Genomic DNA, 72,089 nt, shown 5'->3' with positions numbered 1-72,089 from the left:
GATAAAAATTAATTTCCCAAAAATTACTGAGATTTTCCAAATTAATTTTTCAAGAAAATTCTTTAATCAAATTCTCTAATTATCACACCCCCAACATCGGCAAATCCAAAAAGATGAATAAAGTATGTATGTAAACTGTTTGGCGTGTTGTGTAACATAATTCGACACCTTGTTGGCCTAATGACGAGTTAGAATATTGGCGCATACTAACAAAGAACCAACCCTTTGACGGTATCTAAGGATTAAATTACAAAGTAACTGTGATACCCCCTAACCCTTTTCCTACATCAGAATAGGATTACGGAGCATTACCGATTACTACAGTTTATATCACGAATCATATAAAATTAATCATTATAAAGTTCAGTAATTTATCTTATTGACTCATAAAGGATATTTGGGGCCCAATGAAGATATTAGAAATAAATCGAGACCTAAACAGAAGCTTATAAAATTTTCTTTAATGAACAGTACCACACGACCGTGTGGTTTCAAGACACGCTCGTGTGAACCAAAGGCACGCTCGTGTTGTCACCCCGTGAGACTTACACGGGTGGAACATGCGGTGTACTTCTTTGACTTATTGCTTATGAATAAACTAGCTAGTTTCACACGGCCAAGACACATGCCCGTGTGGATTTATTTTCAATTCAAATCTAGTGCAGTTTTCACACAGCCAAGCACATGCCCGTGTACTGTGGCCGTGTGCTTCACACGACTGAGACACACGCCTGTGTCTCTGCCAGTGTGGCCATACCTGAGCATTCTGTTTGCCAAATTTTAGATGCAGGGGACACACGGTTTACTCACATGCCTGTGTAAGGGCCGTGTGTTTCACACGGTCTAATCACACGCCCTTGTGCTAGGCCGTGTGAACTCAAAATGAACCTTATAGTTCAAGTTTACCAATCCTGCAAACTTCAATAACAAGCGAAATTTAAATCCAATCTTTCAACCAATCCAAAACATGATTAAATACACCCATTTTACATTAAATCATCAATGTTACGATCCAACTCGAGTGTATTAGTAAGTGATTAATATAAAACTTCCAGACAGTGTACTTTGGTACTAATTGAATTACTTCAAATTAAACTATATAAATGACCATATTTTAAACATAAACTTTGCATTCATGGGTTAACCATTATCATTTTTACACTGTTAATATTCACATTCAAAATGATTTCCAAAAGATAACCTAGGTACATGCCATTTTTCAAAATAAAATACATCACCAAGTATCTAAGTTCGGAAGTTGGCTTGGATGCTGAGTTGCTAGATGCTTTCGTACCTAAACTGCGCACGGAAAAAAACCATACGCTGAGTATGCACTCAGTGGTATTTCTATAAACCAACACATAAAACAAATATTAACACAAAATGCATTTAAGCTACTAAATTTCAAATCTAATAACACTAATTATATTCAAAGTTCTTTCTCAATGAAACATTCTGTTCAAATTAATATCAATCAATAACAATCGATTTTCAGTACAGTAGCACAACCATTCAATAGTCCAGTACGGTAATTTACCCCTATTAACATAACTTGGACCTTGGTGGATACACGGATCTAATCAACACACTCGTACAACACATTATGCCTCATCGGCATTGCCGAAGAAAATAGTAACAGTACGGTACATAGTACCACTCGGATTAAACCGAAGTATCAGTAATAGTACGACACACGATACTATTAGTGCTTCATCGACACAAAGTCGAAGTAACGGTACGATACTGTTAGTGCCTCATCGACTCAAGGTCAAAGTATCCCTATACACTTCCAATCCTATGGCATGCCAATTATATCCAACCTAGCCCGACACTGTTAATAGGGTATTTATTTCACTTAAATTTTCAGATAACAGTCAATATACATTGCAATTCAAGTATTCCTAACTCAATTCAATTCAATACAATAATAGTATTACTTACCTCTATATTACTTACCATATATATATGTAATAAATGCAATAATAAATTTTAAGTTCAGTTTATAGAAATACAAACCGTAATTCTCGGTTTACTCTTCGTCAACCTTCTCTTTTCCTTTCTTTGTCGATGTCTCCGGTACTATGTTAGCTACGGAAATTAAACAATTCATACTATTAATACAACAATAATTCACAATAAATAATTAAATTTCTATTCAATTCAAATCTCAATTTTCAATTTAATCCTAATTAAAACTTTTACTTCTATCACTCAATTCATACTTTATTACTATTCAATTTCATATCATATTCACCTTAAACATTAGATATCCATGGTAAAACCCTAGTTTCAAGTTTCTTTAAATTTAGTCCCTCAAACATAAAACTTATAGCTTCCTTTACAATTTAATCCCTTAATCAATTCTAACTTGATATTTATTCAACTAAATCCCTCATTCAACAATTTGTTCAACATTACCCATGTCTAAAAATCTCCTAACTTTCAAAATTTCCATTTACATCAAGTAATATTTGTCTCTAGAACTCCAAAAACATCAAAATTATAAAGAAAATGACTTAATTGACTTACCAAATTAAGCTTGAAGCTTCAAAACCTTAAATTTCCCTTTTCTTTTTCTTTCATTCATTCTTTCTCTCTTTTTCGTTTCTTTCTCTGTTGTTATTCTTCAATTGTTTCTTTATTTCTTTATTTTATTTATTTTATTTATTTTATGTTTTAATTAATTATTAATTAATATAATATTATTATATATATTAAATATCTTATACTTAAAATATAAATAAATACATATATACTTTACATTTGTATAAATACAATTATTACAAATGTATTAATTTATACCACACATTTGTCCCTTTTGGTTTATTTACTAATTTAGTCCCTTCAATTTTTTAGTCTATAATTAAACTTTTACACTATATTCAATCTAGTCCCTATACTAAATTAACCTTAATTCAAGCTAATTCACCTAGCCAAAGTCTAATTAATCACTCATCTAATATTCGTAAATATTTCTAATAAATATTTACGAACCCAATTTTCTAAAACAGTAAGCCAGAAACTCGATTTCTAATACCCGAAAATTTTAGGTCATTACAGTAACTTCAAGTGAAGAAAGAATACGCTCCAGAGTTTTGATTTAGCACTAAGTACCTATCAAGTGTATGAGAAAATGGTAGGGGACTTAAATACACCCAATATGAATAAATACTATTCAAGTAGATTTGTACTAGGTTAGTTGAGAGTTGTTGGGATTCTGCTGCATTAGAAATAGAGATCAGAGTAAAGAGTAGAGTAGCAAGATGTATGAAAGGTTGCTTGTACACTAAAACAAGAAAACTAAACAAATTATCATAGCAGCATAGTTGGCTATTTAACGTCAAAAGTCAATTAGATTGATTTGACACTCCTAATGATTGGTCAACAGTAACTTAAACCTTGGTCGAATTTTCTTTTACCTACCCTAGATTTGGTAAGGAAATCAAAGGGGACCAAGAGTATATTTATGGGAATGAGACATTTCATATGGTTTTTTTTTATTTACTTAATGTTCAAATTCTTCTTTCTAACCTCAACATTCTCTTCTTCTTCATCATTAAGATTGAACTAAGATCTCTTTTAGTGAGTAGATGATTCAGTCTTTTAGTCAATCTTACAGCTTTACACATTAAGATTATAGAAGGGAAGGGTGTTACAAGAAGGTCATGCTTGGGGTTGCATGTAGTTGAAATATTAGTAAAATGTCTATAATAGAGATTCTAATGGAAATCTTATGATCTTTTAAGCAGTTGTTCCTGTTGGATTGGGACAAACATTTGAAACAGAAGCTCTAGGCTGAGGTTAAGGTAGGTTACAGATAAGTCTCTAAACCCGACTTTTGCACATTATATTATAATGATTCCTTGTATGGTTGATGTGCATGTCTTCTTGAGAAGTTGTGCGTATGTATGGTTATATATTCTTTGTGAATCATTTGAATGTATGCTCTGAAGTGTATGATGCATTGTATGAATATGGCAATGTGTGGCAAGCATACATGGGAAGTTAAATGTTAAGAAGTATGACTCTGTTAAGATTATGAGAGAAATCAGTGTAGATGCATCTATTATGTTATTTGAGTGGTTGGTGTTAAGGGGGTTCGGACGGAGTACCGGGAAAAATATGTGATACTATAATGGACTCTGTGATTATGCTTTAATGACGTTCGTTGGGATAGTATACACGAGAAAAGGCTAGTATGGAAATCATTGTGAAAAGACCATGGCCATGACACATTCTAGAAATGGTGGATGAGCCGCATTTGTCTACTAGGGTTTTGCGTGTCCCAAGGGTGACGAAGGGAAAACCTCAAGTTATACTAAGTTTAGGCAAATCCATATCGTCGAACACAATAGTTGATGTGGTGCCTTGATGGCAATCCAAACTAAGCATCAGTGGTGAATATTTTGTAAAGCATTTGTGGCGAACTTTCTATAAAGCTTTTATGGCGAATATTCTGTAAAGTCCTTATGGCGAACTCTCTGTAAAACCTTCTTGGCGTATTATTTAGAAAGCCTCAATGGCAAAGTAATCTGGGAATACTTATGGCAAGTGCCGAACCATTTTTTATATTTTGAAAAAAACAGGGATCGGCTTTAAAAACGAAAATGGAGTCGCCACCAATCCTTTTTGTTTAAGTGTGACCAGATCACCTATAAAACATTTTATTTCATTAAAATATTAATTTTAGCCTACAAAATTCAAGAAAATGGGTTCGGGAGTCGGTTACGCACGAGGAAGGATTAGCACCCCCGTAGCGCCCAAAATTGATACCTTATTGATTAATTAATGTCCTAATGTTGAAAATTTGAAAAGATTTAAAATACAACTCCTTTAAAACATGTTTGGATAATCCTAATTGGATATTAAGATTCTCTTGTTCTGAAGGAATAAAATATTATATCCAGCACGTTAGGATACAACATTTCAAACCCTCGATATCAAAACCATCTCATGATTTCCAAAATTCATGCATTGAAATTTTAAAAGGATATTTGGCTATTTGGCCAACGAAAATTCGAAACCCAGCACGTTAGGGCACTATTTCTCGAATTTTCAAACACGAAATATTGCCCTGTTTCAAGAAGCTTTTCAAATAAGCGATTATAAGACCGACTCAAAATATATTTGTTTGGTTTACTTAAAGATAAAAGACAATCGATATTGGGCAAAAATTAGAATTGTAATCACGATGCGATGACAAGAAATAAAAGCATAATTGCGAACATGGAATAATAATACATGGCAATAATACTACACAAATGAAAAATAATCATATGAAAAATACAGAGGAGCCAAATTAAAATACATACAATGGCAGCACATCATACACTATACAAATACTAACATTAATACTCGAAGGTCAATGAATTAAAAGACAATACCAAGTAAATTAACATGGAACAAGTTTTAAAATAAATAAAACATGAGTAATACGAAAGAAGGGCAAATTGAAATCATTAACAAACAATAATCCACATGTAAAATTTTTAAAAGCAAGTAATATGTGCAAAATTTTAAAATAGATAAAAAGTAAGAAATAGAAATAAAAATAAATAATATATTAGATAAGAAGAAAATCATATTATACAAAATAATATAAATGTATATAAATAATACATATGAAATGAAAAACTTATTATAAATATATTTATATATATACGAAATAATAATATATAAAAATGTTTGCAATAAACAAATATACTTTAAAAGAGATAAATTATATATAGATTTAAAAGAAAACATATATAAACATAAATAGATTTAAAAGAAAATATATACATAAAATAATACAAAACAACAATATATGCACAAAAAATGTATAAGATAATAATGTATAAAATTATTTAAAATAAATATCAAATAAAATTTTAATACAAAGATATATCTATAAAAGAAAATTTTAAAATAACATTAAAAATCATATAATAGAACAATTTTTTTAAAAATTCAAATGAAAGAAATAACAAATTAGCAATATAGAATCAATAAAATAGTTTTAAAAAGCCATGTTAAGATAATTTAAAAATGAATAATAAAATTAAAAAATATATATAAAATAATTACAAAGAGTAAAAACATAATCTAAAAAAAATTCAATTGAAATAAAAATAAAATAAAAAGGGTAATCTATAAATAAATAAATCATTAAAACAGAATTAGGGATTAAAACACAATGCGCACCAACAAAATGGGATTAAAAGCGCAATTATCCTAAGTTCCTGAACGCAGCGTTTAAATACGTACTAAATTAAAACAGTGCACAAATCTTGGGGAAACATTAAAAAAAGAAAATATAAATAGGGCTTAATCAAATGACAACGTGAAAGGGAGGGACTAAGCGCGCAAATATCCCTTCACCGCAGAAACACGCGGATCCTGAGGGCGATCGGGTCGGGTCACGGGTCAGAGGCTCAAAACGGTGTCGTTTTGGCCTTTGAGAATTCCCTTCGAAATGGCGCTGTTTTCCCTTTACTATTCAAATCAAAAATTTTGTTTTAAAATCATTTTAACCCTTGTTTCTAAAAGAAAAAAAAAACTAAAACTTTAAAACTCTCCTATCTCCTCCCCTTTTCTTCCAACCGAAAGGGCCACCATCCGAACCCTGAACCGCCGCTGTGGCCAATGGCCAGTGTTGCGGAAAATGAGCTTTTTAGCCCCGCTTTCGAAGCCCTTTTGAAGGCTAGACCCTCGATAACTAAAGAAATAGAGGAAGAAGGTTCTCGGTCCCTTTGTCAAATCGGATTGTAGTGACGGAAAAGGCCCTCCGACTACGCGATCAAGGGAATTCAGGTGAGCGATTTCTTCCCTTTCTTATTACTTTTTACACATCAAAATAAAATAAAATAAAAAACTTCCAAAAATAAAATCAATCAAAAATCACCTTTTATCTTTGAGTAATTTCTTTGTTTGCTTTGTATTAGAAAAAGTCCAGACAGTTTTTACAAATTACATTCGGTCTCGTTTTATAGCCGATTTATAGAAAAAATAATAGAATAAAAATATAAAAAAGCCTCCGATTTTTCCATACATTTGCTGGCTATTTTGTATTCTGTTATTGGTACTACTTAGCTGTTTCTTCTTGCAGGTTCTATCACAGAGATGGCCGTACGGAGGAAGCCAAGCGTGGGCACTGCAGCACGAGGGAATCCTGAGTTTCCAGAAATATCACCTGCCAGGGCTAACTGGCCCAATATGCCTTTGGGCCTCTGGAATTGGGTCTGTTTTAGGAACTCAGTAACTGGGTCGGGTTTCAATTGGGTTAGAATTTTGTATTTAGGACTAGGATCGGGCCTTAGTCTTATTTGTGAAGTGGGTTTTAGAATTTGGCTTCAATTTATATTTGGGTTTGTATTTATGGACTGTAAACAATTTTAATTTTTATTTCTGGTTTATAATTTATATTTTGGTTTTTATATTTGGTTTATTCCTTTGTTGTAGATAGATCTAAAGGCCGGGCGAAATGGGCCTTCTACAGCTGCCCCTCTTTGCTCATTGTCTGGTCTTACTAAATCTTGGCACTCATTTTCTTCAAGTAGCCCCATTCTAACCCACTGTGTCTTCAGGGGTATAGGAATTGGTGCTTCGCTCCAATAAAATTTCAAGGGAAGAGATTTGTATCTTCGATCTACTCTGCTCGAATTTCAAGGAGATAAAAATTGTGGCTTCGAACCACTCCAATGTAGTTTCAATGAGAAGAGATTTATAGTTTCGGTCTACTCTAATGGAACTTCAAGGAGATAAAAACTGATAATTTCAACCTGTTTCACTGCAATTTTAGGGAGATAAGGCTGGTGCTTCAATCTACTCCCTTGCTACCTCGGGAAGATAAGACTCTCCGTTTTTGATCTGCCCCGCTGCTAACTCGAGGAGACAAAATCAGCATCATCAGTCTGCTCCCTTGCTACCTCAGGAAGATAAAGCTAGTGGCTAAAATCTGCTTCCCTGCTACCTCAGGAAGATAAGATTCGCCGCTTTCGATCTACCTCACTACTATCTCAAGGAGACAAGATCTACAATCTTCAGTCTGTTCCCTTGCTACCTCAGGAAGATAAGATTACAATCTTCAACCTGCTCCCTTGCTACCTCAAGGAGATAAGGCTAGTGGCTAAAATCTACTCCCCTGCTACCTCGAGAAGATAAGATTTGCCGTCTTCGATCTGCTCCACTACTATCTTGAGGAGACAAATTCTACAATCTTTAGTCTGCTCCCTTGCTACCTCAGGAAGATAAGACTACAATCTTCAGCTTGCTCCCTTGCTACCTCAGAAAGATAAGGCTGGTGGCTAAAAATCTGCTCCCTGCTACCTCTAGAAGATAATATTCGCTATCCTCGATCTGCCCCACTGCTATCTCGAGGAGACAAAATCTACAATCTTCAGTCTGCTCTATTGCTACCTCAGGAAGATAAAACTACAATCTTCAGCCTGCTCCCTCAGAGAGATAAGGCTGGTGGCTAAAATCTGCTCCTTTGCTACCTCGAGAAGATAAGATTTGTCGTCTTCGATCTGCTCCATCGCTATTTCAGGGAGACAAAATCTGAAATCACTGATGTTACTACACCGTCATCTAGGGGACATGCCCTGTAGACTCAGTTTTATATGCCTATGTTTATGCCAAATGATTAGGATGCTATGATTGGAATGAATCAAATATTCCTAACCAGGTGAATGATATATGAATGCAAAAAATAAGAATGATCATTTGTTAAATGTTTAAAGTATCATCGCTTGTTGTTCATCAATGCATTATCACTGACATATTACACTACCATCTTGTTCGGCTGGTATTTTCTGACAAAAAACTTCTAAGAAACAATTACATATTACTCAACTGGTTTGCTCCACTGTAACTTCAGGGTCTCTTTCACTGTACCTCTGGGACCTAAAGTTTGTACCATCTTCAAACCCTCCAATCGCAACTCAAGGGTGTAGGATTTGAATTTTTCCCATCAGTTCGGTCTGTTACGCCATTCCCCAGGTGTCGTGACTAGACTTGTACGCCTGATATTTGCATGAATGCAAAATATCATTTTTCTTTTCTCTAGAGTGACCCCCTTTTATACTCTTAAGTTGACATTGATCATTTTTCGTCGAAATTATATCACCGACACAATATCTTGTCCTTTTGTTCAATCACTATTTTGGAAAAAAATCCGAATAGATGGTCTCAATTTAAACCCTTCCTCCTCAGATATTTCCTTAAGCTTGGTAAGTTCTAAACAATAGTCCTGTTTCAGGTTCTTATATTATTTAGAAGCTTCTAGAGTAATATGCGAAACTTCTGTTGTGAAAGTATTATTAGTCCATTAATCATTATTTCAATGCAACATGCTTGTAACAAATCATAACGATGGATAAGAATGGAATTAAATTAGAGCATAGCTCGAAGTCAATAAATTATCAAAGATAGAAAAATAAAAATGGAAATTGATTGGGAAAAAATATTTCAAAGAAAAAATATTTCAAAGATAGCCAATTCAATATGAATAAGATGAAGACTAGGTACCCTTGATATCGCAACCTGAGTTTCTCTATATGAACTTCTTGAAGACCAATTTGAGCTTGACATGTGTTTAGGAGATTAGAAGTACTTCGTCAATGCCCCAAGATGTAGCATACCCTTTCCCTTGTTAATTCAAGTGTAACAAGATCACCGCCTTCCCCATTTTTGATCAAAATTTGAGCCGCCCTTTTCGAGTTTTCAACTCAAATCCCCTTTGGTCTTAATACGCACTTTGCGGGTTTTCACCTTGGCCTCTCCTTTTTATTTTATTTTTATATTTTTTATATAGAGAGTCTCAATGCTCCCTTTGCGGGTTTTCACCTTGGCCTCTTTTTTTTTAAGGTCTCAAAGCGCCCTTTGCAGGTTTTCACTTTGGTCTCTTTTCCTTTTTAAGTATAGTACTTCTTGACTGAATCCGAATTTAAAAGATTGGGCAAGTTTTTCTCATCCATTTCAGTCAAAATTAATGCTCCTCTAGAGAAAGCCTTCTTTACCACATAAAGTCCTTCCCAGTTTGGCATCCATTTCCCTCTGAAATCCTTTTGTATGGGAATGATCTTTTTCAATACAAGGTCCCCCTTATAAAACTCTCTTAGGCGAACCTTCTTGTCATAAGCTCTCATCATTTGCTTTTGGTACATCTGACGATGATGGATAGCCCTTAGTCTCTTCTCCTCAATCAAATTTAACTGATCATATCGAGATTGAATCCACTCTGGTTCATCTAACTTTAGCTCTGACAAAACTCGAAGGGAAGGTATCTCTACTTCAATGGGTAAAATTGCCTCCATTCCATAGACCAATGAAAAAAGCGTTTCTCCAGTAGAAGTTCTAACAGATGTTTGATAAGCATAGAGAGCAAATGGTAACTTCTCGTGCCAATCTTTATAAGTTTCGGTCATTTTCCCCACAATCTTCTTAATATTTTTATTGGTTGCTTTCACTGCACCATTCATTTTTGGGCGATACGGTGATGAGTTATGGTGTTTAATTTTGAACTGACCGCAAACCTTTGTTATCTTACTATTGTTCAAATTTAATGCATTGTCAAATATGATCCTCTCAGGCATTCCATATCGACATATGATTTCTTTCTTTAAAAATTTGCTGACTGCCGACTTAGTCACATTGGCATATGAAGCAGCCTCTACCCATTTAGTGAAATAGTCGATGACCACAAAGATGAACCGATACCTATTTGAAGCTTTCGATAAGATTGGCCCTATGACATCCATGCCCCACATGGAGAAAGGCAATGGGGAAGTCATAACATGCAAAGGCGAAGGAGGTACATAAATTTTGTCACCATAAATTTGACATTTGTGACACCTCTTGGCAAAATTGATGCAGTCTCCCTCCATGGTAGACTAGTAATATCCAAATCTTATAATTTTCCTTCCCATTGTGAAACCATTAGCATGCGTTCCACAAACACCCTCGTGAACTTCTTCCAAGATTTTCTTAACTTCAACAGCATCCACACATCTCAATAGTACCTGATCCTTTCTTCTTTTGTAAAGGATCTCTCCATCTAAGACATAATCACAGGTTAGTCTTTTCAATATCCTTTTATCATTCTCAGTTGCCTGGTCAGGATACTCACGATTTCTCACATATCGTAATATATCTTGATACCAAGAGTAGTCATCTCTTTCTTCTTCCTCTATGTTGTAACAATGAGATGGGGCCTCGTAAATACTTATCTGAATGAGTTTTGCATCTTCTTGTCTGCTCACTTTAATCATAGAAGCCAAAGTAGCCAAAGCATTTGTCATTTGGTTTTCACCTCCTGGGAGATAATTGAAGGTAATATCATCAAACTCCTCAATTAACCCCAAAACTAACCTTCGATAATTAATCAATTTAGAGTCTCTTGTCTCCCATTCACCTTTAAATTGGTAAATCACTAGCGTAGAATCTCCATATACTTCTAGCGCTCTGATCTTGCATTCTATGGCTGTACAGAGTCCCATGATACATGCCTCATACTCTGCCATATTATTTGTGCAATCAAAATCCAATTTACATGTTAATAGATAATGATCTCCATTTTGGGATACCAGGACTGCCTCAATTCCATTACCCATAGCATTTGAGGTTCCGTCAAAGTTTAATTTCCAAAGATGATCTTTTGTAGTGTCCTTTTGAGTAGCTTCCACATACATTAGCTCTTCATGGAAATAAAAATTCAAGGGCTCATAACTTCTAAAGCTCTGCTGTTCAGAAAATCTGCTATTGTGCTCATTTTCATGGATTTTTGGCTTACATAGACTATGTCAAATTCAAAAAGCAAAATTTGCAACCTAACCATCCTTCCATTCAAAGCATTTGACTCCATCATATATTTTAGGGGGTCCAACTTCGAGATTAGCCCGTTGTATGGTACAGCATGCATTGCTTCAACCACCGAGTTGCCCAAATTAAAGCGCAACACAATTTCATAATCGACGAATATCTCAATTCACACTCAGTGAATCTCTTACTGAGGTAATATATCGCTTTTTGTTTTCTTCCCGACTCGCCATGTTGACTAAGCTCACATCCCATAGAGTTATTAAACACTTTTAAATACAGTATTAATGGCCTGTCTAGGCTTGAATATGACAGCATTGGGGGACTTGACAAGTACTTTTTAACCTTATTGAAAGCTTTTTGGCATTCATCCTTCTATACACCTAGGTTGTGTTTTTTAAGAAGACGAAATATGGGGTCACATTTCTCGGTTAATTATGAAATGAATCGAGCAATGTAATTTAGCCTTCCAAAGAAGCCTTGAACTTCTTTTTGAGTACACGGTGGAAGCAATTCTTGTATAGCCCAAACGTTGACTGAGTCAATCTCAATTCCCCTCTCACTGACTATAAAGCTTAGCAGTTTTCCCGATCTAGCTTCAAAAGTACATTTTGTTGGATTGAGCTTTAGTTGAAATTTTCTCAACCTCAAGAACAACTTTTTCAGAACCTGGATGTGTTCCTCTTTGGTTCAGGATTTGGAAGTCATTTTTCAGAACCATGGCCCTTTGATACGTCGCTCCTGCATTTTTCAGCCCAAACGGCATTACAGTATAACAGAATGTACCCCACAAGGTTATGAAGGTAGTCTTTCCCATGTCTTCAAGATGCATCTTTATCTGATTATATCCTGAGAAGCCATTTATAAAGGAAAGTAATGAGTAGCCAGCCGTATTATCCACTAGAGTATCAATGTGAGGTAAGGGGAAGTTGTCCTTTGGGTTGGCCTTATTTAAGTCTCTACAATCCACACACGTTCGTACCATTCCATCATTTTTAGGAACAGGCACAATGTTGGCTACCTATTCTGAGTATTTGATCACCTACAGAAATCCAGTATCAAATTACTTTTTGACTTCCTCCTTTATATTTAGCACCATTTCTGGCCTCATCATTCAAAGTTTCTGTTGAACTAGCTTGCAATCTTCTTTTATGGGAAGGCTCAATATTAGGAACGCTTATTTTTTACGATTTTTTGGCGCCGTTGTCAGGGAACAAAAATATTAGGAACGCTCAATTTTTATTACTTTAGCCATTTATTTTTTCTTGCAATTTAATTTAATTTTATTATTATTATTTATTAACCTACTCTTTCTTTCTCTTGGCAGGTTTTTATAGTTTATGACTAGAAGAAACCCGTCTGGACCATTACTTTTTGACGAAGAAATCGATCGTACAGTTCGTAGAAACCAAAGAGAAATAAGGCGCAGCTTAAGATATACAGAGAACGAGCAAGAAGATGACACTCAACCCCTAACCGAAGAGATGGCTGAAAACCAAGGCAATCAGCTACCTCCTACAATTACGGTTAATCAAAATCTTACTCCACGCACTATGTATGATTATGCTAAACCTTTTTTAACAGGAACTGAATCTAACATAGTTAGACCTGCTGTAGCTGCAAATACTTTTGAATTAAAACCTAACACTATTCAGATGATATAGTAATTTGTTCAGTTTGATGGTTTGCAGGATGAAGATCCCAACGCTCACTTAGCAAACTTTCAGGAATTTTGTGATACATTTAAAATCAATAGTGTTTCTGATGATTCTATACTTCAGTTGTTTTCCTTCTCATTGAGGAACAAAGTAAACAGTGGTTGAACTCGTTACCACGAGGGTCAATTACTACTTGGGAAAAAATGACCGAAAAATTTTTACTAAAATATTTTCTGCCGGCTAAAACGACTAAATTATATAATGATATCTCTTCTTTTGTGCAGATGGAATAGAAACACTCTACGATGCATGGGAGAGATACAAGGACCTTTTGAGAAGGTGCCCTCACCATGGGTTACCGCTTTGGCTCCAAGTACAAACATTTCACAATGGTCTGAATCCTTCGACTAAGTAAACGGTTGACGCAGCGGTGGGCGGAACCATCAACAATAAAACACCGAAAGATGCCTATGAGTTTATAGAGATGTCAGTGAATAACTATCAGTGACAAGTCATGAGGACAAAGCCAACGAAAATAGCTGGCGTTTAGAACGTCGATTCGGTCACCATGCTCTCTAATTAGATAGAACTCTTAAATAAAAAGATTGATGGTTTTCTTAACTCTTCACAGGTTCACCCAGTAATGCAGTGCGAAGCAAGTAGCGGTGTAACAAACCATTCGAAATACCAATCTTATGGCCACAGTATGGATAACAAGCAATTAAACTGCATGGGTAATAATCATCGACGTCAAAACAATCCATTTAGTAACACTTACAATGCAGGTTAGAGGAACCATCCCAATTTCTCGTGAGGCGGTCAAGGAAATCAAAGACCACAACATCCTCTGGACTACCAACAACCACCCTACTAAAAGGAAAAGAAGCCAAACCTTGAAGAGATGCTCTCAAAGTTCACATCAGTGTCAGAAACTCGTTTTCTGAACACTGAGACAGCACTTAAGAATCAACAAGCGTCGATCCAGGAACTCGAAACTCAGATAAGCTAGCTTTCTGAACTAATCTCCGAACGACCGTAAGGTAGTTTGCCAAGTAATACCGAACCTAACCCAAGGGAACAACTCAACGCAATTAATATTCAAGATGACGAAGGAGTTGTTGAGCCTGAACCAGAACCGAGGCAAGAAATTGTGGTAAGCAAAGGTCAATGTGAGGTAGATTAAAATACAAACAAACCAATAACTGTCGAATATAAACCTCATGTGCCATACCCCAACGCGACAAGGAAAGACCTACTTTGCAGAAAATGAGTCTGAAAGAAGCACAAGAGTCGTTCTCAAGCAATAGTAGAGGACCTGTTCATGAAGATCGAAGATTACAAATTGAAGAACTCGATGAATGGCAGATGCACAATCCAAGAACACCCGACAAACCGAAACTACGCCAAAACGAGCCTAATACCTCTCCAAATCAACTTAAGGTTGGTGATAAGGTCTTATTAGATACCGCAGATCCCTACATTGTCACTACCACACTGAATGAGGAAATCATTTTTACGGTGCTCAGTATTTTTCCATTCAGTACGGTGGAGGTGAGTCATCCCAAGTTTGGCACTTTTAAGGTAAACAACACCCGATTAAAACCTTATTTTGATGAGATTGATAGCAAGAATGAGGAGTATAAACTCCTCAAACCACCATGACCATTCACTGGAGAGGTAAGTCGAGCTTAGACTATAAATAAGCGCTTCTCGGGAGACAACTCGAGCACTAACAATATTAATTTCTTTAAATTTTGGTATTTAACTCCTAATTTATTAATAGAAATCTTGAATACAGGTGTTTCCACATAGACACGGCCAAGCACACGGGCGTACTTAAGGCTATGTGAAAATAGGGCAAAAGATTTCCCCAACATGGGCTACGATTATACCCACGGTCGTGCGATATGGCCGTGGTCGAGCCAGCGAAAACAACACGGGCATGCAACACGCCCATGTGGAAGAACCGTGGTCGAAACTGCCAAAACAACACGAGCGTTCGACACACCCGTGTGAAACACCCGTGGTTGAACCTGTTAAATTAACACGAGCATAGGGCTTGCACACACGGGCGTGAGAGAAGTGAACAAAGCTAGACACGGTCGTGCGACATGGCCATGTGAACCCACACGCCCGAGGAACACGGGCGTCTACTAAGTGTCAGACGCGCCCAAATTTGAAATTCGCGAATCACACGGGCTGAAATTAGGGAACACGTGTATGTGCCCTGGCCGTGTGACCCAAAATCTATAAATAATCTGCACTATTCACTTTCTTCCCCATTCAAAAACCTTAACCCTAGCCGCTGCAACTCCACACGGCTTTCTTGCCATGCCCGTGCGCCGTCTCCAACTTCGTTTTTAACGCTCAATCCCTCTCATTAGCGTTTGTTTACTCCTTTCTTTTCTATTTTACTTATTACTAATGCTTATTGTTAGCATAATCTTTATTGCTTTCGAACTATTTATCATTTTGCTCGTTATTTTATCATTTAATTTGCATTCTTAGACTAGTTATCATACATTTTGTGTTAAATCGAGTTATTAGAGGAACCTCATGCCCATGACATTACTATGTTTATTCTCATGCTATTACCATGCCAATATCTATCATTTAATTTGCATTCTGAGGTTAGTTATCATACATTCCATGTTAACTCAAGGCTAGGAAAACCTCATACCCATTACATCTCTATTCTCACGCCCATTGTTATTATGGTTGAGTATGCTTTATATTAGTAGTCTTGGCTAAAATAAGTTAATTTAAATTCAGGATTTATTTCTTCAAACTGGTTTACCTATTATTATTATCCGGTTATATTGCAGGTACACAACGTCGTCTTCAAGAGGAAAGAAAACTGTCGTACCTGCTTCAAAGAAGAGGAAGGAAGTGTCCTCTTCCGCAGGTCTAACCTCAGAAATTCGTCACCTTTTCTACAGTTCCCCCGAGGGCCCCATGAAGAACTTTTTCAGATACTTCGGGCCCAACCTTTAATTGTGGGTCGCTACATTGATTGGGCTGCCGTAGAACAAGTTTAGATGGCTGATTCAATTCGAGCCCTCTTGACTACCGACCCTTGGGAGCTGTTCTTTGGGATCATCGAACCAATATACCTCGAGCTCACGATGGAACTATGCTCAACATTCCATCTCCAGACCGTAATGACGAACTACAATGATCCCGACACGGTGTAGTTTCGCCAAGGAGAGTTAGTCCGCCAGCTAAGCGTTTCAGAGTTTAGTGAGGCACTTGGCTTATATACGGAGGAGTTCAAGGAGGAGAATGAACTACATGCTCTCAGTCGGCACATACATTTCTCTCCCTCGAAGTGCTGGCACACTTTGTCCCCTAGCATGACCTCCTATAATCCTAGCTGCTCCAAGGCATCAGTTCTCCCACCATCCCTGAGGTACTTACACGCTATTTTAGCTCACACGATTACAGGGAGGCGAAGGAGCACTGGTATCGTCAACACCCATGACGTCTACTTCTTCTGGTGCATGTCGCAAGGGCACGTCATCGACCTTGCCTATTTTATTGCCCTTGCAATTCAACACCAGACGGAGCGACATCGGAAGGGGGTCATCTCCATTGGCCCCTACGTGACCCGACTGGCGAGACACTTCGGTCTCCTCAACACCCCGGCCCAAGAATCATCCCTCACCCTCATCGGCCAGATGTCTCCACAAGGCATCTCGAGCATGCTTAGCATAAGGATGATCGAGAGGCGCCGAGGAACCTACCCTCCCCAATATCGTCTCACTCAATCTATCGAGGAGGAGGCCTACAAGGACATTCCTGATGATGTCCCCCCACAGCACGAGGACCAACCAACTCAGCCACCACCACCCTCTTGTCTAGTTCATGCGGTGGCTTCATATGCTGAAATATCTGAACGCCTCACCCGATTCAAGCAGCAGTGTTATCAACGATTTGACAACATTGATGCTACTCTACAACAGATTTGTCAACACCTCTAGATCTCATCGCCAGTCCTACCTCGCGAACCATCTAGCGATGAAGATGTTTAAAAATATTTATTTATTATTCTATGTTTTTAATTTTATTAAAACTATCTTTTATTTTTATTTTATTTTTTAGCGAATTATAGAATTTTATTTTATTTTTAATTATCAATTTTGGTTTTTCTTTATGTGTAATTATTCTTCCTAATATTTCCTAAAAAGTTCCTGATTTTATCACAGTTATATAGAGCTCTTAAGCTCATCATCGCATAGGAACTAAAACTCCACCGGGAAAGGTTCTCCACGACTGCCATGTCCTGCTCGCCCATGACCATAGCTACCACTAGAGATAATATATTTTTGGCGCAGGACTTATGGACTAATGAACCTTTACGACCGCCGGAGTATCCTCCTCTACTCTCAAACCGATCACTCTCCAAAACTCTAGTTCGAGGAATTCATCATACAGGAAGTTTCACTTCTCCCCCATCCTATTTTTATGTTATAATATCTATCTTTGTACATTGAGGGCAATGTACATCTTAAGTGTGTGGGGGGGTATTTATTTATTATCAAAAAAATCCCTGAATGACTGCCTTGTTCTCTTAAAAAGCTCTCATATCATATTTAGGATAAATTTTGATTGATTTATGATTTTGATTAATATATCTTGAATTGAAACATAGGCAATTTATGGATTGATTGTTTAAACTTTAAGACATTAGAGAATCAAGTAAGATGATTTGATTTTTAAGAATTCAAATATTAGGCTATTTCCCAAAGTCTAGGTATTACTTTGAATTGGAATTCACAAGTTTTTAACATAAAAAAATCCATAATTTTTGTGAGATTTTTTAGCCTTTTGAGCATCTGTTAATTCTTTCATGCTCATTTTTATTATTGCTTTGAGTGCGTCAATATTGAACTGTTATTCTAGAACTTGCTTGATTATGCATATCGAGACCACACCATTTGATTTGATATGTCAAAATGATTAAGGCACTTAGGATTAACCCACTCATGCCATGAAAAGCCTACCTCCACGATGAACCCCTAGTGAACCCCCTTGAGCCTAACAAGCCGTTTCTTATATTACCCTTAATATTAACCCTTAACCCATTATTGTCGAAATCCCCTAAATTAATCTCTATTTTGTCGAGATTTAAGTTGAATAAATTGTTTAGCTATGTATTGTTCTTAATAGTTAGTCTTTATTATTTAACTTGTTCTTAAAAAAAACAACTATTTATACATATCTGTAATTTCATATTCTGAGAAGAAGCTCTGCTGTACGCAAGTAATGATTAACTCTTTTTCTAGTTAGGTAATTTTTCAATTCAATCTCGATTCTAACCCTTTCTTTTAGCTTGTGACCACACCTTCTAACCAAGCCTCATTACAACCCTCTAAAGACCTTTTGATTGATGTATTATGTTAAATTATAGTGGTGGAGATTTGATTTTCATTCAAGCCTATGGTAATGACTTTTCATTATTGACTATTGAGTACTTCATTTATTATCTTTAAACACCTCGAGTGATTTGAGTGAATTTGTAGTGAGGATGTGAAAATCTGTGATATTCTGAATCAAAGGTAATTACTTAGATGAGGAGAGGCGCCTATGTTTTCGGAATAAAATGCTCAACTTGGAATGTTTGAAACTTTTATGTTCTTTTAGTTAAATTCTCAATGTATGATTACTTATGGATTAATGTGAGATATTATCGATAGAAATTATAAGTTAAGAAGAATTTACTTTGATTATGAGTTGAGAATTTAGCTTGAGGATACGCAAATGCTTAAGTGTGGGGGTATTTGATAAACCATAAATTATACATATTTTTACCCCATGTTTAATGCATTTTAGGGATGATTTCTCATTAGAATTGGTGAATTCGATGCTCCTAATGCTTTAATTTCATGTTTTATACTTAGGAGAGCATATGAGAGCGAAAGGAACGAGAAACGGGCCAAAAACGAAGAAAATGGGCCAAAGTACGAAATTAACACGGCCTGGACCTCCTCACACGGGTAGACCACATAGCCGTGTCAATTTGGTAGGCTCGAGCACGGCCTGAAGTAATCAAACACGGGTATGTGCCACGAGCGTTTCCCTGCTGAGCCCAAGTTGAGACTAATTCGGAAAAGGCCAATTTTGAGGGTTTTTACGCACTCCAAAGCTTATAAATACACCCTAGAGGAGGAAGAAAAAGGAAACAGAGAATAGGGGGTAAGGAATTACTCCAAGAAAGCCGATTGATCCATCTCATAAGTCGGATTCTTCATCAAGACTGAAGATCTCTCCTTAATTTCCCTTCAGGAGTTTTGGGTTTTCTTTATGTTTTGTATTCTTTATTCTTCTGAGATGTTTTATTATTTAGTTATGAACTAAATCCCCTAAATACCTAAGGGGAATGAAACCTAAGATGAATCTTGTCATTATTTTTTGAATCGTATGATAAATATTTAACTTGTTCTTAATTATGTGTTCTTAATTCTTGTTTTGATATCCTAGGATACTGATTCAAGACATGCTCTTATTCAGAGAAGGAATAGACCCTGTCTAAGAGTACATTTGTCATAATTAAGCGGATCATTTAGCCAACTTCTTAAAACTATGCGATACATTTAAAATTAATGGCGCTTCTGATGATGCCATACGTCTTCGGTTGTTTCCTTTTTCATTAAGGAACAAAGCTAAATAGTGGTTGAACTCGTTACCACGAGGGTCAATTATTACTTGGGAACAAATGACCGAAAAAATTTTACTATAATATTTTCCGTTGGCTAAAACGACTAAATTACGTAATGATATCTTTTTTTTTGTGCAGATGGATTTAGAAACCCTCTACGATGCATGGGAAAGATACAAGGACTTACTGAGAAGGTGACCTCACCATGGGTTACCGCTTTGGCTCCAAGTTCAAACATTCCATAATGGTCTGAATTCTTCGACTCGGTAAATGGTTGACGCAGCGGCGGGCAGAACCATCAATAATAAACCACCTGAAGATGCCTATAAGTTTATTGAGGAGATGTCACTGAATAACTATCAGTGGCAAGTCATGAGGACAAAGCCAACGAAAACAACTGACGTTTATAACGTCGATTCGGTCACCATGCTCTCTAATTAGATAGAACTCTTAAATAAAAAGATTGATGGTTTTCTTAATTCTTCACAGGTTCACCCAGTAATGCAGTGCGAAGCAAGTAGCGGTGGAACAAACCATTCGGAATACCAACCTTATGGCCACAGCATGGATAACGAGCAATTAAACTATATGGGTAATAATTCTCGACCTCAAAACAATCCATATAGCAACACTTACAATACAGATTGGAGGAACCATCCCAATTTCGTGTGGGGCAGTCAAGGAAATCAAAGACCACAACATCCTCCGGGTTACCAACAACCACCCTACCAACAGGAAAATAAGCCAAACCTTGAAGAGATGCTCTCAAAGTTCATATCAGTGTCAAAAACTCATTTTTAGAACACCGAGACAGCACTTAAGAATCAACAAGCGTCGATCCAAGGACTCGAAACTCAAATAGGCCAGCTTTCCAAACTAATCTCCGAATGACCACAAGGTAGTTTGCCAAGTAATATCGAACCTAACCCAAGGGAACAACTCAACGCAATTAATATTCAAGATGACGAAGAAGTCATTGAGCCTGAACTAGAACCGAGGCAAGAAACTGTGGTAAGCAAAGGTCAAGGTGAGGTAGATTAAAATACAAACAAACCAATAACTGTCGAATATAAACCTCGTGTGCCATACCCCAACGCGACAAGGAAAGACTGCTCAGATGAACAATTTGGTAAATTCCTTAAACTCTTAAAAAAATTACATATTAACTTACCGTTTATTGAAGCTCTATCGCAGATGCCAAACGTAATGAAAATTTTAAAGAAGCTTTTAGCAAATAAGCGGAAGTTAGACGAAGCATTGCATGTGGAGCTGGACGCAGTTTGCTCGGCCATTCTCCAAAATAAACTACCCAACAAACTAAAAGACCCAGGGAGTTTTACTATTCCTTACTTAATTGGTAGTTTAGATGTTAATCATTCATTAGCTGATCTAGGGGCTAGTATCAACGTCATGCCTTACAAAATGTTTAAGCAACTAGGTCTTTGGAAACCCAAACAAACTAGGATGAGCATTCAATTAGCAGATAAAACTATAAGATTCCTTAGAGGTATTATTGAAGATGTGCTAGTGAAAATCGATAAATTTATATTTCCCGTTGACTTTATTGTTCTAGACAGAGAAGAGGATAGCAACACTCCCTTAATTCTAGGAATGCCCTTTTTAGCAACTGCTAAAACCATCATTGATGTTGGCATAGGTGAACTCACACTCCGGGTGGGAAATGAAATAATCACCCTTCAAGCTCGCAATTCTGGCAACACATCAGGAATTGAAGGTGATCATTTAAACCATTTTGCTAAACCTAACAATATGGTGTAACCTATTTTGTAGAAAATGAGTCTGAAGGAAGCACGCGAGTCGTTCTCAAGCAATAGTAGAGGACCTGTTCATGAAGATCGAAGATTACAAATTGAGGAACTTAATAAACGGCGGATGCACAAACCAAGAACACCAGATAAACCAAAACTACGCCAAAATGAGCCCGATACCTCTCCAAATCAACTTAAGGTTGGTTATAAAGTCTTATTAGATGCCGCAGATTCCCACATTGTCACTACCATACTGACTGAGAAAATCCCTCTTATGGTACTCAGTATTTTTCCATTCGGTACGGTGTAGGTGAGTCATCCCAAGTTCGGCACTTTTAAGGTAAATAACACCCAATTAAAACCTTATTTTGATGAGATTGATAGCAGTAATAAGGACTATAAACTCCTCAAACCATCATAACCATTCATTGGAGAGGTAAGTCGAGCTTAGACTATAAATAAGCGCTTCTCGGGAGGCAACCCGAGCATTAACAATATTAATTTCTTTAAATTTTGGTATTTAACTCCTAACTTATTAATAGAAATTTTGAATACAGGTGTTTCCACAGAGACACGGCCAAGCACACGGGCGTGCTGAAGGCCGTGTGAAAACAGGGCAAAAGATTTCCCCAACACGAGCTACGATTAAACGCCACGGTCGTGTGGAAGAACTATGGTCGAAGGAACCCTGAGTTTTCAAAAACATCACCTACCCGGGCTACCTTGGCCAATCTGCCTTTGGGCCTCTGGAATTGGGTCTGTTTTAGGTTCTTAGTAACTGGATCGAGTTTCAATTGGGTTAGAAATTTGTATTTAGGGCTAGGATCGAGCCTTAGTCTTATTTGTGAAGTGGGTTTTAGAATTTGGGCTTCAATTTATAGTTGGGTTTGTATTTATGGACTGTAAACAATTTTAATTTTTATTTCTGGTTTATAATTTATATTTTGATTTTTATATTTGGTTTATTCCTTTATTGTAAATAGATCTAAAAGCCCGGGCGAAATGGGCTTTTTACAGTAAGTTTTCTAGAAGGTATATATTGTGAATTCTACAACGCTTAAACGACAAGTTGATCTTCTATCCTTGTGGCAAGACCCGAGCATGTTTATGAGGTATTATCTGAAAGAGTTCTCAACAGTGTACCCGTTTAATGATTCCACCATAGTGATCCGCAATTTTAAGGAACTTTATATATTTGGAATATTAGTGGTGCAAGTGTCCACCAAACTTGGAATTTCCTAGGTTCTGTATTGAAGTCATCTGAGATTCTATTATTTGAATTAAAGCATTGTATTCTTCTAAGCAAATACGTTTCTTTGGACTAATTTGAAGATATGATGTAGTTGGTGTGCTGATAATCGCTGGGTATTGCTAATGTAACGGCCCGCTTTTAGTGAAATTGGAACAGTGATTTTGGAACCACAAATTCGAGTCAGAAAGAAAATTTATTTTAATATTATTGCATGGTCTATATTATGATTGTAACATCCTGATTTTGGGCTTAGTCGGAACAGTGGTTTCGAGACCACAAATCCGATGAGGAAAATTTCATTTTTATTATATTTTTATGGTCTACAATTTCATGAAACGATTTTTTGAAAATTTCGTTCGAAAATTTCGACGTTTTGGCACTCAATTTAGTTAAAAAGGACTAAATTGTAAAAAGTTCAGAAGTTGAGTTCTACATGTTAGAGGTATTAAATTGTTATGAAATTTTAAATAGGAGGTCCTTAAATGATAATTAAACCATTTTATAACTTGTTGGACAAAAATAGCCCTGATTGGGTAAAATTTCAAAGAATAGTAAAAAGGGCATTTTGGTCATTTAGGGGTAAAATGAATTAAAAGACAAATTTTAAATTCCAAATGTATCCCTTTCTTCTTGCTACAGCAGAATGTACCAAGAGCATCCATGGTTAGGGTTTGTCAAAGCTTCCAAGCTTAATAGTAAGTGATTCCGAGCTCCGTTTTTAATGTTCTATGTAGTTTTGAAATCCCAGTAACATGATCTGCTCATTTCTACCATTATTTTGAGCTAGGATTTATGTTTAAAAAATTACCCATGAATGATATGCATGTATTTTTATGTTTAATGGTAGAATATGAAGCTTGAAATTGTGTTAAACAACTGTTGCTAAGCGATTTTACATGAAAACGAGTAAAACGGTATAATCAATAAAAATACATGATGTTCATAAGTACATGTTAGAGCGAGAATTTGATGTTTCCATAGAAGGGAAAAATGATCAGCATGTCATAAAACATAAGAAAATAGGAAGAATTTTAATTTCCGAACCTTGGGGCAAAAGTGAAAATATGCAAAAGTTTAGGGGTCAAAATGTAAATTTGTAAAAATATGATTTTTAGACCCATATGAATATTGTGACTAATTAGTAGGCTAAATGTGACATTATAGATCAAGAAAATCGAGATTTGGGCTTAAATCGGGAAAATACAAGGTTATGGACTAGAATGGTAAATTGTCATTTCTGGATCCGAGGTAAATTTGTAGGTAAATAATTTATCGATTCTCTTTATTTTATTATATTTTTTTTATCATATGAAATGTGTCTGCCTATAGAATGATTATTTGTTGTAAATTGCAAATTGAAAAAGGACTATGAATAAATTGTGGAAAGTGAGGAATTTCCTAGTTAAGCCTTCGGAATAGAAGCGATACAAATGATCTATTTTGAGGTCATGTGTGTAGTACTAAGTGCAGGCTACTACGTGTACCGGATTATTGGTCGCATGTGTAGTACTAAGTGCAGGCTACTATGCGTACCCGATAACTTCGATCACGTATGTAGTACTAAGTGCAGGCTACTACGTGTATCAGATGGTTAGGTCACGTGTGCAGTACTAAGTGCAGGCTATTACGTGTACCGGATAATTGGTCGCATGTGTAGTACTAACTACAGGCTACTATGCGTACCAGATAGCTTTGGCTACAAGTGTGAAAATATGTGCAGGCAACTGAGTATCAGTTATTATTCCGAAGAGTTCAACGGGAAAATCGATTAAGTAAAAATACATGTGAACATGATTATATGATGAATAAGTGCAGGTATATGTTTAAGAAAATTTTGAGCAATATGCTCGATATTTGAGTGAACTTCGATAAGACAAAATGGATTAAGTGAAATTATGTAAGAGTGAATTTTAGTAGTAAAACAGTATTGGACAACAGCAATTGTGTGACTTTGAAAATTCACAAAAAAACGTGTAAGTTGAATTAAATTTAAAATAAATTATGTAATTAAAGATTAATTAGTCTATTTTCATATAAAAGAAACAGGGGGAACAAAAAAGTTGTATTTATGTGATATTCCAATTTTTGTGAGGCAGTGTCAGAACGAATTCGAGATCCCCTGTTCTGACTTGGAAAAATTTTTAAAAATTGTAGAAAAATAATTATGGGTTATAATTTATATTCCTAGAATATTTTATGAGTATACTTTTAATAGAAACAAACAGGAACATTATCTGAGTCTCGTACTATGAGATAAATAAATTTTAGTGAAGAAAGGTCGAAGCTGTCAAACAGCAAAACAGGGGAGATTTTGAATAATAAACTGTACTTATTGGCTGGACCAAAAATTCAAGAGAACTTTATGGTGGAAAGATATATGAGTTTATTTTCTGGGAAAATTTATATATCTTAATTTGGAGTTTCGTAACTCCAGAAATAAATGGTTTAGTGACTGTGACTCAAGAAAGCAGCTTAACCAGAACATGTGTAAATGTACAATTGGGTTAGTTTTACTATGGAAAGCATGTTAGTAAATTGCTTATTATTATTTTATGTGAGCTTACTAAGCGTAAACCTCCTTTCTATTTCTTTTAGTGTTGTCAGGTTAGCTTAGGGTTGGAGATCATCGGAGGCAGCATCACACTATCAAGCCAATGCATTGACAATATAAACACATATGCTAGAATCATCAAGTGAGTGGCATGTATAGGGACCTAGTTTTATAACATGTGTTATTATAATTTGGCCAAATATATTGGTCTTTAGTGAGCTAATGATTCTGACTTATAAATCTAGTTATTTATGTTATGTCTGATATTGGTGATGTGCATATCTTGTTTGCCATGCATGGTTGGTAATATGTTAGGTGTTGTTGTGAATGTTTAAGTCCATTAACGCCTCGAACCCTATCCCGATGTTGGATCTGGGTGAGGGGTGTTACATTTAGTGGTATCAGAGCTATGGTTTAGTCGGTTCTCAGACTAACCTAGCATGTGTGACAGTCCAACTATACATGCCACCGATCCGTGATAGTGTGATGTCTCCCCACGCGTATGAGAGCCACTTTGTTTAGACAAAGGTACTCTCCAACCGAGCTACACCGACCATGTTGAATGTGATACTAAAATATTCCAGTAAAGTATAGTCATGAGACGAACTGAAACTTGGAAAGGTACAAATGAGGGTTCATGAAATGTGTACATGGTGAAATAAGCTTATCTATGATTAATAGATAATTCCATGATGTATATGATCGATTTATTTGAACAAATGCATATGTTTGAGTAACTTATCAAAAATATTGATAAGATGAATATTCATGTATATTGGTTGGGATGATTATGATTGGTAAGCTCGTATAACTTGAGTAAATGTATTAAATTGCTTGGATTGATATATATGATTGTAATGATATGTATATGATGATGTGTAAGATGAAAGTTTAGACTGTGATATACTTATCCATGTTTATTTTGCCCTTATATGATATTATGTGCTTGACTTGTCTGATTTAATGAATGGATAAGTAATATTATCTAGGAAACATTAAAATACATGTATAAGTACACTTGTTTAAATGAGATAACTAGAAAGTGAGTGTAAAATCAATATGAATGTTAGTTACTCAAAATGAATGACATGATTGAAACATGATTGCTATGATGAAAAATGTGTTACATGTATATGAGAGTTGAGTCAGAGGCCCTACGACCCCCTCCCCCTTACCAAAGTGGTGTTTTATAAGGGAAATTCCTAATATTTATGTTGAATGAGTTTCCAGGTGAGAAACCAAAGAGTTCAATGATGAAATGTTTATAAGCATAATTAGAGATTGAGAATGGGTTGATAAGTACAGACATGAGCTAGAAAGATATCGGATTGACCAAAAAATTGTACATCGCAGTTAGCGAAAAAGGTTAATTTTGGTAAAACGATCTATCCTGGTATGATGTTGAGAAATATATTGATTGAAATTCCCTCATGAATTGGTTTTCTTAGTAAAGGGAATATTATAGAATTTGGGACGACAGAAATAGTTAAAGGAAAATGTTTGAAATATGAAATGTTCAAGCATGGTAATTATAGTGAACAGTTTGTGACTGTCTCTATTGAGATATTGTATGAGATTACCTAATACTGGAAATATTATTGGGGCTATCTAATCCCTGATGAATTCTTATATTATGAAAATGTTCCTTGATCTTAATGTTAGACGAATATATTGTCAGTCTGATTGGGTTATGATCTGCATGGTTCTATTTTTCTCTGGTATTTTGTTATATTCTACCTATTGAGAATCGATGAGAAATTATGTATGGTGGATTTCCTTTCTCAAGAAAGTTAATCAGAGTTAATGTATTCAGTTGAGGTATCAGTATTACTTATGCTAATGCATTTGTTAAGGTATTCGATTGGTATGATGAGTAAATTTGGAATGATGCATGTTGAATCGTTCTGCTGAATAGAAGAGAGAATTTCTTGAAATATCAATTACGGATGAATAAGGTCGACTTGATTGCTCAATCTGCATGGAATATATGTCTAGAATTTAATGAGATGTGCATACTTGAGAATAAAATTTTATTTCTTCACGGGTAAAAAGACGAATAGTGTAATTAAGAAGTGTATGTTTCCTAGAAAAATCGTATACAATAAGAAGATCTGATATTGATAATGTGAAGATAATCTGGGTATTAAAAAAAGGCTGAAACGATCATTGTTTATCTTTAAGTACAAATTCTTGAAATGTTGAAAGTTTAAAGATGTATAACAAGAATCATCAGAATTATTTTTTCCGTTTAGGAATTAGAATGGAAATAGAAAAGGTTAATATGGATTTTCTTGTCTGGATCATTCCTGTCCTTGAAAGAGGAAAGTGATATGTAGCGTTATTAAACGTTATGATATGTGTAAATTATGCTGGTATACCCAAATGTCTGCTCACCAGATTTATAGAATTTCGTGTCTTTATGAATTTTGGATATCATGGAATTTTAATCTCCACTAATCAGATTCAGATCCGAGTTTCATATCATGATTTCTTTGGAAAGCCAGAAGAGGCTTGAAATAAAAAGTAGCTGAGGGTTGAATTAACAAATAATTGGACTCTGTGAAATTATAAAGAGTATGACGTTGAGATGAACTGACTAGTTTTAGTATTCGAATCTGAAAGGATTCAGATGCGAATGTATATGTAACATGATGGTATGGATCGGAATTTTGAGTACATGAGCTTTTTAGTAGAGATTAAGTTTCAGTAAAAGTATTGTAAAGTGAATACCACTTATGATTTTTGTATGTAAAATTTAAAGAGACATGTAGTAAAAGCTTAGCCTGAGTGAAACTTATTTGACACCGATTATAGGATTGAGGAATCCAAATGAAAAACCAAAACTACTTTTCTGGTAAGATTTTCGGGGACGAAAATCCCTAAAGGGGGAGAAATGTAACATCCTGATTTTGGGCTTAGTCGGAACAGTGGTTTTGGGACCACAAATCCAATAAGGAAAATTTCTTTTTTATTCTATTTTTATGGTCTACGATTTCACGAAATGATTTCGTGAAAATTTCGTTCGAAAAAACGTTTGGGCACTCAATTTAGTAGAAAGGACTAAATTGTAAAAAGTTTAAAAGTTGAGTTCCACATGTTAGAGGTATCAAATTGTTATGAAATTTTAAATGGGTGGTCCTTAAATGATAATTAAACCATTGTATAACTTGTTGGACAAAAATGGCCTTGATTGGGTAAATTTTGAGAAAATAGTAGAAAGGGCATTTTGGTCATTTAGGGGTAAAATAAATTAAAAGACAAATTTTAAATTCCAAATGTGTCCCTTTCTTCTTGCTACAGAAGAATGTACCAAAACCAGCCATGGTTAGGGTTCGTCCAAGCTTCCAAGCTTAATAGTAAGTGATTCCGAGCTCCGTTTTTAATGTTCTATGTATTTTTGAAATCCCGGTAACATGGTCTGCTCATTTCTACCATTATTTTGAGCTAGGATTTATGTTTAAAAAATTACCCATGAATGATATGCATGTATTTTGATGTTTAATGGTAGAATATGAAGCTTGAAATTGTGTTAAACAACTTTTGCTAAGCGATTTTACGGTAAAACGAGTAAAACGGTATAATCGGTAAAAATACCTAATGTTCACAAGTATATGTTAGAGTGATAATTTGATGTTTCCATAGAAGCGAAAAATTATCAGAATGTCATAAAACATAAGAAAATAGGAAGCAGTTTAATTTTCGAACCTTGGGAAAAAAGTGCAAAGATGCAAAAGTTTAGGGGTTAAAATGTAAATTTGTAAAAATATGATTTTTAGGCCCATATGAATATTGTGACTAAAATGTGATATTATAGATCAAGGAAATCAAGATTTGGGCTTAAATCGAAAAAATACAAGGTTATGGACTAGAATGGTAAATTATCATTTCTAGATCCGAGGTAAGTTTGTACGTAAATAATTTATCGATTCTTTTTATTTTATTATATTTTGTTATCATATGAAATGTGGCTGCCTATAGAATGATTATTTGTTGTAAATTGCAAACTGAAAAAGGACTATGAATAAATTGTAACATGTTGGAAAGTGAGGAATTTCCCGGTTGAGCCTTTAGAATAGAAACGATACGAATGATCTATTGTGAGGTCACATGTGTAGTACTAAATGCAAGCTACTACGTGTACCGGATTATTGGTCGCATGTGTAGTACTAAGTGCAGGCTACTATGCGTACCCGATAACTTCGATCACGTGTGTAGTACTAAGTGCTGAGCTACTACGTGTATCGATGGTTAGTCACGTGTGTAGTACTAAGTGCGAGGCTACTACGTATACCGGATAATTGGTCGCATGTGTAGTACTAACTACAGGCTACTATGCGTACCAGATAGCTTTGGCTACAAGTGTGAAAATATGTGCAGGCAACTGAGTATCAGTTATTATTCCGAAGAGTTCAACGGGAAAATCGATTAAGTAAAAATACATGTGAACATGATTATATGATGAATAAGTGCAGGTATATGTTTAAGAAAATTTTGAGCAATATGCTCGATATTTGAGTGAACTTCGATAAGACAAAATGGATTAAGTGAAATTATGTAAGAGTGAATTTTAGTAGTAAAACAGGATAGACAAAGACAATTGTGTGACTTTGAAAATTCACAAAAAAATGTGTAAGTTGAATTAAATTTAAAATAAATTATGTAATTAAATATTAATTAGTCTATTTTCATATAAAAGAAACAGGGGGAACAAAAAAGTTGTATATTATGTGATATTCCAATTTTTGTGAGGCAGTGTCAGAATGAATTTGAGATCCCCTGTTTTGAATTAGAAAAATTGTTGAAAATTGTAGAAAAATAATTATGGGTTATAATTTATATGATTATAATATTTGATAAGTCTACTTTTAATAGAAACAAATAAAAACATTATCCGAGTCTCATACTATGAGATAAATAAATTTTAGTGAAGAAAGGTCAAAGCTGTCAAATAGCAAAACAGGGGAGATTTTGAATAATAAACTGTACTTATTGGCTGGACCAAAAATTTTGAAATTTTATGGTGGAAAGATATATTAGTTTAGTTTTTTGGAAAATTTACGGATCTTAATTTGGAGTTCCGTAACTCCAGATATAAATGATTTAGTGACTGTGACTCAAGAAAGCAGCTTAACCAGAACATGTGTAAATGTACAATTGGGTTAGTTTTACTATGGAAAGCATGTTAGTAAATTGCTTCTTATTATTTTATGCGAGTTTACTACGCGTAAAGCTTACCCCCTCCTTTCCATTTCTTTTAGTGTTGTCAAGTTAGCTCAGGGTTGGAGATCATTGGAGGCAACATCACACTATCAAGCCAACACCTTGACAGTATAAACACATATGCTAGAATCATCAAGTTAGTGACATGTATAGGGACCTAGTTTTATAACATGTGTTATTATAATTTGGCCAAATATATTGGTCTTTAGTGAGCTAATGATGACTTATAAATCTAGCTATTTATGTTATGTCTGATATTGGTGATGTGCATAAGCTTGTTTGCCATGCATGGTTGGTAATATGTTATGTGTTATTGTGAATGTTTAAGTCCATTAACGCCTCGAACCCTGTCCTGATGTTGGATACGGGTAAGGGGTGTTACAATGATATGACAGATGTATGAAAATTTTGATAAGAAAATTTCACCGATTTCATGTTTAATTTTAGAAAGGACCAAATTGCATAAAATACAAAAAGTTGAGTTCTAGTAACTATAAGTATCAAATAGCTATGAAATTCAAAACTTGAGGTCCTTATATGGTAATTAGACCATTAAGAGAAGTTAGTAGATATTTTTGATGATTCATCCTTGGTTGATGATTCATCCATGGAAAATGAGAAAAAGAAAAGGACTAAATTGGAAAAAAAATAAAAGATGATATCTTAATTAAATAGAAAATATCATCATTTTATGTCATCTTCTTCCCAAAATTCTATGGAAACCCTAGGAGAGAGAAATAAAATCAAGCAAGCTCAATTAGGTACGTAATCATGTCCCATTTTTAGTAATTTTCATATTTCTAATATCGTAATAACTTAATCTATCTATTTTGGGGATCAATTTATAAAGATATTAAAGTATTGAAGTTTTATCATGGATGAATATGCTGACATTTTGAAATTTATGGCAGAAATTGAAAGGTTATTGATAGATAAACAACTTTTGTAAAGTGAATTTTCATGAAATTGTGATTTAGAAACTAAATTGTAAAGATGTAAAATTCATGGAAAATTTCTGATTTTTATGACATATATGTGCTGTAAATGTTATATGTAAAAATTATTTAGTCTTGAAATAAAGATTAAATTACACGAATTTCATTTTCCGAGCCTAAGGACGAAATCGTTATTTATGAAAAGTATAGAGGCAAAATGGTAATTTTGCCTATGGTGTGAATTAAATTAAATTGAGTATGAAATGGATTAAATTGATGTTAAATTCATTTATATAGATCCGGATAGACCTTGTACGGAGTCGGATCGTGGAAAACAAAAAGTATAGGATTAGTAGATCCTTGTATACGAACGTTTATCGAGGTAAGTTCGTGTAACTAGATTATGTATATTAATATTTTTGGAATTGAATGTTGAATATGTGTGAATTGTATAAATGTTTAATGTATAAAATTAATTACATGTTTGATATTACTCGATAAGTATAAGTCCCGTTTGAATAAATGGAATTCGATGGATACAGGATTTCCCGATTGGTTGTGGTCTTGCATATGTTGCAGACACACCATAACTTGAGAGAGCATCTTGTTATAAGCCCACTCGAGCTTCCCATTATATGGTTCTTGCGAGCATCATGATTAGTAGTGAACCTGCATGTGTTGTGGACTACCGCAGCTCTTTATGAGCATTCTGTTCTATGATCGGTTATGATCTTGCATATATTGCGGACACAAACACAGCTCTTTATGACCATCCTGATATAGGCTCTTTTTGAACTTCCTGATATGGCTCGTTTAAACTTTCTGTTATATGGCTATCCGAAGCTCCTTAATAATAGCATTTCGGTGTTATCTATTAAGCTCAATGAGCTTCCTGTTCTAAACTCTTATGAGTTTCCTATTATAGCCCGAACAAACTTCCTGTTACATGGCTCACATGAGCATCCTATTATATGGCTCGAGAGTGTGCTTCCTGTAACAGCCCATTTTCAGCGAAATCAAAACAGTGGTTTCAGGACCACAAATCCGAGTCAGAAAGAAAATTTATTTTAATATTTTTGCATGGTCCGTATTATGATAGGAATGTTATATGAAAATTCTGATAAGAAAATTTTATCGATTAAGTGCTTAATTATGGAAAGGACCAGATTGCATAGAATGCAAAAGTTGAATTCTAGTAGCCATAAGTATCAAATAGCTATGGAATTCAAAACTTGATGTTCTTATATGGTAATTAGACCATTAAAGAAAAGTTAGTAGATATTTTTTGGATGATTTATCCATGGAAATTTAGAAAAAGAAAAGGACTAAATTAATAAATAAGAAACAATATCATTATCTATCATATTTTTCCCCAAAAATACACGGACACCCTAGGAGAGAGAAAGGAAACTAATCAAGCTTAATTAGGTATGTTTTCTTGTCCTGTTTTTACTAATTTTTATACTTTTGAGATTGGAATAGCTTAATCTATCTATTTTGGGGATTAATTTGTAAAGTTATTAAGGTAAGAAAATATTTCCATCGATGAATATGCTTGAATTTTGAAATTTATGGTAGAAAATGAAAGGTTGTTGATAGATAAACAACTTAATTTCATTTTTCGAGTCTAGGGACGAAATTATAAATTATGAAAAGTATAGGGGCAAAATGGTAATTTTGCCTAGAATGTAAATTGAATTCAATGGAATATGAAATATAATAAATTGATGACCAAATTCATTTATATAGATCTAGATAACTGATAACATGTTAATTTGCATGGTTTCTTGTGTTTAATTTGGTTTATTTCTAAATTGATCCCTACTAAATTAGTGTTTTTATGATTTAATCTTGTCAGGGATGCAATTGATCAAAAACAAGCTAAAAATGGGCCAAACTGAAATACAATCATTGAAATGGGGTCAAATAAAAAATGTGGAGAAAGCCAAAGACTCATCAGATATTTTGACTATGTAAAACCCAAAAATAGGAAAAAGAATCTTATTTTTTTATATTTTATATTTTATTTTGATTTTATATTAATTTAGTTTAGGCTAATTTTATAAACTCTATCTATATAATAGGCCCTTTTTGTTCTTTGAAAAATCATCATTTAATTCTATTTCCTACTTCAATTTGGAATTGGAATATTTTCCTTTTTCTCTTTCAAATTAGCGTGAAGCATTCTGCTAGTTTCAATTGCAATTGTCTTGTTTTTATTAAATTGGGCTTATTACTTTTCAAGTGCTTTTCTTTCCTATTTTTCACCCTCTTCATCAAAATTACTTTCCAAGTTTACAAAGCATGAATAATTTCATGCTTCACTAAATTTCATCTTAGCCTTAGGCCGGTGTTCTTTTCGGTCGGAAATTGTGAGATACGAATTCGTGTTAAAAATCCATCCAATCGGTATTCATTTTTTTCCTAAGTATCAGGATAGACCAATCATCCCTTAAAGTTAAATTTGATTTCAACTCAAAATGCACGTTGGGTTGGAGTCATGTTTGCTGATAGTTGGAGATTTGAGTCGACCATGCTGTATTCAAATTTCTGAGAACAAATCAAGTAAGAAGTGATCTGGTTTAAACGACCACGCGGTTGAAGCCGTTGATTTGAGTTGGGTTCTTCAGAACACAAGGCTGCCAGAATCTTGAATCGAGAACACGTGTAACTCGGCTAGTTAATTTGTAAGGGTTGGTTTGCAGTTCGTATCGGAACCAGTTATGAGAGGAAGAATTGGTGGTTAGGACATTCTTAACTGTTATAACCAGCTTATCATTTGGAGGAGAAGATTAATTTTAAAGGATCGATTCTTGATATGAAGTTTATCGAGTCTAAGGCTAAGGCTTATTTTATCTGTTTATAAAAGTCTGAATATATTTCCAATTTACATTTATTTTCAATATTAGTAAATTTTTTATTTAAACTGATTAAATTATTTACTTTCTTAAACATTCTCAAAGCCCCCTGATTTACTTTTTTGTTTTTGTTGCAAGTACGCTTGGAGTCGTGGGCATGACTCTTGTCACAACCTTTGACGCGACAAATATTTTGCTCATAAGCAAACAGGGAAGTTGATTACAACATACAATCCCTGTGGACTCGACCCTACTACCACTCTTTACTACAATTTAGAGTTATTTTTGTTGGAATTATTTTTGGTGGTTTTGGCGCCCATCAATAACTCAAATTTGAAACTAGATCGAAGAAAAGAAAAAGTTTTGGATTAGTAGATTTTCATATACAAACAAGTGTCAAGGTAAGTTTGTGTAACCGAATTGTGTTTATTTTCATGCTTGAATTAAATGTGGTATGTGATTGTTTGAATTATATAAATGTTATAAATAAATGAAATAATCATACGTTCAATCATATCCGAAAAATTATTAAGTTTCGTCTGAATAATGAAATTCGATGTATATATGTTATTTCCCATATTACATGTGGTCCTGCATATGTTGCAGTCAAAATATAGCTCATACGAGGAATCCTGTTAAAGTGCTCTCGAGCATCCTGTTAAATAGTTCTTGCGAGCATCCTGATCGGTAGTGATTTTGCATGTGTTACGCAGTACCGCAGCTCTTTATGAGCATCCTGTTACATGATTCAATCGGTTGTGATCCAGCATATAATGCTGACACAAACGCAGCTCTACGTGAGCATCCTGATATAAGCTCTTATGGGCTTCCTGACGTGGCTCGCTTGAACTCCCTATTACCTTATCCGGTGCTCCCTGATATTAGCTCTTCGGAGTTATCTGTTAAGCTCCATGAGCTCCTTAATTAAAATTCTTATCAGTTTCCTGTTTAGTCCGAATAATTGTCCTATTACATGGCTCATCTGAGCATCCTGATATGTGGCTTGAAAGTGTGCTACCTAATTAAGTGCCCTAATAGATACCTCTGATTATGAGTTGAAGGATTATGGTTTTTTACACCTTGTGTGTACTACCTGAGTATCTATCGATATTTCAATAATTTAATGGATAAAATTCCTGACATGAGAAATTATGAAATTAAAAGAGTTATGCCTCGAATGCTTCTAAAATACCTGAAAGTTTATAGCATGATGAGCTCATCCATGCTTACTTGATGTACATGTGAATTATGTGACTAACTTGCTTATTTGAATGTATGTGATTAGGCAAATTTTCTAATTTTCTGGAAAGCATGTTATTGTTATGCTTATTTAAATAAATATGATTAGTAAGTTTACTTTCCGGTATACGAACTTACTAAGCATTAAATGCTTACTAGGTTTTTTTTCTTTTGTTTTATAGTGCTCGAAAGGTCGCAAAGGTTGGAGATCAGTCAGAGAATCATCACACTATCCACTAGCTCGTTTTGGTATAAATAATAAACTTATTTTGATATAATGACATGTATAGGTTAATTTGGCCAATTAATGGCTTGTTAATGGTTGTTTGTAATCCAGCCATTGGAATGGCTAGTAATGGTTTGATTTGGTATATTATTACAAGGTTATATCATGTTAATATATATGTATATGGTATGGTTTGGTTGAATTAAAGTAAAATGTATGTCTTTACTAAAAGGGGTAAGTTTGACTATATGAAAATATGTGATGTTATTTCATACATGTTAATGATGATTGCTTGGTTTAATGCTTGGAATTTGGTTGTTATATACGTGTAAGTGTTTTTATAGGTTAATAGAAAAATTTGGGTGGGAAATAAAGCTAGGAAATGACTTTATTTTGTCCATACAGGTAGACACACGGGCGTGTGTTTTGACCTTGTGTGACACACGGCCTGGCATATGGGCATTTGGACTGGCCTTGTGTCCCTTGCATCTTAAAACTGAGAAACAGAATTTGGCACACGAGTAAAGACATCGGCGTGTGTCTTAGTCGTATGTGTTACATGGCCTAAAACACGAGTGTGTGTCTTGGCTATGTGAAACTTGTACCTAATTTGTGAAAATTAAATTGACCACACGGTCTAACACACGGGCATCTGGTAGACCGTGTGGCACAAGTTAGAGAGTTACATAAGTAAGGACAAGGGTTAGGACACGACCGTGTGCCTCACATTGAATGCCCACACGGCCTGAGACATGGGCATGTCACTTGCCCGTGTGAGCCACACAGCCTACCCACACAGACGCGTGACCCCTGTACATAGGGAAAATTTTGATTTAGTCCGGACTTGTTTCTAATGCTTAAATTGGGCCTCGAAGGTCCATTCAAGGGACAATATGATTAGTTTTGGATATGAATAGTAAATGACATGATTTATATGAAATTATTCTGTAAACTCTGGTAACATTCTGTAACCCTGTTTCGGCGACAGATACGGGTTAGGGGTGTTACACTTCTTAATTATGTGCCCTAATTGGGTACCCCTGAATATGAGTTGATGGCTTACAGTGTTGTACATTTCAAGTGTACTACATGTGTATCTATCGATAATTCAAATAAATTCAACGGGAAAAGTTTTGTTATGGCTAATCTGAAGTTGAGATGATTTATCATAGAAATGTATATGTTATATGGAAATATGATAAGAAAATTATATGTGTATGAAAGTTATTATATGATGAGCTCATCTTTATTACTTGAACAGTATTTAGAAATTCATGACTAAATTGTTTGATTGAGTGTATGTGATTAGGCAATTGGCCAATTTGTTGGGATGAATGATATTTACATGATTACTTAAATTGAATATAAATGGTAAGTTAAATTCCTTTTATGCGAACTTACTAAGCATTAAATGCTTACTTTTTCTTTTTTCCTCTATTTTATAGTGCTCGAAAGCTTGTAAAGGATGGAATCTGTCGGAGCACCATCACACTATCCTTCAACTCGTTTTGGTATAAATAGCAAACTTATTTTGGTATAATGGCATGTATAGGCTAACTTGGCTAATGTTGACATGTAATGGTTGTTTGTAATCTAGCCATTGGAATGGCTAGTGATGGTATGTTTAGTGAATATGTATATGAGGTTATAATATGATTAATATATGTGTACTTGGTATGGTTAGATTGAATTATGTTAAACATATATGTTTAAAAAAAGTATTTTTGAATACATGTGATGATATATCATGTATAATGTTAACGTCGGCTTGGTTTTAATGTCTTGAATTGGTTGGTATATGTATGCAAGTTAATATAGACACACGGGCGTGTGTCTCAACCGTGTGTAATACACGGTCATGTGTACGGGTGTGTGGTTTGGCCGTGTGTCCCTGTAACTTAAAAATTGAGAAACAAAATGCTCAAAATTGGTCATATGGGTGTGTGTCTCAGCCGTGTGAAATACACGGCCTAACACACGGTCATGTGTCTTGGCCGTGTAAATCCTGCACCTATTTTTGAAAATTAAATTGTCCACACGGCCTAGTACACGGGCATGTGGCTAGCCGTGTGACCTAAGTCAGTAGCTACCCTAATTTTGAACACAGGCTGGGACACGGCCGTGTGCCTTACATCGAATACACAGCCTGATCACACAGGCGCGTGTCCCTTGCATATAAAGAAATTTTAAAAAATTTGCGAAAAATTCTCTAAGATCTCGAATTAGTCCCAACTTGTTTCTAATGTATAAATTGGTCCTCGATAGTCCAATTAAGGGATAATATGATTGGTTCCGGATATGAATAGTAAATGACATAAATTAATTGTATTTGTTCTGTAAATTTCGGTAATGTTCTGTAACCCTGTTCCAGCAACGGATATGGGTTAGGGGTGTTATAACAAAGGAATCCGTCAAAAATAGTATATGTTGGGTATCGTTCGAGGAAGAGTATCCAACTACTATCTGCAAAGAACTTGTGTAATGTGATTCGAAATATGGTGTGAAGTCTGAAATCCTCCAGTCGGCTAAAATATGTATAAGACAGTTAATTGGCACATGGTTATCCTCCAATTAGGAATTAGAAAAGTATTTGCCAAGGTCTGAAAGGAATTCCAAAAACCTTTGAGTCGAGAAATTCTACAACATCACTTAAAGGTAATAATGAGTGAGGCTCACTAAGTTCATTTGAACTTATATGTCTTTTTATATGCAAGTTCTGAGAATTAAACCAATGTGCCGGGGGGACCAAGCCAGGGATGCACCATGGTGGTAGATTGAGAGAAATGTTATGCATATAAAGGGGCACTTTTAGAAATATATTATCAAATAATACACGCTACAAAAATATCTGTTTAATCAAACATGTATGTCGTAAGAGTTTATACTACCTTTGAGAGTATGTGACAAATGATAAATGTTTCATTCAAACCTTTTGTCTTAGAAAATATTTTAAATAAATAAGAGGTACATTTAATATGGCTTTCGTAGATTGTAAAATTTTATTAAGTATGTAAGTATTGGGACATCTTATATTCTGATCCAATAAATCGGGTTGAGAATAGGGTGTTACACTAATTGAACAATTCACATGACCACCTAATTTAATTTCATATCGAATAAATCGACTCAATAAATTATTTCCAAAGTCGCAGAATTTTCTTCTGATTCAAATGCAGATCAATTGAGCTTTTATTAAACTAGCGGAAAGACCGATCAGACATATACAATTAAGCTCGAATAATTGCAATTATGTTCAGAAGCATCATTCCAATAATTCGCAATTTATTTAATCATAGAGTAAGTCCACAATAAGCACCATGATTGAAAACTCTTTATTGTTTACTCTTTATGAAATCAATCCATCCAACTGCTTTGTCCAATGGTCTCGCCATGTGTGTGTTACTCTAATATGATACTATTTTATTTCTTTGAGTTAAATACGTTCACTCAATGCCACCATCGTATCTTCTTAGTGATTAATATGACCACTTTCAACTAATGATTGTGATAAATTACTCGTTCGAGAACAAGCAACTTGTGACCGCATTCCATATTTATTAATCCACAAAATACCAATGATAGGATATCATTAACTTTTTAATCGAGCTATGAATTTCATTGTTTCTAGTAAAGTTATGTCATACACAAGTTATGTACCCAACATATCGTCTATTGGCTCGATCATCTTTAGAGCATAAACTTCCACTTATATCAAAGCACATGAGTTACATAAGTATGGTTAATGATTAACTTAGGATTTAGATAAGTCACACCATAAACATCACAAGTGAATTAATTCAAAAACAGATTCATAATTAATTCAACTTGGGTCTAGTTCAATATATTATTCTTTTAATGCGTACATCTATGTCTCTACCCGTGGAGTCAGCTGTTTCGATAGCTAAGGCTAGCCATCTCCTTAATTGGAATTGTAGATGACATAATAATCATTCTAAGTATTTGAATCAAATGCTCACTTTGATTCTTTTATGGGATTACAGACTCGTTTAGATTATCTACTGAAGTAAGTTGTCTTTCTTGCAATGTAAACATTCTTACAGTACCACTTATCATCAGTCCAAACTTAGACAATCAATGAGCTAATATTTGTTTATCACAAGTTCACTATGTATACAAAACATGAAAAACAGAAACACAAAAGATATAATAGTGAAATGTGAAATTAACTTTATTCATTTATTCATTGTTCAAATACATAGAAAATAGTTACATGTTTACTACAATATGGGCACATTTCTCGACAAATTATTCATTTAATGATGTAGTTTAAGTAGTAAGTTAGTTTGAGTTGCTTTGACAACGTAATATGATATCACACATTCGGATTCAACATCAGAGTTAAGTGTTGGGGTGTTACACTACTATGTACATTTTTTCCCTTCAAAGAAACTACTAATGTTGTTTTTTTATCTATCATGTTTATTTTATTATTTATGTTTAAGATTTGTAGTTACCTATCCTAACAATATCATTTTTAGGTTTTGAACTTACATTTTCCTTTTAAGAATGCAATGTACTTTACCACTGTGTCAAACACTTGTTGATATCTCAATTCATAATAGTTATTGTTAGAATATTTCAAAGAAGATAAATTTGAAAATGCTTAAGCAAATAATATTTTCCATTTTAAGAATTGGAAGTGATAAGTGCTAAAAGAAACATATTTTAACCTTATTCTTAATGTGTTTTTGGGTGATTATTCAATGTTCACTTTTGAGCAAAAAAGACCAAAAACCAGAGCGTCACAGTAAGCTGTAGGAGCCATACGAACTGAACCATTCCACACAACTGTGTGACCCACACAGGTGTGTGGTAGGCCATGTTGATTTCACAAGATTTCACACAGAACTAAAGAAAATCATGACTTTTAAGTTTTTCGGGCATTCTAATACATATATATGATAAAAATAAGAAAATATGACAAAGCCATCAAAGAATATTCAAGAAAACAACTCGAAAAACACCATTGAAACTGACTTTGAAGCAAATTTCCATCAAGATTAAAGATTGTCAGCTAATTTCTTAGGAAATTATTATAAGTTTCTTTATTTCTTTCGGTTATATTGTATCTTAGATATCTTTATGTTCAAGTCTGAACTAATTTTCTAAATACCTAGAGGAAATGAATCATAAGATGGATTTTGTCATTTGATTTTTATTTTAAGTAATAAATATTTAGTTTCTTATTCTCAATTATGTGTGCTTAGTTATTGGTTTGATATTTCTAGATTATTGATCCATGTTTGATGTGCTTAAATTAGTGGTTGAATAGACCCCGTTTAAGATTAGATCTTGCATAATTAAATGGAGTTGCATACAATCATAGAAATAAGATGACATAAATCTATTGAATTAGAGACAAATCTAATAGGGGAATCTATAACACGAGTTAATGTGATAATAAGGGTTTTAATTATAAAGAAATTTCAATTAATTAATCTAAAGTTAGTTGTTTTTATGCTCGAAAGAGATATTTGCATAATTTAGAAATTTCTACATATCAAAGTGCTAAGTAAAAAAAATTGAGTAATCTAGATTGATAGTGACAGATGAAATCTAGGTGAATTCTTTTCTAGGTATTATTTCGCTTCTTGGTTGTTACTTGATTACTTTAGTGATTTGTTCTTCGTCGTGTTTATTAGTTAATTAATTTAGTTAATTTTAGTTTTTAACCAACTCACTCGAATTATTAGGTTAAATAATAGAAAAACGGTAATTACTAGTACTTTTAGTCTTCGTGGGAACAATATCTTTACTCGCCGTAGCTATACTATTAATTGATAGGTGCACTTGTCTTAGTCAAATTTTTAGTTAGTTTCGTGACGCATCAGGAATATATAATTTAAAAGTTTTATAAAAATGCTTATTTTAAACATGATATAGAAAACATCAAATTTAAATACTTTTAAGTAATTAAAATATTATGATATATGTCAAAAGTTAAAATATTCATTTTAAACATGCTGTTATAAAATATAAATAAGTTAAATTGTATTCTAATTCACTAATATTATAAAGCATGTAATATTGATTTTAAATACTGTAAGTAATAAATATAAATTGTTTTTAAAATTCAATTTGAATGTATAAATGCAAATTATCATTTTTTCGTGTCTTTTTATTATTATTATTATTATTATTATTATTATTATTATTATTATTATTATTATTATGTCATTTTAAAACTCTCTTCTTCCACCTCTAATATTGTATTAAAAATTATTCAACTTAAATTATAACACAAAATGAGATAGGATAAACTACACCTAATACCACTAAATTTTGGTTAATTTATAATTTTTTCCACTAACCTTTTAAAACTTACAAAGATGCCACTAACGTATCGCATTATTACAAAAATACTACTCAACTGTTTATTGTCGTTATTTGGTAACGTGTGTATGATGTGACACGTTAAATTTGTCATGTGCTTAAAAATTATTTTTTCCTTTTCTTAATATTAAAATATTTATTTTCTTTTTTATTGCATTATTTCTTCTTCTTTTTTTTCCTTTCCCCACTCTCATTTCCCTTCTTTTCTTTTTCATGTTCTTTCCCTTCCCAACAAACCACTAAAATAATTATTTTTAAACACCAACAATGAAATTGTTAGAACTCAAATAGATTAAACTCCTCAAATATCTAAATTGAATTGTAGAGTTTGAAAATTTTACCATGGTCTTGTAACTTTAGACAAACAAAAACCATATAACAATAATTGTCAGCCAAACTAAAATCATTTATTCTTTCGGGGAGGGGGTTGCTACACAGAAAAAAAAAACTCATAACTATGTATGAAAATAAAATAGGCTTATTAATCCCACATTGTGTCTTACGCAATGTATCCTTACATTGAAATGGTGGAGGAGGATGAGGTGATGTCGTCGTCACCACTGTAATAGCTGCAATCGTCATAATTATCATGGTGTGGTTGTTTCAAAGGTGCATTTCGTCACTGATGGCAATGAGGCTATCAATTTAAAGCACAGTTTTCCTAAGAATTTCATTCTTGGACTATATACGGCTACCCCTTGCTTGTCAACGCATCCCTTCAGATCCAACTCCATCTTGTTCGATCCCCACCATTGGTTTCACACCCTAGGCTTGCTTCATTGGTTTAACCATCTCATCATCTATGGGTTTATGTTTGAGTTTATTTCTCTAGAATGAGAGAAAAGGTTGGGGTTGGACTTATTGGAATCAAGGGACAACCTTGGGAGATCCACCAGCGAGTTTAGTGTTTGGGAAAAGCCACCTGCAGTGGTGAAATTCGTGGCGGCTAAGATTTGGTAGGAAGGGAAAGAACATGAAAATGAAAAGAAGAAGAAAGGGAAAAATATGAAAAAATAAATAAATAATAAATTTTAATATTAAGAAAAGGAAAAAAAAATTAAGCATGTGGCACATTTAACGTGCCATATTAGACACACATTACTTCAGTAACGGTAGTAAACGACTAAGTGGCATTTTTGTAATATCACGATAATACTAGTGACATCTTTGTAAGTTTTAAGAGGTTGGTGGCAAAAATTAGTGTCATTAGGTGTAGTTTTCCCAATAAAATAAATTAGAAATTCTATTATATGTATACGCCTATGAAACTATGTATGTAAAAATAACATACAATAAATAATTAAAATGTATGATTTGAAACTAAATAATAATAAAACATGTAATATAGACGATATTAAAATGAAAAAAAACTAGTTTAAATTATGAGTAAAACAAAATTTAAACGCATATATACATCAGATTAAGAATAATAAATGCACTACAATTTTTTATCATGGTATTGTCATCAATTTTGAGTCGATGTCGAGTTAACTTGTGACACCAACTCAACCAATAACACTATCAATGTATACAATTTATGGAGATAATAAAGTGTACATAATAAAATTAAAATGTGTTAAATGTAGCAAGATAAAGCTTTGGTCGAGTGGTAAAATTAAAATTTTATTGACTCAAATGTCATTGGTTTAAAACCCATCATATGCAAATCATTTATTGGTTTGTTTTAAGAAAAATAAAAGATTAAAGTACCCTAAAATAATATAACTTATTTTAAAAATAGAAAAACATTTTTGTAATTTTTCTAACGAGTCCGTACTCGGTTGACTCTTGATATTAATTGAATTCAATAATTTTAACCGAGTTTAAATAATTATAATATATGAAATATATAAATATTTTAAAATAATGAATATAAATTATTTGTAAAATTTAAATTAAATTTATAATATATTGTAAATATAAATGAGAAACAACACAGAAATGATTTGAATTTAAAACTATCTGGGATTACAAATTCATTTAACTTGAAAAACACTTCTAGAAAAGTAAGGTTGCAAACATCTTTACCAAACTATCAATGAAATCATTGTACTGAACAAAAAATAAATCAATAAGTAAATTAAAATTAAAAGAAAAATAATAATTTTAAAGGGTTAATATAATTTTTACCCTGTATTTGGTAATTAGGTTTATTTTAGTGCTCGTAATTTTTTATATCTACTTTGATATCTGAACTTGATAATTAGATTCATTTTAGCTCATGAACTTGAAAAATATAAAAGTTTAATAATGTGACATTCTGAGATTGTGTCGCCTTATCACTTGAAAATTAAAAAATTTATATGAACTTTTAAGTGATTACGTGGTACAATCTTATAGTATCAGATACATTGTTCTAATAATCTGACTCGTGGTTGAACCAGTTAAACCATTAATTCTCGATATAATCTATTTGATCAATTCAACTACTAGACCAACAATGATTAAATAAATAAATAATAAATTGGTTCAACTTATTCAACTATTTGTTTTTGTCCAAGTTTAGATTTTTACTGTTTTCGAGCAGTTTTTGATTCAATCAATTCAACTCATTTGTTTGGACTAGTATACCAATTGATTCTCAATCTAATCAATCCAACCAACGAATTCAATCATATATCAAGAATACTGGTTACATCATCAAATTTTAATAAAATTTGAGTTCAAGGTCTAAAATGAATCTAGATGCTAAATTCATATACCAAAATAGACTTATTTACCAAATTCATATGTCAACAATTATATATTTTTAAAAATTTAAATAAGCTTTCATACCTTACCTAAAAATTATTACTATATTTAAATAATTAATAATATTTAATTTACCTCGAAATAGATCATAATTTTTAAATTTAATTTTAAAATTTACAAATACTTAACTAAAAATTTTAAAAATCATTTAAATACTTATATAATCATAATTATTTTAATTTAACTGATGAATATATTTATTCGAATAAATAAGTTAATCGATATGGACCAATTAAATTAAATTAAAATTAATTATATCAATTGAATTGAATTTTTTTATAATGAATAAACCGTGAACACCAATCCAATTTTAAAATCGTTAAAGAGTATAATTTTCTAAATAGAAATAACCAAATTCAAGTGAAACCCGACACCCCAAAGTTGGCCGTCCCATCCAGCCCCCAACCCACGTCGTAAAGCAAATAAAGTGCCTGAGCTCTCTCATGTAGTCAAGTGGGTGCTACCGGCCCGCCCATCCACTCCCCATCTTATTGCCCTTTCCCATTTTATTTTTTCACATTTCCCCTGCCCTGCCCTGGTATCTTAGTTCGAAATTTCACCTCTCCCCTAACCATTAACCAAGTCGAAGCCCGAGACAATGACACCCAAACTAAAAACAGGGAATTGAAAGTTCATAAAGAACTCTTCTTTGCTCACTACTGCCTTCAGGCTTCAACAAAGGACCTTTCTCTTATTTGCCTCTGCTTTTGCAATTAATCAATGCACCCTTCGCCCCTCTGCTCCGCAAACAACTGAGGTATTTTCTTTCTTTTTGCTTAACCATTCACTGAATTTCCTCCAACTTCTTTCTTTCTGGGTTCTTTTTGGATCCTTAATTTTAGCTGAACTATAATGTTACCCATGCATGAAGCTTCTTCCTTATGACAAGCGTGCAAGGTCTTTGTTTAATCTGTTTTCTATAAAATAAAAATGGGTTTTCTTTTTCTGCTTTAGTTTTGAATGTCATTGAGTGGAACTTTCAACTTTCAACTCTTCTTTTAGCTCTACATTGTTAGTGTTTTGTTTTGTTTTTTTTTTTCTTCCATTTCATTTCATTTCATTTTTTTATCTTATTTTGGAGTCAACAAAACAGTGAATTTGAGTTTCCTGTTTTCTTATTTATGTTTAACTTTGATTTCTACTATTCTCTTTTTTTTGTTCTCTTAACAAAATCATTCTTTTGTATCGTCTTTTTCTGCTTTTTTTTTTCTTTTCCGGTTTTTGCTTTATCTTCCTCTTATCGTTTTTCCCCCAACTCACAACTCAAAATTTGAACCATGTTCTTCCCTTTCTCTCTCTCTTAAAAATTTGAACTTTATCTTTTTGGGTTTTCGCCTGCTTAGCATTTTCCATTAATACCTTTTCTCAGCTAACTCTATAGTCTTCGTTTTGATCTCGCTTTAGAGTTCTCTTCATGAGAAGAGAAGGTAAAGCATCAAGAATGTTCTTCAATTTTAATGCTTTTTCATTTTGTTTTCTCCTCGATCTCTCACTCCAGCGATGCTAGTCGTTTTCTCCAAGCATACATAGGCCTCTGAGAGTGGAAGGTTTCCTTTAGGTGAGATCTTGGTGTTTGTTCTTCTTCTTTGTTTGAAAATATAAAAGGGTTCTCAATTTTCATTGTGATTTGAAAATGATACAAGAGAGAAGAATTCCATGGTTTGCTTTCATTGTTTCAAAAGAAAGACATCGTTTTCTTGTTTGATGGTTTCTATGTTCCTTGTTTTACTACTTTTCTGTCTTTTTCCTTTTTAGTCTTTGGATTAATTTGAATAAGGAACTATTTGGACAGACTTTAAGCATACTCTATTCTGGTGTCACATGGAAGATTATTATATATGCATTATCTTCAATTTGCTTTTTTTGATTTATTTTACATGCAGCCATTACCGGAACCATGGATTTAATAAATCAATTAACTAAATGTCTTCTTGATTTTATCAGCTGGTTTTGTTTTCTATATACGAGACCTTCAATGGATCATATATTTGACCAAGTTTTAAAGAATATTAAACTATACCTTGAGGTGTAAACTGGCCTGATGTGTGGGAATCTTTGGTTTCGTTGACCATTCCAGCAACTACATACCTGAGATCTCTTCTGGCTCAAGGAGGAACATTGTGCTTTTTAACTTAATCGGATGTTTTGTTTGTGGAGCTGATGAAATGGGGTGTTGTGTTTCCACTAGTAGTCGGAGTACTTGCAGTTCCGGGAGCCGTGGGGAGGCAGTTTCTCCTTTGTGTTTCGAGATTGGATTTTGTGGGACACAGAGAACTAAGAGAACGTTCTCTGATCATGTTATTACGCTGCAGAATTTACCCTCAGTACCCAACAGGATTTTCACAAATGGGAAGAGCCGAACTTCTTGCATATTCACTCAGCAGGGTCGAAAGGGAATCAACCAGGATGCCATGATTGTATGGGAAGTAAGTTTTAGATGTTACTTTGAATTTGAGTTCCTTACTTCCTTTGATTCTAAGTTCCCTTTAAATGCTCAATGTGACTGATGAGGTTAAAATTCGTGTAGGATTTCATGTCTGAAGATGTGACCTTTTGTGGTGTATTTGATGGCCATGGTCCACAAGGTCATCTCGTTGCTTGCAAAGTGCGAGATGCCCTGCCCCTTAAATTGCTATCCTCCATGCATTCATATCACTCGAGGCAAAATGGGTCCGGAGGAGCATGTTTGAAGGGGGATTTGAAGAAATCGGATGGCTCTCCTGAGGACAGATTAAATTGTTTGTGGAAGGAAACATTCATGAAGTCATACAAAGCCATGGATAAAGAGTTGAGATCCCATCCTAATTTGGACTGCTTCTGTAGTGGTAGCACTGCTGTCACTATAGTGAAACAGGTATGAGAGAATCACTGGTTTCTTCGCCTCACCTTCAACTTTTCTATTTTCCATCTAATCCATGTGGGTTGACTTCACTATTTTTAGGGCAACAACCTTTTCATGGGATATATCGGGGATTCTCGAGCGGTTATGGGATCGAAGGATAGCAATGGTTCAATGGTAGCAATCCAATTGACAGTTGATCTGAAGCCTGATTTACCAAGTACATTTGATCTCAAATCATATCCTTTTTCCCCTTGTGGGCGTGCTTAATCGGATGTAATATACTAAATACTAAATTTACATGCCTCAGGGGAAGCTGAAAGGATCAAAAAGTGCAAAGGTAGGGTCTTCGCATTGCAAGATGAACCCGAAGTACCGAGAGTATGGTTGCCATTTGATGATGCCCCTGGGCTAGCAATGGCTCGAGCTTTTGGGGATTTTTGTTTGAAGGAATATGGCGTTATCTCTATACCTGAATTTTCCCACCGGCTTCTTACGGAGAGAGATCAATTCATTGTTCTTGCCTCAGATGGGGTAATTCGTTCACCTTAAATTTTCCATTTATTCTTTATAAGTGAATTTGGTTTCCACATTTTCCAGAACACTTTAGGGACTATTGTTTATTATAGGTTTGGGATGTATTGAGCAACGAAGAGGTGGTTGAGATTGTATCCTTGGCTCCTACCCGGTCATCCGCTGCCAGGATTTTGGTGGACTCAGCTGCGCGCGAATGGAAACTAAAGTATCCTACTTCAAAAATGGATGATTGTGCGGTGGTTTGCTTATTTTTGGATGGGAAAATGGACACCGAATCTGATTACGAGGAACAGGGGTTATCATCTGCAACCGTTCAAAGTAATCATTCAGGTAATGCAATAGAAACTGATGATGGGCAGAAGTCGGAGCTATACTTGCCGAGGAATTTCACGGTTAGGTCATCTGAAGAAAGTGACAGTTACGGGAGATTAGCAGCAGAGTTTGAAGGAAATGTGGATGCAGTCTCGACAGAGGATCAAAACTGGTCAGGTCTGGAAGGTGTGACACGAGTGAACTCACTTGTCCAGCTTCCAAGATTTTCCGAGGAAAGACCAAACCCTTAACTTTTGGGTATTGTCTAGAAAAGAAACTGAACTGTTTTGCTGTAATATCCAAGGAAAAGAAAGTCCTAGTGAAATGGTGCCTATTTTGTTGTACATTTCTGCTATAATTAAAGAAATTTCTCAACCAAGGGGCTGGTGAGCTGATCTAACAAAATTATCATCACATGCAGGGTACAAACTTCTTTTTGGTACAACAACTATTGGTTAAGTTAGGTGTCCTCCTCATCTCTCTCATCAAGACACTAAATTAATATAATATCTATGTACAACCATTAATGAGTATAGTAATATCAGCCATCTGACTCTAAAGTTATTGCTTTCAATTGACGATGGCTCATTGGTTCTGCAATTCTGAGCACACTGAATCCCGAGGGGGAAAGGCCAAAGTCATGAGACTGTTTGATTGTTGTTTTTTTATAAAATTGCAACTGTTATGATCACACGTATTGATTTCTAGTTATTAAAACAGAGTAGATTAATAGATAGTCATTTAATTATTAAAATTTTTTATTTTAAGCACTTAAAATAAAAATTTTACAATTGAAACGCTTATTACATAATTTAATCATTTTGATTAGTCTGGCTAAAATCATAAATGATAAGTTAATGTGGCAATTAAAATTTGGTATAATAACAAATTTAACCTTGATATTTTCTTTTACATATTATATTAATTTAGTTATAATTCTAAAATTCAACTTTCAAAGTTTACAAATAACCTCAGTTTAATCCTAATTCTAAAAATTAAAAGAAATATATAATAATAAGTATTTTAAAAATATAATAATAAATTTAAATTTTATATTAATATTAATATTAAATAAATATAATTATATTAATATTTAATAAAATAAAATCTCCCAACTCCGTTATCTAGGGTAGGGGAGATTTTTATTTTATTTGATATTTATATAAAATTTAAAATTATTATTATATTTTTAATAAATCTATTTTAATTTTTCAGATCAGAATCAAATTGAAATCATTTAAACTTTGAGGTTAATTTTTAAAACTATGATTAAGTTGATAGGATATGTAAAAATTTAGGGCTAAATTTGTTATTATATCGATTCTTTTGACTGCTACATCAATTTGCCATTTGTAATTTTAGCTAGAATGACTAAAATAATCAAACTATGTAACGTGAGTATTCAATTATAATTTTTTATTTTAAGTACTTAAAATAAAAATAATAATAATTAAATGAATATCTATATAATTTATGATGCGAAAATTACATTCGACACACTTAGCTTGTGAGCAAAGCGGTATACTAATGTTTAGTTTAGTATTATTAGATTAGCCAATGATGTTTTGGCCGCCAGTTGAAGTTTTATCATGTATAATATGATGTATGGATTCAGTTTCAGATTGTAATTAGATTTATTTTAATTCAAGTTTAAATATATTTTAATTTTAGTTAATCATGTTCTTTTTAGTTGATATATTTTGATCAAAGTCTACATATATTTGATTTTTGTTTTATTATATTTTGTATTGAGTTGATTTTAATTATTGATCGGATATGTATTATTTATAATTTTACTTATATATATACTTGTAATTGTGTATTATTTAAATTTGTTTTAAAACATCATGTGGGAAAATATTTACGATATATAATAAAGAAAAATGTTAAAATATGATTATCTTTTATATATAAATAATGTTAAAATTAATCAAAATTTACAGAATAATAGTAAAATTTATTTATCAAACAGTAAATGAAAAGTTAATTAGCAAAACTATAAATTCGTTAGATAAACTAATATTAATGTGAAGAAAAAATATTTAAAAGTATGATAATAGTGTAAATAGAGTACAATGATCAATTAAGTTTTAGTTCGATTGACATGGGTATTATTGTCAATATAGGAAGACGTGAGTTCGAGTGCACTAAACACATTATTCTCCTATTTATGAGTTTGGGAGAGATGATCAATAGTTCTAAAAAGTAAATATGATCAGAATGTCTAAAAAGATTATTCAAATATATATATTGAGTGAACTACTAAAAACTATTCAGTTGTCACCTAACTTTTACAATACTTTCATTTTAGTTACCCGAGTGTTAAATTCCCTAACAACAGCGGATTGTGCACGCCATATCATCATTTTTTACTATTTTTTAGTCCCACCACTATTCATCTTCTTCTTCCTTAATCCATTTTTTCTCCATGCCACCCTTGAAACCCTAGGGTTAAGGAGGGAGAGAGATGGTTTTGCTTAGCTACATAAATGGCTCTCGACGAGTGTTTTAAAGTGTGGAAAAGAAAAAGTTTGGCTCGATCCAAATGAAATCAACGAGATTTTCATGGCCAATTGTCGTACATTAATAGGTGTCGAATCTACTAAATATAAATTCTTGCACCTAAATAGAATGTAAAACAATAGTATAAGGAGTAGAATCAATTCCATAGAGATTGAGATATCTAAAATTAATGTTCATTTTAACCGAAACGTGTGGTAGGTAGCTTTCATTCCCAGGATGCTTGTCGACCTATACGAAATTGATGTTCATTTTAAACATTGTTTATGAATAGTTTCAATTGATTTGTTTAAAGTTTTCAAGTTATATTAGATTCAGGTATGGTAAGCTATTTTCATTGTTAATGCGAATTGTTTATTTGCTTTAGGTATAGAGGCAACGTTTCCACCAAATTTTCCGAGAAGTTGCAGAGAGAATATTTAAAAGATTACTCAAAGTATATGACCACATTGACAGAAGATTGTGATTATGAGTTTGAAAGTAGAGGCTCGTATAAATACTTGCTTTAAGCATTCTGTTCTGTTGACTTTTGTTTCCCAAAGTCACATGTTCTTAATGGCATAAAAACATTGTCATGCTATGTAGGAATTCCTGTTGATTGACAAAGGAGAACTCTTTGATGTTGTGGATATTTTATTTCGCAGTTGTAACCAAATGAATATCCCTTCGTCCCCTTTTTGGTTGTTTGAATATTTTGGCTACACATACAGACTGCGATCCTTTGTCTTCCAGCGTTGTTATTTCATTAATAAAAAACGAAGATAAGTGAAGTTGATATTATTTGCGATTATCAATTTGGATCCTAGTTTTAGTTAATATTTGAGAATTGGACTCGAATTTGTGTAGAGTTTAAGATTTCTTGTTATTTTCCTTTTCTTAGAATATTGAGAATTAAAATTTTACTTGAATACTACTTATTTTGACTTAAATAATAATAATTTTAGATAGTAAAACAGATAAAAGACACTTGTAGTTATAAAAAGAAAAAGCTTAATTATAATAGAAAATAGCTTAATTAAAAATAAAAGAAAAATGCAGTGAAATTTAATTTAAAATAAGAAGTAGCAATTTAGAAAAGTTTATTTTATCAGAATAAATAAAAAAAAGCGAATATTTTATTGATTCCATAATATTATAGAAGTTAAATCAATAGAGAATATTCATCTCACCAGCATTTTGTAGGCATTAAATATATTCAGAAGAGCATTATGGATTAAAAATTCTTTGATTCTGATCACTAAATCCTTTATTTGCCTCCTTTTTAGTTAGTTGGTGGCTTTTAACAAACAAGTCACCAGCAGCTTTAATTCTAACATTATATTGTGGCTTGTCATAATTAGTGGACAAGAATCTGTAAGCCACCGTACATAAAAGTTACACGAAGGCACCGCAGTTGGGGAAAGACACGACAAAACAGCTTCAAGTTGTCGAGAATGGTGGTGGAGGAAGAGGCTAGGTAGGTATTATTATCCGCTAAACTGCATGTTCGTCTCCGAACGTATGTGTAGTAAGAATGCAACCTCAAATGTTTATCTATTCTGGTCATGACAAAATCTCTTAAATATCTAATCTACCATGCAAAGTTGTAGGGGATGATGCTTTGGTTCAAAGGAAATGGGATGATGGAGTGCACTAAGAAATGATAATAACCGGAAAATATCATAACTCACCGCAAAATCTCAGCCAACCCGACAACCCTAGCCAACCTAACCTTGCAATTATCTTCTAGCTTCTGCTTTTGCAACACCTTTCAATGGCTTTTTCACAATGGAACCCTCTTTTTCTTTCTTTTTTTTAACTCGCCGCCAAATGATCGACCAACTCCGTTAAACCTCACCTATAAGAAGCGCTATTTTCTTCTCTTTCAACCATCCAAGGACGTCCAACCCTATCTCTTCACTATTAACTCTCAAAAACCTTAATACTCGTCTGATAATGGCTTCAAAAATTACTTCCTTTCTTCTTGCTCAAGTTTTCGTCGTCAGCATTCTTCTTGCTATTGGTAGGCAGGCAGTTGCAACACGTAACATCCCAAGAAACCCAGAGAATGCTAATCAAGCGAAGCATCCCGAGTGGCTGATTGGACATGATAGCAGCGTGCTCATTCCAGGCCTTGAACCCAAAAATCCATATTGCGGCCGCATTGGTGGCTCAACAGATGGTGGATCTGGCTATATTCCAGGTGGAGACGACACGTTTGTTCCAAACCCTGGGTTTGAGGTGCCAATACCTGGCAATGGTGCTGGCAGTGCATCTGCAGGAAAGCGTCAACATCCTTGAACATTGCTCTGCTAAATGTGAAACTTAATAATGATATTAGATAATAAAGGCAATCAGTTTCCATACTCCCATTGTATTCAGTCTAGTCTATCATATTCTTATATTTAACGTGATACTAGTTTTAGATTGTCGTGTTTTAGGATAAAACAAGCGTGCAAGATGCAAATGTTTTTAGTTCATCATTGCCATCGAGTCCAGTGTCTAATTTGCATTTTCCGCTTGGAAAACTACTTCCCAAGTAATTATCATGTATTTCAGTGTGGAAACTAATCATGGTCTTTGCCTATTTACTCTGTTTTCCCATTTGACCATATTAGATCCTACAGTTTGCTCTTAGCTTGCAGGCTTAAATATAAATTGATTCGGTCATTTGAAATGTCAAGGATGATTAGAGTATAAACTTGGCCATGAGACCAGCATCATCGTACTCGACTGTGTCAATAAGGGCGATAGTCATGCTACTTATAGTTCATAAAATGCAATGAGATTAGGATAAATGCTGGTATTAAAATAAAAAAAAAAGAAGCTTTTTCCGTGTCAATAATTGAAAGCTTGGTCACTTTTATATGGCCATGCTTTTTTTTTTTTTGTCAAAAAGGTGACAGGATAGCATTAACAAAACTCAGTGAACTGTTCGAGACACAGTTTCGCCCCTAGCATTTGCAAGCAATAAAGGGGAAAGTGGAGAAGGGGAGTTACAAATACAAAAGAATTCATTAGGAGATAGCACATCCGATTGAGAGGAAGGCCGAACATTACTCCTCAAATAGGCAAGTGTATTCGCACATCTATTCCTCCTCGAAAAACATGTCTGAGGCTCTTAGAAGTCATATTAACAAGGAGCATCCTGTATTCATCGATTAATGGACATAGCAAAGGATTAAAATTATTCATACTAGACATAAAATGGATAATAATAATAGCAACAACTCCAATATCAATATATGTAACATTAAGATCTAATGCTAAACTAAATCCATCTTTAAGGGCTCAAACTTGAACCTCAACACAAATTGCCTTAGGAAAATGTCTATAGGAGCCAATCATCCAAATTCCCTCATGGTCCCGGATCAAAGAACCTATGCTTTCATATTTAAGGATGGGGACCAATGTCAGCAAGGGAGAAGGAAGAAAAGGCATTTCAAAAGGGACAGCTGAAGAGAATGCAAAGTCACATATCAATTATTGTCTTAATTACTTGTTGGTTTTTGTTAAAGCAGATTAAAAGAGTGGTTACCTGCAATATCAACAAAACTAGCAAGTAACAACTACTGGTACATTTAGAAATCCTCTACAAGAACTAAAATTTAAGAGTTTTATTTTTCGACCTGAAATAAATTTGCATTCTATTTTTAAAAACAAGTGTTAATTTGAAATATTTGCCATATTGGAATGAACATCAGGAGTGTTGTTCTAATAGGGTCGGAAGCGTGTAAATTATTGTACTAAAAAATTACACAAAGTTCAATTCCCAGGGAAGAGAGGTGGATCACAAGGATCTCTTAAATACCAAGTCTTTCCTTAGTCAGAATATTCCTTCTAACGTAATTTAATAGCACAATTAAATACTACTATTATACCCTCAAATATTGAAAGAAAAATAGGACAAAAGAACACAAGAGTTTTAACGAGGTTCGTAAATTATACCTACGTCCTCGGCACTAACACCGGATGATAACTTTACTATCTTCAAAATATTACAAACAAATAGAATTCCTTAAGAATTCTCAAATGGGAGAAGAGAGAAACTAAGAGAGAAAGATTGGTTGGGATGATGAAATGAGAATGAGAAGGCCTATTTATAGTTGAGGTTCAAGGACCAAACTATAAATAGCCCATTATCTCAAGGACCAAAAAAAAATTATCCCATGCCACTTTTCCAAAGTTGGTGGTTGTCATTTTTGATTGTCTCCCATTAATGTTAATGGCAACCATTATTAATTGTCTTCCATTAATGTTAACAATCTCCACCTTGAAGATTTGATTAGGATAATCACATCTTCACACACTTTCTTCAACTCCCCAAATTCGATAAAGCTATCTTTTGTAGTGCCTACAAATGCGCTCTCGAGCGCCATACACCTGAAGGTGCTCAAATTCTCAGGATGTTAATCAAGTTCAAACAATGATTAAACTTGATTGTTGTTACCACCTTGGTCATCATATCTGCGGGATTATCTGCTTGTCGGAATCTTCAAGTAGAATTTTTCCTTTTCAAAGACTTCCCGCACAAAGTGATATCTTACATCGATATGCTTGGTTCTTGAATGATAGACTTGATTTTTCGCTAAATGAATAGCGCTCGATCGTCACAATATAGACTAATGTGACTTTGATCAACTCCCAAGTCTTTCAACAATCCATTAAGCCAAATAGCCTCCTTAATGACTTCAGAATCGCCATATATTACGCCTCAGTAGTAGACACCATCATGAGATCGTAAGGTAGACTTCAACTCACCGGGCTTTCGCAAGAGTAAACAGATACCCGTAGTTGAACGACGCTTATCTAAATCACCAAAAAGTCGGAATCAACATATCCAACTACAAACCCACCAAGTGCTTCATCCTCGCTCAAAATTAAACCAACATCTACGGTTTTTGAAGATACCGTAGAATCCATTTCTGACTTGCCAATGTCCTTTTCGGGATCATGCATATACCGCTCACAACTCCAACACACTTGTGAAATGTCGGTAGCAGACACACCATCGATACATCAAACTCCCAACTGCATTTGCATATGGGACTTTTGCCATATATTCTCTTTCTTCTTCGCTTTTGGAGATAATTGAGCACTAAGTTTCAAATGAGAAGCAAGTGGGTACTTACATGTTTTGTGTTTTCATTTACACCAAAATATTGTAATACCTTTTTCAGATATTGCTTCGATTCAAGCAAAGCTTGCCTCTCTGTCTATCTCTACTTATCTCCATGCCGAGAATCTTCTTAGCCTCACCTAGATCTTTCATCTCGAACTCTTGATTCAACCGAGCCTTCACTTATCTATCTCTTTTGGCTCTTGAGCGATTAACATATCATCAACATACAAGAGTAGATAAATGAAAGATCCGTCATGCACTTCTCGCAAATACACACAATTGTCATATTTGCTTCTTGTGTATTCGCTTTTCATAAAGCTATCAAATCGCTTGTACCACTACCTCGGGATTGCTTCAATCCATATAGCGATTTGTTCAACTTACAAACCCAATTTCTACCACCAGATCTTTGTATCCTTCGAAATGAGTCATATAGATCTCTCTTCTAACTCACCATGCAAGAAAGCCGTCTTAACATCAAGTTGAGCTAGCTCCAAATTCAACTGTGCTACCAAGGCCAACAAAATTCTAATGGAGGAATGCTTCACAACAGGGGAAAATACATCATTGTAGTCAATTCCCTCCTTCTGAGCGTAGTCTTTAGCTACCAACCTTGCCTTGTAGCGAACATCTTTCTTGCTAGGAGATCCATCTTTTTTGCGAATACCCACTTGCATCCGATTGCCTTTTACCTTTCGGTAATTGCGCCAACTCCCAAGTATTGTTCTTCCGAGAGACGCATTTCTTCATCCATGGCGCATTTCCATTTGTCACTTTCTAAGCTTTGCATTGCTTCTTGATAAGTGACAGAATATCATCATCAACAACGGAAGGGCGAGGCCACCATATCAAGAATCGAGCAGTTTACGAATTTCTCTCCTTGGCCTTGCAACAAAGAATCGGTTCGGTGTACTTAATGGTTCTTGGGTCGAACCTCTTCAACCTCTAATTCCTCCATTGTGGCTGGAGAATTAGACTTATTAACTCGGGCAAATCCCCATCCGCTCAAACTCCACTGTTTTGGAGTACACTCCACTGTTGTGGAGTATCGCCGTCTGAATATCTTTATCTACTACCTTTTCAATGTGGCGATTCATCAAAGGTAACATCTCTCTGATGATCATTTTCTTTGTGTCTAAGCACCAAAGACGAAATCCCTTCACTCCGTAAGTGATTCCCATAAAGAGAGCTTTCTTTGCCCTCGGATCTAACTTTGACTCCTTCACATGGTAATATGCAAGGATCCAAACACATGTAAGGAATCATAATCAGAGCCGGTTTCCGACCATACCTCCATAGGAGTTTTTCTTTCTAATGCAGATGATGGCAAATGATTAACAAGATGGCCAGTATGTGTCATGACCTCAAATTTCAAAATTGCTTGCCCAACCCAAAGATTGGACAACATACATCGAACTTTCTCCAAGAATGTTCGATTCATACGCTCTGCCACTCCATTCTGCTGTGGTGTATCCCTAACTGTGAAGTGTCGAACAATACCATACTCTTGGCACACATCGAAGAACGGATCACTTCTATATTCGCCTCCATTGTCCGTTCTAAGCCGCTTGATTTTCTTGCCACCGGTTTTCGATCATAGTTTTCCATTTAAAAAACTCCAAGCACTTCATCCTTAGTTTTCATGGTATACACCCAAACTCTTCGGAAAAGTCATCAACAAAGGTAACAAAGTAGTGTTTTCCTCCCAACGAAGGTGTTTTGGAAGGCCCCACACATCTCGAGTGAATATATTCCAAAATACCTTTTGTATTATGGATAGCGTGTTTAACTTCACTCTCTTTTGCTTTCCCGAACACAATGCTCGCAAAATTTTAATTTGCAAGCCTTTGCACCTTTCAACAATCCTTGCTTTGCCGAATTTGCAAGGATTTTTCACCGGCATGTCCCAACTTCATATGCCACAACCGCATTGAGTCCAAGTCTTTGTTATTTGGAAGTCTGCAATGATCGCTCCAATAACTGTACTACCTTGGTAGTAATACAAGTTATTTTTCCCGATGCCCTTCAATATCACAAGTGCGCCAAATGTCACTTTCAAAACCCCATCTCTCATAGTAATAACCGAACCATTGGATTCCAAGGCTCCCAATGAGATGAGATTTTCTTCAAACCGGCACGCATCAACATCGCTAGAACTCGTTGATCCATCTTGATTCTTTAATTGGATTGAACCTATCCCAACAGCTTTTACGAGCATTGTCATTGCCCATATAAACAACTCCTCCATTTAGTTCTACTAAATCGAGAACCACTCCGTTTAGGGACATATGATAGGTACAACCCGAATCCAATATCCACTCATCCGAATGGAATGACGATGATGATGCAACCAATGATAGTTCGAGTCACCGGTATCATGCTTTACAACACAAGCATCTACAACACTTTTCCCTTATTCTTCACTTTGGACAATTTTTCTTCCAATGGCCTTTCTCATGACAAAAGGCACATTCATCTTTCCCGAGTCCGGACTTTGACTTTGATCTCCCTTTGAGTTTTCTTCCGAGTGTATGAACGACCTCGGACTACTAAAGCTTCAGATCTCGATTGAGTTTTTCTGTTTGTCCTTCTTTCTCTGTTCATAATCGTATAAGGCCGCATGACTTCGCTAGAGATATATCACTCCCGCCATGAAGTAGAGTAGTTTCTAGGAACTCAAACTCCTCGAAAGTGACCCCAACAAAGATCAAAGCCAAATCTTCATCTTTGAATGTCTCATCCATATTCAAAGAAATCGGTGACTAACGATTAAATTTGGTGATGTGATCATTCATTGTGGTACTTGGGACGTATGTGAAGCGAAATGTCTTTTCTTCAAGTGGAGCTTATTTTGACTGCTTTTCTTCAAAAATTTTCTTCAAGTGCCACCCACAACTTATTTGCGAAGTCTCCTTTGAAAAGCATACCTCTGCTCTCGAGAAAGGCATGATCGAATTGTGCCACATGCCAACCGATTGATCGCTTTCCAATCTTTCTCCTGTACATCATCTGGTTTCTCTTCATCAATGGCAATGTCTAGACCTCGCTGAAAAAGGGCATCTAGAACCTCACTTTGCCACATACCAAAATGGCCCGTGCCATCAAAGATCTCCACGGCCAATCTTGCATTTGCAATTGTCGGTCTTGTCCATATGGATGATGTTGAAGCTCCTACACCGACCGTTTTCTCCATAATCTTTCAATATACCTAAAGAAATCTTTTCTGATGTGGAAGATCAGTTTAAACTGCAACCACAGAGCATACTACGATTAACCTTCGGCTCTTGATACCACTTGTTTTTCTAATAGGGTCGGAAGCGTGTAAATTATTGTACTAAAAAATCACACAAAGTTCAATTCCCAGGGAAAAGAGGTGGATCACAAGGATCTCTTAAATACCAAGTCTTTCCTTAGTCAGAATATTCCTTTTAACGTAATTTAATAGCACAATTAAATACTACTATTATACCCTCAAATATTGAAAGAAAAATAGGACAAAAGAACACAAGAGTTTTAACGAGGTTCGTAAATTATACCTACGCCCCTGCACTAACACCGATGATAACTTTACTATCTTCAAAATATTACAAACAAATAGAATCCCTTAAGAATTCTCAAATGGGAGAAGAGAGAAAACTAAGAGAGAAAGATTGGTTGGGATGATGAAATAAGAAATGAGAAGGCCTATTTATAGTTGAGGTTCAAGGACCAAACTATAAATAGCCCATTATCTCAAGGACCAAAAAAAATTATCCCATGCCACTTTTCCAAAGTTGGTGGTTGTCATTTTTGATTATCTCCCATTAATGTTAATGGCAACCATTATTAATTGTCTTCCATTAATGTTAACAAGGAGGTCTTGAAACAATTAAATCAAACTTATCCCCTAGGACTATTGACAGTAAAATTGCATCCATCATTCCCCTGATACAGAAATTAATGTCAGCATGTTTCCCCTGAGACAAAAGATTAAGCAACAAAAAAAAAAAAATTGGTATGACGAAAAAAAGTTCATCTACACATTTTTTGAAAAATATATATATATATATAGTAAAAGTGACTAACTTGACAAGAATATAATAGTATAGGGACCTAATGTAGAGATTTCCATTTTTCTTTTACTTTCATTAAATCCAAAAACCTTAGCTGCCAGTTCCCTTGCAAATCAGCACCGAAAAACCCTGATGAGAAGAACCCTAGTGAAATCCCCGATTTTTTTCTCTATCTCTCGTCTCCAATCTCCACCTCTGTCTAGTCCCTATAGAAATGTTGACCCACTGCCAAATTCTCCCAAACTGTCATCCAACTCACTCTCTATTTCTTTCTCCAGGTTCATGTTTACTCCCAGTTATGTTCCTCCTCCCGAGTGGATAGAGCCCTTCATTAATCTCTCTGGTTTATCCTCAACTAATCCTCAAGACTTACAACCATCTCCTTGGGTAAGCCAAATTCTCAATCTTTTAGATGGTTCTTCTAACATGGAATCAAATTTAGACTCTTTCTGCCACAAGTTCTTGATCAGGTTGTCTCCGAATTTTGTTTCTTTTGTTTTGTCGTCTGTCGAGATTCAAAACAAACCCGATGTTGCTTTGAGGTTCTTTACATGGGCTGCTAAGCAAAAGAAATATACCCATAAGCTGGAATGTTATGTCTCTTTAATAAATGTTTTAGCATTAGCAAATGATTTGGTTAAAGTTAGATATTTGTTTGGTCAACTTAAGGAACTGGGGTTTGTATTGACAATGTCATCTGCAAATTCTTTGATTAAGAACTTTGGGGAACTTGGGATGGTTGAAGAGTTATTGTGGGTGTGGCGAAGAATGAAAGAGAATGGAATTGAACCTAGTTTATATACATTTAATTTTTTACTTAACGGATTGGTTAATTCAATGTTTATTGAATCTGCAGAGCGGGTTTTTGAGGTAATGGAGAATGGTAAAATTAGACCTGATGTTGTGAGTTACAATACCATGATTAAGGGATACTGTAAGGCAGGAAAAACTCAGAAAGCAATGGAATTATTACGAGTTATGGAGTCGATAAATTTGGAGCCAGATAAGATTACTTATATGACATTGATGCAGGCATGTTATTCAGAGGGGATCTTTGATTCTTGTTTGGCTCTGTATCATGAAATGGGGGAGAAAGGATGTGAAGTTCCACCTCATGCATATAGTTTAGTTGTTGGAGGACTCTGTAAAGAAGGGAAATGCCTTGAAGGATATGTTGTTTTTGAGAATATGATTCGGAATGGGCTTAAAGCAAATGTGGCAGTTTATACAACTTTGATAGATGCATTTGCAAAATGTGGAAAGATGGAAGAGGCACTAGAGCTATTTGAGAGGATGAAAACTGATGGGCTTGAACCAGATGAGGTTTCATATGGGGTCATTGTTAATGGTTTGTGTAAGAGTGGAAGATTAGATGAGGCTATGGAGTATCTCAGGTTTTGTCGTGCTAATGAAGTGGCAGTCAATGCCATGTTTTATTCGAGTCTCATTGATGGGTTGGGTAAGGCTGGTAGAGTAGATGAAGCTCAGAAGCTTTTTGAAGAGATGGTTGAGAAAGACTGCCCACGGGATTCATATTGTTACAATGCCCTTATCGATGCCCTTGCAAAGTGTGGGAGGGTCAATGAAGCATTAACGCTGTTTAACAGGATGAAGGATGAAGGATGTGATCAGACGGTTTATACATACACAATTCTCATAAGTGGACTGTTCAGGGAGCGTAAGAATGAAGAGGCAATGAAGCTCTGGGATATGATGATTGATAAAGGTATCACACCAACTGCAGCTTCTTTTAGGGCTCTCTCAATTGGGCTTTGTCTATCAGGCAAGGTAACAAGGGCCTGCAAGATTTTGGATGATCTAGCACCTATGGGTGTTATTCCTGAGACAGCTTTTGAAGATATGATCTATGTGCTGTGCAAAGCAGGCCGTGTCAAGGAGGCCTGCAAGCTGGCTGACGGTATCGTTGATAGGGGTAGAGAAATACCTGGAAGAATCCGAACTGTTCTTATCAATGCCTTGAGAAAAGCAGGCAATGCAAATTTGGCCATGAAGTTAATGCATAGTAAGATTGGTATAGGTTATGATCGAGTCGGTAGCATTAAAAGGCGAGTGAAATTCCGGATTCTTCTCGAAATTTGAAAGTTCTGTGCCTTTATTCCTTACCATATAATACCATCTTAACTCGCAGACATGATCATGAGATATGCTTCATCCATGCCCTTCTTGTAGAAAAGCATCTGTATAACCACCTGAAATTTATGCAAGAACTATCCTTTGCTGGTTCACTCATCCAGATAGCAGAAAATAACTTATTCTGCCGGCTACCAGGAGCACCCATCATGTAATCTCCGGGCATGCAGACAAGGTATGTAGTTGGTCACTCCCTTAGAACTAGTATATAAAAAATCTTCAGAAATTTGCCCATGTTCACAACAGTACCCCTTTCCGAAATTGCCATATATGTATACAAAGAGTTTGGAGATTTGAAATTTTACATGGCAGGTCTCTGTATCAAAAGACATATTATCTCAGAATAAAGAAAAAATAGGAATGCCATCAAGGACCACATATAACACAAATGAAGATATCACCTTACCCAATTTGTAGTTGGTTCTCTTGTCTTCCTTTTAGAATCTTCAAGAAAGGTTCATTTTAAATTTCATTTGTATTTAAATTAATGAGCTGAAAGGATTTCATTGACATCCATTAGCATATTTCAATAGTATATGGGGCATGTATTATACGTGATTTTTACAGAACAAATTAATGAGCTGAAAGGATATATTTCAATTTTTAGTCTATCATGTTTTGTATTAAGTTGATTCTGATTCTAGTACGTGATTTTTACAAAAAATTAAATATATGATAATTTGTTTTTTTAAAGTGTTTTGGATAGGGTTGGAAAACTCAGGTCGATTGTTGGCAGTGTATTCGACTCTTGGTTGACAACTATTAAGTGGTAGTTAAAAAAAACTTAGGATGGAAACCAAAAGTAAGTAACTAGACATACTTCCTTGAAGATAATCTATCGGCCAAAAGGGAATGGCATTCGGCAATGGTTAAAAGAAAATGTTAGTTCGATAATCTATGAAAATGAAAATGAATCTGTCTCATGAAACCAAAAGGAGGCTAACTTTATATATATACATTTATAAAATGCAGTACTCATCAAACAATGCTTTGTAAATTATACATGTTTAATCTTCAAGTAATAATGATTGAAAATTGATAAAAGATATATCAGTATATAGTAGCTATAGTGGGTGGAATATCTGTACTCATTGTGTAAATTATACCGTAAGGGAGGGATGGTAGGAATGATGATACATAATTTCTGGATGGTTTCCGCTTCAAGGCAAAAAAGATAATTTGCATGGAATAACAATAATTCCATGGGTAACATAAACAACACGAGCTAAAATATCTGATGAATCAAGATAGGAAAAAGGTACGATTCTTTTGGCATCCCTCTTTTCCATAAAAGTTAGGCCATGGATAATATCAGATACATTCAAACCCTATGACGACAATACAAGAAAAAACTTAGATATTTTCCCCATCATATCCCAATCCTCCTTGTCTACCACGTTCTCCTTGACTTTGACGCCTATCCTTCTCTTGGTTTCATCCCCCATTATCCCTATATACTCCCATTTATGCCACACCTTCCAATTCCCCCCCTTCACTTCACGTTTACCACCTCCAAACCTAATTATCGCTAGTTCATGGATTCTGTTTCCCCTCTGCCCTCTCCTTCCTCTGTCACCAATTATCGCATCTACACTTCATTTTGTTCCAATGATTTATTGCCCACTCCAAACATGTCCAATTGGATAGAGTGCTACGACCCTACCACCAACTCTTGGCATCGCGTGTGCAGAATTCCCGAGCTGCTTCAGAACCATGTGCGAAGAGATTTTGCCATGGTCTCCATCGGTGACTCCATCTACATTATTGGCGGAAGGCTTTGCCACAGGGCTCCAAGCCATCATGAGCCTTACGAAATTGTCCAGGATGATCTTGAGGTCTTATCCTCTGTCATACGCTACGATGTGTGCAGTGGCGTGTGGTCTAAGTGTGCGCCACTCGCCGTCCCACGTTTTGATTTTGCATGTACCGTGTGCGACAACAAAATCTACGTGGCAGGTGGACAGTGCACATTAGGTGTCGCACGTGGCACCTCCTCAGCTGAGGTGTACAACCCGATGCTGGATGAGTGGAAGCCATTGCCTGACATGAACGTGATGAGGTACAAATGCGTGGGAGTGACATGGCAAGGGAAAATCCACGTGATAGGAGGATTTGCTGAGAAGGCAGATTTGGATAAGCTGCCATGGAACACCATCGGAAGATGTTCGGCTGAGGTGTACAATTCGGACAACGCCAAGTGGGATCTGGTAATGGGAATGTGGCAATTGGACGTGCCACCAAATCAAATCGTGGCAGTTGATGAAAAGCTTTACAGCTCAGGGGATTGTCTAAATGCATGGAAAGGTCACGTCGAGGAGTACGATGGGAAATTTTGGAATGAAGTAGAGGGGTCACACCTGGAAACATTATCATCGCCAAATTCAGTGTGGGACGCAAACTGGCCTCCAGCCAAACGAATTTACATAACAATGGCAGCAATTGGGAGTAAGCTGTTTTTCTTGGCGGGATATAGGAAGCCAGGGGAGACGTCGAGGTTGATGTCCGTAGTACACGTGTTCGATACATGGGCGAAAAGGGATGGAGGGAGGAGTTTAGAGCCTACGGAAGAGGAAGGAGAAAAGGAGCTTTGCTCTCATGCCTGCGTTGTCTTTCTTCCCAACAATTAATACTATACTATTCAATCATTCATATTCCATTATTGTTTGTTGTTGTTAACCTTTCAGAAAATTTCTACTTTGTATTTCGGGTTTTTTCTTCTTTTTTTCCTTTTGGTTGGCTTGTGATTAAATTTTCAGTCTTTTTAGCATTTGTTATAAGAGATGATTTGTGATGTTTCTGTGTGGGCGATATAAAGATTTATAATATAATTGTAGATGATTTTTTTTAATCAATGGATGGTAGATGAGTTTTTTACCCAAAATCCTTTTTTTGGTTTGGATGATATAAATGATTGAAATATGATCCAATGTGTCCATTGGGCTGCCAGTTGTTGTAGTGGACTGGGTTAGCTTTCTGGCTTTTTAAAAGAGTTAGACTGCCATGAGACACGGTCAATGAATGGTGAGATATGAGATGATGTAGGTTAGCATGTGCGATGGTCATTAACCAACGCAACCCTTGTTTTCATTTTTTCGTGTCTTTGACAGCTTCGCTTTATTCTTCAACTCACCCATCCAACTTTTACTTCTTTCTTACATTTTCTAGGATTCGCTTCAAAAGGTCATTGGATCCATGTATCCTACATGTCTTGTAATGAACTGGAAAAAGGTTGTCCCAATTATCAATGTATTCCCACGTACATTTTTAAGAAATAATAATAAATTTTAAATTACTATGAGAATTTTCCAATAACAAAGTGATATGCCTCGATGTTTTGGACATCTTTTTAATCCTTTTGGAACTAAAAATATTTCTAAATTGCTAAAAATAATTAAGTTTTTTTTTTTTATACTTTTGGTTTTGATCACTATTATTAACTTCGTCTTTTTGTTACATATAATTTGGCAGACATATTGTCACTGTGGACCACTTCCCCTATCTCTTAGAGATTTAGAAATGGGGATCTTTAAGCTAAGAGAAAGCATAGATACTGATTGAAGTAGTGTAACATTTTATCAAATAAAGCATAGGATGGACGACATTGAAATTGACCTGCATATGAAGCTGGAAAAACAAGTGAGACAGAAATGATGTAGAGTTAGGTATGGGTGGTGAGGCATTAATTATATATGATGTACGTACTCAGGGTTCGGCTCTGCCCTACCATTTCCACTACTAATGTAAATAATGGTAGGGTGTTTGTTTACAGGTAAAAGATTTTACGAAAAATATTTTTTATATTTTTTGTGTTTGTTTTACAGAAAATAGTTTAGTAAATGAAAAATGACTTACAGGTCAAGGTAAAATAAGTCATTTTCCTTATAAAATGACTTACCATTTTGAAAAGAGTAAGTTATTTTCCGGAAAAGAGCTTATCTATAGATAATTTTATTTTTATATAAAATTAACTTAAATCAAGCTTAATATTATTACATTGATAATAAATTTTATTTTAATAATAATTTTAAATAATATTATTCACATATTATTGAAAATATTCAATATTAATATTTTAATAATAAATATTTATTACAATTATAAATATATTAATAATAAATGTTTGGTAGTATAAAGGTTAAAATATGTCATAAGTCTATGTACACTTTACTGATTTGTAATTTAGTCTTTGTACTTTTATTTTCAAGAATTTAGTCCATTTACTTTTCAAATTTGAAAATCAAGTCCAATTATTGACATCGTTAATTTTTGTTATCAATTTTGTTGATGTCACATTTTAAATAAAAATACTCACTTAGTAGTCATGTAATTAAAAATGACGTTGCAATGAATTTGAATTTAACATAATATTTTAATACATGCAAAAACAATGTAAAATATAAAATTATAGATAAAACTAAATTCAATTAAACAATGAAAAAATAAGAAAATCTCAAATGTATGTTTGTTTAATTGAAAATAACTTTTATAAAACATTTTTAAGAAATCTACCAAACAACAGAAAATATTTTACACAGATTCATCCTAACACCAGAAAATATTAGCTTTTCCAGAAAAGTAAATCATTTTTCAAGAGTCATTTTCAGTGAAACAAACAGAGCCTAAATGTACTCCTTGGTAAAATTTTGATATTGCACTCTATTGTAAGTTCGGATTTATTATCGTATATTAATTTAATTATTTTTAGTTTTTGTATTTTTAAAATTTAAAATTTTAGTCTTAATCAAATTATAGCTATGAAAATTATTAAGTTAACTTCATTATTTTAAATTTTGATATGTCAAATATATTATTATATGTATAATGTTATGTCATTTGTTATTTTCACATATTACTTACAAAAATCAGTTAATAGATTTAACAATTGTTGTTTTCATTAACACTAAAATTTTAAATTCTAAAAATATAGCCACTAAGAATAATCCAAATGGTGAACGTGGATTAAATTTATAACTTTACATAAAATACAGGACTAATGACATAATTTAACCAATCATGTTTAACTGTTATCATTGGGTCAAGACTAAAATTTTAAATTCTAAAAATGTATAGGGACTAAAAGTAATCAAATTGAAGTACAGGTATTAAATTCATAATTTCTACAAAGTACAGGGTCTAATACCAGAACTTCTCCTATTTATTTTGTAATTTATGAAAAATATATCTCGTGATTTGTCTCTCTCGCAAGTATCATTTCGAATGTTTGAATGAATTCTTTTTTTCTATGAGTTCAATGTGTCTTATATATGCACCTAATATTTATTAGTGACTGTTATGTTTATATATGTTTTATAATAATAATAATAATAATAATTATTTCATGTTTTTTATTATTTTCTTGAATTAATTTAAATTTAAATAATGTATATATTTGAGGAAACTAGTTTATACAATGAGATAAAGTCAGGGCAGGTGAGATGTAAAAAAAATATAGGTCTGGAATTGTATCGTTGATAATGTAATAATATCTGATAAATAAAATGCCTGCCCTTGCCCTCTTGATTAAGTGGGTTAATTATAAGCTTAGCCCCAAGATTACAATAATTTCTTTGACTTAAATCATTTTAGTTGTTTAATTGATGGAAATAAAGTCTACTAACTTTGGTACTCGTATAAATTACATTAAAGGAAAGCAATCAGAAATAAACTACAAGAGGGTATAGAATTATTTGAGGTAATTCGTAAGGATATTATTGTGTCGCACTTTGCTCCTTGCATAAATGGGAAAAACATTTCATCACCTTTGTCAATAATTTCTCATGTTATGGTTATATATTTTAAGGAAATTTTAAAATTACGAGATTTGATAGGTTGGTGAATATTATAGAAAATATGATGAAAATGGTTGTAGTTTAAGACCTTTTTGTTAGATTCCTCCAAGATAACATGCTTAGGATGCTTCAGTAGAATGGTGTTGTTGAAAGAAAAAGACATGAAAGTAACAAGGCGTATGATTGGAGACTCTACACGAACATTTGGTGGCTGAAGTTACTAAAACCGCCATGTACGTTTAAAACCGACTCATTGCTCTTTTTGAAATTTGGGTCCAAAAATTCGATTTAAATCATGATTATCCAAAATGATCCAAAATATAATAAAATAATTTTATTATTCATATCATTACACCAAAAGATTTAAATAGTACAACAAAAATTCTTGAAAGGAATTAATAGTGAGAACTTTGATAATAATAATAATAATAATAAAACATGATTTTTAGAGAATAATAACTTAGATTTTTCATGTAGGCAAAAGGAAAACCAATCTATTGAAAGCTTATGAACTTATGATTCTACTATTAATTATAAAAAAAGTACACGTAATAGAAATGAAAATATAGTCAATTTGAAACCTACTTATCCTAAATAACTATATGATATACTTACAATAACAAAATTTTGGAGCAACAAAAGAATTCAATTACATTTTTTTTTTTTTTTTGTTACAAAAAAGAACTACAGAAAGCTATAGTAAAGTAGCCCAAAATTAAATTAATATTCGCCTTTCAATGTTACGTCTAACAGAATTGTGAAAAATAAAATAGAATAAAATAAATAAAAATAAAGAACACATAAATTTTACGTGGAAACCCTTTCGGGAAAAAAACCACGGGCAGAGGAGAAGAAAATTCACTATGTCGAAAAATTTTTTACTCAAATACAAGAGGAATAGACTATGTCTATTTATAGGCTTGCAAAGCCATATTCTAGTAGGATTGAAACACCTTATCCTAATCAAGATAAAATAGATGGAGTTTAATAAGGTTTAAAACCTTATTCTAAAATAAAATAAAAGAAGTCTAGTTCTATATGGATTTTACTTTTATTTTATTTTCCATCGTATTTTATTTAAATAAGAATTTGGGTCACTTAATTCTAACAATCTCCACCTTGACACAAATTCTCAATGAACAAGTTCTTCATCGCGAACTTTCAATAAACAAGTTCTTCACCTCTTCCAAAAACCCTTAAGGGTTTAACTTCAACAATGAACACCAACCAAGTCTAAGCAATGCTCAAACTTGGTTATAGGAAGTGACTTAGTCATCATATCTGCAGGATTTTCATGAGTGCTAATTTTGCTCACAACAATATCACCACGAGCAATAATATCACGAACAAAATGATACCGAATATCAATGTGTTTTGTTCTCTCATGAAACATTTGATCTTTTGTAAGAAAGATGGCACTGACCGTCACCCTTTGCAACAAGCCTTGCTTTATATCCGGTTCTTCAACTCCCGAGTCCCTTCTTTCTTTTAAACACCCATTTACAACGAATGCCTTTTTACCTTTAGGAAGTTTTACAAGATCCCATGTTCTGCTTTTTGTGGAGTGATTCCATCTCCTCTTGCATAGCAAACATCCACTTTTCTCGAGTCTTCACACTAATCGCCTCGAATAATTAAATGGCTCTTGATTCGCATCTATATCTTCACCACATTTAAAGCATAAGCAACTAGATCAACCTCGACATACTTCTTTGGAGGTTTAATTTCTCTTCTTGTCCTGTTTTTGGCGATAGAGTATTGCGGTGAAGAAGCAACTCTATTCTCAATTTTGTACTTGGCTTGAGGAGTTGATTCTCAGATTAATCGATGCTCCACCGCTTTTGGTTTTCTTTATTGGAAGAGTCTTTAAGAGATAAGTTAGGTAGCATAGCGGTTTCATCAAAACAACATCTCTGCTAATCACAACTTTTCTATTTTCAGACACCATAACTTATAGCCTTTTACACCACTTTATAACCAAGAAAACGCATTTAATGGATCTTGGTTCCAATTTTCCATTATCAACATGAGCATACGCAGACACCCAAAATCTTTAAATCGAATAATTAGCGGGATTACGGACCATACCTCTTGTGGAGTCTTTTTCTCAATGGCAACGGATGGAGATCGGTTGATCAAAAATATGCAGAGAGGTCGCTTCGCCCAAAATGACTTCGTAAGTTGGCATTTGACAACATACATCGAACCTTCTCCATGATCGTTCGTTCATTCGCTCGCAACGCCGCTTTTGTGTGGAGTATGACGAATCGTCAAGTGTCTCATGATCCTTCCGACTTGCACAATCTATTAAACTCATCGTAATGTAACTCTAAGCCATTGTCATGCGGAGGTATTTTATCTGCTTTTCCGTCTGCTTTTCAATCATAATTTTCCAAGACTTAAATGTGGAAAACACATCGCTTTTCGCTTGGGAAGAACGCCCAAACTTTTCTCGGAAAATCATCAATAAAGGTTAGCATATAATTAGCTCCACCTCTCGAAGGCACTCGACGGCCCCACAGATCGTAATGGATATACTCCAACGCTTCCTTCGTGTTATGGATTCCTCTAGTGAATCGAACTCTCTTTGCTTCCCAAAACATAGTGCTCACAGAATTCGGTTTGCAAATTCCTTGCCCATTAAGAAGTCCTCTTTGCTTAATTCGCCATGCCATTCTCACTCATATGCCCTAGGCGATATGCCAAAGTTTAGTAATATCATCATCGACAAGGAAGAGGAAGCGACAATTGCATCACCAAGAATAGAGAACCTCAGAAACATATAACTTGGCAATCTTTCTTTGCCCTTTCATCACAACAAGGGACCCTTTGAAATCTTTAAAACCCCACTTTCACTGTATATCTGCACTTTTGAATCAAGAGTACTCAACGAAATTAAATTTCTTTTCAATTCGGAACATGCCGCACGTCACTAAGTGTTCGACAACTCCATCAAACATCTTAACTTTAATTGTTCCAACACTGCGATTTTACATGAAGCATTATTTCCCATCAAAACAACACCTTCAGACATCGTTTCATAAGTTGTAAACCAATCCCGATTGGGACTCATGTGGAAGGTGCACTGAATCAAGTATCCACTCCTCGCCACTTTAGAATCATTGATGAAGCAACTAGAAGTTCACCATCGTAGTCTTCTACAACATCACCTTCACCGAATTTTCCGTTGTTTTCCTTTTGATTCGCACCTCCTTTTAATCTTATTTTGTAGCTTATAGCACTCAGATTTAATGTGCCCTTTCTTCTTGCGAAGTTGCAAGTTTTACCTCTGCTTGAAGATTTCGATCTACCCTTAGATTTACCACGAGGATTCCGTTCTCGTGTTCTACCACGATCATCATCAACATTCCGGTCTTGTCTCCCACGAACAATGAGACCCTCTCCTTGAGAGTTGGGTTTAACCACAAGATGCTTCATCTTATCATACGAGGTTAAAGAATCATAAACCTCATCAACCGTGAGAGACTCGCTGCTATATAAAATCGTGTCTCTAAAGGTTG

The 72,089-nt window shown here is 34.4% G+C and overlaps 5 protein-coding genes and 2 non-coding genes across 10 annotated transcripts; 4 read left to right on the top strand and 3 right to left on the bottom strand.

The window, feature by feature from the left end:
* Positions 1 to 10,871: 10,871 nt before the first annotated feature.
* On the bottom strand, positions 10,872 to 11,477 carry LOC108475027 (uncharacterized). The gene has a single exon (XM_017777043.1). It carries the CDS (start codon positions 11,475 to 11,477, stop codon positions 10,872 to 10,874), a length of 606 nt encoding a protein of 201 aa, XP_017632532.1.
* Positions 11,478 to 13,706: 2,229 nt separating this feature from the next.
* LOC128290707 (small nucleolar RNA R71) lies at positions 13,707 to 13,811 on the bottom strand. The gene has a single exon (XR_008280495.1). It is a non-coding gene; the product is annotated as a small nucleolar RNA R71 (small nucleolar RNA).
* Positions 13,812 to 20,217: 6,406 nt separating this feature from the next.
* On the bottom strand, positions 20,218 to 20,324 carry LOC128291182 (small nucleolar RNA R71). The gene has a single exon (XR_008280958.1). It is a non-coding gene; the product is annotated as a small nucleolar RNA R71 (small nucleolar RNA).
* Positions 20,325 to 45,630: 25,306 nt separating this feature from the next.
* On the top strand, positions 45,631 to 49,330 carry LOC108474438 (probable protein phosphatase 2C 52). 3 transcript variants are annotated; one of them, XM_053025481.1, is made up of 7 exons: positions 45,631 to 46,024; positions 46,766 to 46,825; positions 47,212 to 47,693; positions 47,795 to 48,121; positions 48,209 to 48,326; positions 48,417 to 48,640; positions 48,736 to 49,330. In XM_053025481.1, exons 3-7 carry the CDS (start codon positions 47,433 to 47,435, stop codon positions 49,204 to 49,206), a joined length of 1,401 nt encoding a protein of 466 aa, XP_052881441.1. In that variant the 5' UTR covers positions 45,631 to 46,024; positions 46,766 to 46,825; positions 47,212 to 47,432; the 3' UTR covers positions 49,207 to 49,330. The 3 variants fall into 3 exon arrangements, with proteins under 3 accessions (XP_052881441.1, XP_052881442.1, XP_017631846.1); XM_053025482.1 differs by lacking the exon at positions 46,766 to 46,825 and having other exon boundaries at positions 47,345 to 47,693; XM_017776357.2 differs by lacking the exon at positions 46,766 to 46,825.
* Positions 49,331 to 52,729: 3,399 nt separating this feature from the next.
* LOC108475026 (putative cell wall protein) lies at positions 52,730 to 53,905 on the top strand. Of its 2 annotated transcripts, none has more exons than XM_053026200.1 (2): positions 52,730 to 52,931; positions 53,065 to 53,905. In XM_053026200.1, the coding sequence occupies exon 2, from the start codon at positions 53,411 to 53,413 to the stop codon at positions 53,753 to 53,755; it is 345 nt and encodes a 114-aa protein (XP_052882160.1). In that variant the 5' UTR covers positions 52,730 to 52,931; positions 53,065 to 53,410; the 3' UTR covers positions 53,756 to 53,905. The 2 variants fall into 2 exon arrangements, with proteins under 2 accessions (XP_052882160.1, XP_052882159.1); XM_053026199.1 differs by having other exon boundaries at positions 53,059 to 53,905.
* Positions 53,906 to 60,726: 6,821 nt separating this feature from the next.
* LOC108474420 (pentatricopeptide repeat-containing protein At1g03560, mitochondrial) lies at positions 60,727 to 63,472 on the top strand. The gene is made up of 2 exons (XM_053025480.1): positions 60,727 to 62,954; positions 63,092 to 63,472. Exon 1 carries the CDS (start codon positions 60,761 to 60,763, stop codon positions 62,726 to 62,728), a length of 1,968 nt encoding a protein of 655 aa, XP_052881440.1. The 5' UTR covers positions 60,727 to 60,760; the 3' UTR covers positions 62,729 to 62,954; positions 63,092 to 63,472.
* Positions 63,473 to 64,314: 842 nt separating this feature from the next.
* LOC108475025 (uncharacterized) lies at positions 64,315 to 65,406 on the top strand. Its single transcript, XM_017777041.1, has one exon. It carries the CDS (start codon positions 64,315 to 64,317, stop codon positions 65,404 to 65,406), a length of 1,092 nt encoding a protein of 363 aa, XP_017632530.1.
* The last annotated feature ends 6,683 nt before the right edge of the window (positions 65,407 to 72,089 follow it).

This window comes from Gossypium arboreum, chromosome 3, assembly GCF_025698485.1.
Source record: "Gossypium arboreum isolate Shixiya-1 chromosome 3, ASM2569848v2, whole genome shotgun sequence".
In the NCBI taxonomy this organism is placed as follows: Eukaryota; Viridiplantae; Streptophyta; class Magnoliopsida; order Malvales; family Malvaceae; genus Gossypium; species Gossypium arboreum.
The sequence above is the reverse complement of the archived record's forward strand: the minus strand, read 5'-3'. Positions and strand labels throughout refer to the sequence as shown.

What these genes read in the sequence shown, in the direction of transcription:
- LOC108475027 (XM_017777043.1), bottom strand. Translation starts at nt 11,477, where the DNA reads ATGGGACTCTGTACAGCCATAGAATGCAAGATCAGAGCGCTAGAAGTA.
- LOC108475025 (XM_017777041.1), top strand. Translation starts at nt 64,315, where the DNA reads ATGGATTCTGTTTCCCCTCTGCCCTCTCCTTCCTCTGTCACCAATTAT.
- LOC108474420 (XM_053025480.1), top strand. Translation starts at nt 60,761, where the DNA reads ATGAGAAGAACCCTAGTGAAATCCCCGATTTTTTTCTCTATCTCTCGT.
- LOC108475026 (XM_053026200.1), top strand. Translation starts at nt 53,411, where the DNA reads ATGGCTTCAAAAATTACTTCCTTTCTTCTTGCTCAAGTTTTCGTCGTC.
- LOC108474438 (XM_053025482.1), top strand. Translation starts at nt 47,433, where the DNA reads ATGGGGTGTTGTGTTTCCACTAGTAGTCGGAGTACTTGCAGTTCCGGG. An exon ending in CTGTCACTATAGTGAAACAG is followed by an intron (nt 48,122 to 48,208) that starts GTATGAGAGAAT and finishes CACTATTTTTAG; the next exon opens with GGCAACAACCTTTTCATGGG. An exon ending in TTGTTCTTGCCTCAGATGGG is followed by an intron (nt 48,641 to 48,735) that starts GTAATTCGTTCA and finishes TGTTTATTATAG; the next exon opens with GTTTGGGATGTATTGAGCAA.